The 71426-nt window shown below is 48.4% G+C and overlaps 1 protein-coding gene across 1 annotated transcript; it reads right to left on the minus strand.

Moving 5' to 3' along the window:
• Window positions 1–20392: 20392 nt before the first annotated feature.
• Window positions 20393–36369, minus strand: LOC310915976 (uncharacterized protein; the record flags this gene model as incomplete). The annotated part of the gene is made up of 17 exons (XM_083873199.1): window positions 20393–20403; window positions 20836–21139; window positions 22054–22213; window positions 23393–23673; window positions 24125–24268; window positions 25109–25288; window positions 26034–26203; window positions 26375–26502; window positions 27809–28002; window positions 28739–29056; window positions 30005–30138; window positions 30769–31003; window positions 32232–32391; window positions 33580–33860; window positions 34312–34455; window positions 35399–35532; window positions 36159–36369. 17 exons carry the CDS (start codon window positions 36367–36369, stop codon window positions 20393–20395), a joined length of 3189 nt encoding a protein of 1062 aa, XP_083729325.1.
• Between the last annotated feature and the right edge of the window lie 35057 nt (window positions 36370–71426).

A 71426-nucleotide genomic window follows, 5' to 3' on the forward strand; every position in this document is an offset into this window, starting at 1 on the left:
AAAGTCACACAGCAAATAACTCAAGCCTTGGGGATAAAGTGGAAGTTGCATACCCCATGGCATCCACAGAGTTCAGGCAGGGTAGAGAGGATGAACCAGACTTTAAAGAGAACGTTAACAAAATTAATATTTGAAACCCAAAAGTCATGGGTAAGATGCTTACCTTTAGCTTTTTTGAGGGTCTGAACACAACCCAGGTCAGACCTGGGGGTGTCACCTTATGAGATGATGTTTGAGTTACCCTTTCTGACCACCCAACATGAAACTGCTACCTATGACGTAAGAGAAATGAGTGTTAAGAAATATGTCAACACAATTGCAAAACCCCTTGAAAATCTGCAGTCAAAAGAGATAATATCTCAAACCACACCTTTAGACTTTAAAATCCATAATATCCATCCAGGGGAGTGGGTACTAGTGAAAAGATGGAAAGAACAATCTTGAACTCCACAATGGGAAGATCCTGTTCAGGTGTTGCTGACAACTGAGGCTGCAATCCAGACCAGGGAGAGAAGGTGGATCCAAGCCAGCAGGATTAAAAGGCCTGTGGAAGAACCAGTGGAGTACAACATCTAAACCATGTGATACCAAACTGACTCTTAAATGGGGACTGGGTGGTGATGAACTGAGAGGACCCGAATGATCCAAGAAATGGACAAAGAGTCACCCAATTGGGAAATAAAGCCAAGTTTATATCAGTGATTTCAAGTGCAGCCTAGACAAGTTCTGAGACGTCTCCAATATCCTCCTTGGGGAGGAATACTTCCACTCCAAACAGCAGGATTGGGATTGTTTAGGTCAGAGAGTTCTCATATTCTGGCCTTAGCCTGACTTATACAGAGAAGAAGAGGAGTTATGACCTCCATTAGAGTCATACCAAATACCTTGTCTGAGTCATCCCAATATTGGACATGCTAGCTGGGTTAAATGTAAATGTGCAAGTTGTGAAAAAAAATGGTATTGTAGTTCACTAAAGCGACACTCTCATTCGATGGAGTGTCAAGTGACAAATCTATTCCCCATCCTGGTAGAACTAAGAACAGCTGAAATAGTAACTTTGCTTTCTGCATGGGAATTACTAGTGACTGTTGAGTGGGAAATACCTGAGGAACAGTGGGAAATTACAGTTATGAAGTTTCAAAGACAATTTACCTGGAAATTAGCAAAAAGGAAGTGACAAGGAAATAGAGGGCATGACTAGGTAGCCACTGTACTTGCCACCAAAAGGATCATATACACCTGCTGTGAGTTGCAACCCCGTAGGCATGGGAGGTGGCGGTATAAGCCATCCCGGATCTCTATTATTCCCTCTTGTGTCACTCATTTTTTGTGTTATCCTTTATGGGGTACTGGCAAAGTCATGTCATAGGTGTTACCAAAACCTATGGAAAGACACCAAGATTCCTTTTTTATCACTCACACTCATATCAACAGCCACTGTTCTAACCCATCCAAATTAGATAATTGCATACACAATGGGAAAAACTATTGGATTGTGGAAAAGTTAGGAAAAAGTGGTGACAGGTTGGGAATTAAATGTCCAAAAGGGGAGAGATGGATTTGTTTTACATAAGCTATTGGGAATAAAGTCCAAGACCTAGTAAAAGAACAACGGGTAAGCAAAAAGACAAAGCCAGCACAGCAATTTGACTCTGTGCCAATTTCACTTCAAGGTTTGTAAACAAAACTGGACCAGCAACTAGAAAAAAAAAGAGAGATCTCGAGACTAGGGGAAAATCTGTTTGTAGAATTTGGGGAAAGAATAAGTAAGGGACTCAAAATAACCAGCTGTTGGGTCTGTGGAGGGGCTTTGATGTCAGAGGAATGGCCATGGGAAGGGAGTAGCTTAGGCCTGATTGAACTCCTTAAGTGGAACCAGACAAATACTAAGGGGGAAAACTGACCTGAAGGGTGGATTTTAAGCTCAACAGTGATAGGGGAAGAATGTCTCTGATGCACTGGGAAAAATTTTCCTAATGAGGTAGGAAATACTCCCTGTAAAAGGTATAAAGTTAGCAATGTAACTTTTACATGGTAGATCCCAGAGGAACCAACTCGGACTCAAAGAAAATGCAAGAGTGTCATGGTTTGAAAGCAAAATGAGTGAGAGGCTCCAAGTCAGAAATAAGTCAGAAATACAATTTAATAAGAAGAAAGGTAAAAAGGTAAAAATAAAATAAATGCAATAACACAAAGGAACACTGGCAGAGTCAGAATACAACCTGAGCAGGACGGTGGAAGCAGTCCAGATGAGGTGGTCTTCCTGAAGCAGTGATCCTGTAGAAAGGTCTGGTAGCTCTGGTCCTCTGGGAATCCAGCAGGTAAGGGCTGCTTGCACTGTCCCAAATCCCAGATTATATCCAGGTGAGAATGCTTGGCTCCTCCCCCTGGGCGGAGCATCTCACAATGGGCTGATGAGTTGTGAAGTGGCTCCTTGATGGCCCATTAAACAGAGATAACTCCTGGAGGGAGTTACCTGTGAGTCATGGGCAAGGCACTGATGAGCCATTAACAGAAGACAGCCCAAAGGCAGGGGGCCTGGGAAGAACACTGCCCCACTTGGTTTAACAGTTCATGAAGATAGTGATAGAATAAATACTTTGTGTACATTCTACACTGCAAACCAGGACAAAGAGAAAAAAAATGTAAATATAATAATGAAGTTTGACTTCTTCAATGTAATGATACAGGAAAAAAATCCATATTTTGGGATCCCAGAAATAACTAAGTTTTGGGAGAATTTAAATCGATACGAAAATGATTATTGGGAAGTACCATATGGCTTATTTTGGATATGTGGAAAGAGAGCATACCCAAGACTCTCCTCTAGGTGAAAAGTGATTTGCATTTTGGGAATTATACAGGCAGGATTCTTTCTTTTACCAGGACCAGATGGAGATCAATTAGGGATAGCAGTTTATGAGGACTTAAAAAGAAATAAAGACGATTTGATTGGAGGATTCCAAAACTGGAGAGATGAAGAATGGCCCTGTGAATGTATTTTGGAAATATATGGGCCAGCCACCTGAGCACAGGATGAGACCTGGGGACGTCAGACCCCAACTTATATGTGAATTGCATTCTAAGGCTCCAGGCTGTTGTTGAAGTAGTAACAAATAGAACTGGTTGAGCATTGGAATTAATATCTAGTCAACAATGCCAAACAAGGGCTGCAGTATCTCCAAATAGGTTGGCTTTAGACTATTTATTAGCTGAAGAAGGGGGCATTTGTGGAAAATTTAATACATCAGATTATTGTTTGAAAATAGATGACAATGGGGATGCTGGTCTAGATATAGTCAATGATATCAGAAAAATAGCTCATGTACCAGTTCAAAAATGAGAATCAATGCTAAAAACTGGTGGAATAATCTATTGGGAATAGAATGGTGGAAAAAGCTAGGATTTTTTCTTCTGTGTGCTGCCGCTGGTCTGATATTTCTTCCTTGTTTGATCCCTTCTTTTATTCAACTAATCACAAATGTAGTTCAAGGCATGCAAGTGGTAACAATGCCCAGAGACCAATAGTTGACTACATCCGTAACGGCACAAAAGATCATGATATTAAAGAAACAAAATAATATAGAAAACCTCTTTGAAGAACCAAAATTTATCTGTGAAAGAAATGAGCAAATAATGGAGGCTAGAAAACAAGGAATATGACTCAAGACAAATGACTGGTAAAAAGAAAGAGGAGGGGAAGGGGAGATATTGTTATAAATACATTTTATAAAGTTGGCTTTTCATAAATATTAAATGCTATAAGTATATTGTGGGAAGGTTTTGCAGTATTATTTACTTCTGCTATTAATGAAACTTAGAAGTAAGTACTGTCATGAATATATATATATTTCTAAGGCTGTAACATGATATTAAAGACTGTTTTTGTAACATCTAGACTGGCTAAACCGGAAGGATGGAGAAAATCCCCCACATTCCTGAATTACCTTATGAAGATTACTGACCAAAACTTCAGGAAAGGAATTTATTGAACCTATGCTATCAGACGGAATGGAGCCACTCGCAGATGGATCTACTTGATAAAATGTTTGGGGGGAGGTTGAAACTGAACAAAGAAATTCACACTCAAGAGGAATGTGTGAATCATGCACGTGAATTAATAAATATGCAACAGGCCGGTACTTTTAAGGAGTGAACCTTCTCATTAGCAGGTGTTAGCTTGTGAGGTCTCGTTAGCTCATTCAGGTCATGGCTGCATGTCAAGTTACCCAGCCGTGTAATGTTTTCCTTCATTTTGGTCTCCTAATTGTCTTTTTATTAAACTTTTAAAATTTTACCAAGAAAGTGAATCTCATTTTTCACATGCCTGTGTTAGGCAAGTCTGCCCTCAAGCACAGCTTTTGAAGTCTGTCAGGGCCAAAGGCCACAGCAGCAGTTGTAAGGCTGGCAAGTCAAGAGAAGGCCATTGTGGCCAATTCTGCTGAAGCCTTTTGCCAAACCACGCGCAGTGGTGCCCACAGCATGCCCCCTTTTGGCGTGGCGGCTGGTGCGGACACCTGGGCGAGCAGGCGCTGGCGTTGGGGCTGCTGCTGTTCCTGTGCATGCTCTGGTGTTGTTTCTGTGGCGTCCAGGGGCACCAGGGCAGCAGCGACTCGGCCGCCCTGCTCGAGGAGACATGGCCACCCTCCCCGTGGAGGCAGAGGCTCTGCCATCTCTGCGGGCTCTGGCCGTGGCGAGGAGGGCTCAAGGGCATGAGCCCAAGGCCACTGGACACTATTGCTGCAGGTGGCCCTGAAATCTCTGTGTCAGTTCTGGCCACGCCAGGACTGGTCTGCACAGGGAGCAGAGCCCTTGGCAGCCAGGGCAGTCCGCTGCCCTCACTCACCCTGGCAGATGTGCTGGAGCTCTGGCTTGTGTCCCCTGAGGTGCCTCCCAGCCATCCCTGAGGACACAGAGCCTGTCAGGGCCCCAGCAGCACATCCCCCAGGCTGACCTGTGGTTCTTCTCATGTCTTTCCCTGTGTGAACATGGGGAAGACATGAGAAGGTGGGATGGGAAACCCATCTCTATCCTAGCAGCATGAGTATGCAAGCTAAAGGAAGAAACTACTAACAGAGGGAGTTCCATAAAAATGAATGTAGCCCCAGCTTCCTGTGACTGATCTGCCAGGTATAATAGACGGGAGGATGATATGTGTGGCCCCCTTGAAGGAACATCCAGAATATATGCCTAGGAAGGGAACAGTAGCCAGGACTAGAGAGGCCCTGTCTCTAGCCAGGTAGAGACCAGGGAAAATTGCATCTTTTGGGCTGTGTGGATCCAATGGCCTGGCACATCAGAACCATAGGAATATGTGGCTTTTGTTGACACTGGTGCAACAGTGTACTCAATCCCATCAGGACATGTCGGGGAAGAACCTGTTTCTATTGCTGGGATGACAGGGGGATCACAGCAGTTGACCCTGCTGGAAGCTGAGGTGAGTTTGACTGGGAAAGAGTAGGAGAAACACTCTATTGTTTCCTGGTCCAGAGGGCCTCTGTATTCTGGGCATGAATTTCCTCCAGAGTGGTTATTTCAAAGATGCAAAAGGACTCAGGTGGGCTTTTGGAATAGCTGCTGTGGAGGTAGAAGGCATGAAGCAATTGAAAGTCCTTGCCTGGGCTGTCTGAAAATCCTTCTGCTGTTGGACTCTTGAAGGTTGAAGAACAGTAAGTACCAATTGTCACCTCAACGGTGCATCATCAGCAATACTGGATGAATTGACATGCCCTAATCTCCATCCACAAGATGATCCATGAGCTGAAAAGTCAAGGCGGGGTCAGCAAGGCCCATTCAACCTCCAACAGCCCCATTTGGCCTGCAAACAAGTCTGATGGAGAATGGAGACTGACTGTGGCCTATCGTGGCTTGAATGAAGTGACTCCACTGCTGAGCACTGCCATGCTGGACATGGTGGAAGTCCAGTATGAGCTGGAGTCCAAGGCAGTGAAGTGGTACACCACTATTGACTTTGCAATGCATTTTTCTCCATTCCTTTGGCAGTAGAATGCAGGTCCCAGTTTGCCTTCACCTGGAGGGGCATGCCTTACACCTGGAACTGACTGCCCCAGGGGTGGAAACACAGCCCCACCATCTGCCATGGACTCATCCAGGCTGCACTGGAAAAGGGTGAGGCTCCAAAACATCTGCAATACATTGATGACATCATTGTGTAGGGGAAGATGGCAATGGAAGTATTTGAGAATGGGGAAAAAATCATCCAGATTCTCCTGGAAGCTGGCTTTGCCATCAAAAAGAGCAAAGTCAAGAGACCTGCCCAAGAGACAGACAACACCAGATACTTCTGAGGTAATCAACAAGCTCACAGCAAGGTCTTCACTGATCAGCAAGAAGGAAACAGAACCTTTCATAGGTGCCTTAGGTTCCTGGAGAATGCACAACCCTGAGTACAGCCAGATTGTGAGCCCTCTCTATCTGGTCACCTACGAGAAGAACCATTTCCACTGGGGCCCTGAACAGCAACACGCCTTTGTTCAGATCAAGCAGGAGATCACTCATGCAGTAGCCCTTGTCCCAGTCAGGATGGGACCAAAGGTGAAGAATGTCCTTTACTCTGCAGGTGAGAGCCATGGCCTGTCCTGGAGCCTTTGGCAGAAGGTGCCTGGGGAGAGTTGAGGCCAACCACTGGGATTCTGGAGCTGAAGTTAAAGGTCTGAAGCTACCTACACTCCAACAGAGAAGGAGATTCTGGCAGCCTATGAAGGAGTTCAAGCTGCCTCAGAGGTGACTGGCACAGAAGTACAACTTCTCCTGCCACTCCAACTGCTGGTGCTGGGGTGGATGTTCAAAGGAAGAGTTCCCTTTACCCACCATGCCACCGATGGCCCATGGAGCAAATGGATTGCCCTCATCACACAGCACGCCAGTATTGGAAACTCAGATTGCTCTGGGATCTTGGAGATGATTAGGAATTGGCCTGAAGATGAGAACTTTGGTCTCATAGATGAAGAGGAGCAGGAACAGATGTCACATGCTGAGGAAGCTCCACCTTACAACCAACTGCCACAAGAAGAAAGACGTTACACTCTTTTCACTGACAGTTCCTGTCACATTGTAAAGAAAAACTGAAAGTGGAAAGCAGCTGAATGGAGCCCCATGTGACAGGTTGCAGAAGCTACTGAAGGAGAAGATGGATCAAATCAACTTGTTGAACTCAAAGCCATCCATTTGGCCCTGGATATTGCTGAGCAAGAGAAGTGGCCAGAACTCTCCCTCTACACTGATTCATGGATGGTAGACAATGCTCTGTGGAGGGCTTTCCTGCCTGGAAAGGTGGAAAAAGGCCAATTGGCAGCAGAGGGGAAAACCAATCTGGGCTGCTGACGAATGGCAAGACATTGCCACTCGGGTAGAGAAGCTACCTCTGAAAGTCTGCATGTAGATGCCCATGTCCCCAAGAGCTGGGCTAATGAGGAACATCAAAACAATGAGCAGGTGGATCAGGCTGCAAAAATCGAGGTGTTACAGATAGATTTGGATTGGCAACACAAGGAACAGTTGTTCCTAGCTCGATGTGCCCCTGATGCCTCAGGCCATCAGGGCAGAGATGCCACCTATAAGTAGACACAAGACCCAGAGGTGGATCTGGCCAGGGGCAGCATCTCCCAGGTTATCCATGACTGTGAGATGTCAGCTCTGATTAAGCAAGCTAAGTGGGTGAAGCACCTGTGGTATGGGGGGCTGTGCTCCAAATACAGGTATGGGGAAGCCTGGCAGATTGATTACATTACACTGCCCCAGACCCACCAAGGCAAGTGCTACATGCTCACAATGGTAGAAGCCACCAGTGGGTGGTTGGAGACCTACCCCGTCACACTACTGCCCAGAACACCATCCTGGGTCTTGAAAAGCAGGTCCTTTGGAGGCATGGTACCCACAAGAGAACTGAGGCCAACAATGAGACTCATTTCAGGAATAGCCTTATGAACACCTGGGCAAGAGAACATGGCATTGAGTGGGTGGACCATATCCCCTACTGTTGGAAAGAGAGAGACTGACTCAACCAATGTTGATCAATCAGGCTCAATTTTATTTGTTTTCTTGCTTACATTTATATTCTAAATAATTAGTTCATACATATTGCAAAAGCCAAACTCCTGATTGGTAGTGACTACACAATAGCTTACTTCATGCTATATCAGCATATTGCAACAGTTGTATCGCTTTGTGGCGTTCAGTTCCTCTTTTCTCATGATCTCAGTTTCTTTCCCTCATTCTCATGCTGGCCTTGTCCTAGCTTCTAGTTATAATATTAGTCTAAGAGCTATTGTGTCCCTTATCCTCTACCCATTCCTCAGCTATCTTCTCCACAATTCCCCCTTTTTCTTTAATGGTTGCAAGTATTTGGGACTGACGACGAAAAAAGCACGCAAACACTAATCTTACACATAGAATGACAATTAAAATCATAAGCAAAACCCGTAGCCCTTCTTTCAAAAGCTGAGTTAACCAGGGTGTTAGGCTAAAAGTCTGGGTTAGCCAGTCATCTAGGGGATTTTGTGAAAGTTTAATCTCTGTCGTGTGCCTTTTTAGCCAGTCCAGTTGTGCATGTATTGATTGGCTGTGATCGGATAAATTAAAGCAACACATCTCTTTGAACTCCGAACACCCGTGTCCTTGGGCAAGAAGGAGGAAGTCAATAGCCACTCTGTTTTTAAGAACCGCGTGTCTCAGGCTGTTTACATCCTGAGTTAGTGCTGATATGACCTTCGTAGTAACATTTGCTTGCTTTATAGCCCAACATGCAAGTTTATTAAGTGACACCAATGCATGAGCTGTGCCAACTCCAGGGGTTAGAGATGCAAAAATACGAGCTGCAGGACCCCATAACTCTACTTTGTTCATTACAATTTTTATCAAGGGCCCGTAAAGATCATCGTCACTGTACCAGAGTGCTATTGATCAAAGAGGGCAGTGTGTGGCGGTCAGGGGCAAATAATGTAAGCTGACCTAGTTAACAGGGACCTCTTATAACTGCTTTAGGTATTGTTTGCCATGCTCTATCCCTACAGATTAGGAAAATTCTTGCTGGCAATACTTTCCTGTATTATTGTTCCAAATCCTGTTTCTGTTACTGCTGGCTGTTACACCATATGCCTCAAACCCCTGGTGATCACTCTTGTTACCACAGTACTCATTTTCTTGATAGTTGTATCCCTGAACATGAGAGGACACATTGGTTCAGGTTGCCCCATTGATGTTTTTGAAAGGGTTTTGCTTTTGTTGAATATTACCAAATACAAAGCACGTTTGGGTCCAACTTTCAGCATAATTTCCAATTGCTATCGATCCTAACAAGTCTATTTCCTGTGGGTCCCAAGGCAAACTGGTATTTAAATTGCTAATAATGCAGGCAGCAATTTGACTGCTGTAACTTTGAGTACAATGAACAAGTTTACTGTATTTGCTAAACAATTTTCTGTCTTTTGGATTAATAAGATTAAAGGGTAACCTTATCAGGCAGGTTTTGAAAGGCTGTGAGACACTTGGCTAATGACAGACAAAAAGCATTAGTCTTGGTTGCATTTGCCCAAGTAACCCACACATTAGCATTTTTTTATATTGGAGGCATTGCGTTTGCCCCTCTTTTTAGATTTATGCCCCATCCTAGCTGTAGAAGCATTTGATATCAGGGACAGGGACAAGGTACTCTGCAAACTTGAGATATTCTAGAATATGTGGTTTTATTGCAAGGGTCATGGGTAGAAAGGGTCTTCCCTTCAGCCACCAGCCTCGGCTGAAGGGAAGTCCGAGAGAGAGAGAGAGAGAGAGAGAGAGGGAGCAAGAGGGTAGGGACCAGAGAGAGAAAGCCAAGAGAGAAGAGCTAGGGAAAACCAAGAGGGTGAAGAGGGCGAAGAGAGAAGAGGAGGGAAAACCAAGAGCGTAGGGGCCAAGAGAGAAGAGAAGAGGGGCGAAAGGTAGGAGAGCCAAGACAAGAGAGCAGGGACCAGAGAGAGCGAGGTTCTGGTTACAATACATTATATCTCCTTTTGTGATGAATATTCTAATTTACAGTGACCAACCAATACAAGACACAAAACCCTATAGAATCTACATACAGCCTATAAGAACTACTACATTACCATGTGTTATATTTTAAACTCTAAAAACTACTCTTCAGACTTTCCTGTTTTGCTACATCGACCTTTGGATCCCTTAGCCAGCAGAAAGGTATTGTTCAATCAAAAGGGATTCTCCTTCAGCTGGCCAGGCTATTGTCTTTAGGTTATATAGTAACTAAGACTCGGTATCCTACCACTCAAAGTAAGCTTCCATTTCTATCTTGATTACAGGTTTCATATTTTCAGAATCTTTTGCTAAGCAATCATATTTATAAGGTTTCCCTGATTAATCTTTCCCAACACTAGCAAAACGAGCACAAAGATCATCCTAGTCATTTTCTGGAATTACCCACCTTCTGGGGACACCTACTGTTTTACCACAGCACGTAGCACAAATCTTTGAGCTTGCAGCAGCAAGCAAGCGCACCGCGTGATGCTTTATCTCTCAGCGTGCTCCGGCTATTATTCTTTGTTCTGGAGACTCAAACAACTGGCTTGCCAAGTGGGCGGGAAGCCCTGTATCTTTTTCTAGTGCAGTAACGGGTGTCTCCCTGCAGTATTGATCAAAGCACAAGTAACAAATTCGATCAAACAATACCACTTGGTTAACCTACACTCTACGACCGCATCCACCACAGTCTAACAACAACCAAGAGGTACACTTCCAATCTTTACAAATTGAGCAATGTCCTGTCGTAGTTGTTCTACCAAAGGTAGATGAGAGGACCCACTGCAGTTCTCCAATCCCTCCGGGGGATGTAATTTGATCTATAGCTTGGTTTACTCGCTCACCTATTTGCCTTTTGAGGCTATCCAATATCGGTCTCAGCGTGATTAATATCTTCGTTTTAATTCTCTCGTAAGTCCTCAGACTGCTCATTCAGAAATTCTGCCATAAGATGGCCTGGCATTTCTTGCTGGGATCCACTGTGAGCCTGTGGGGCTAGAAACACACAGATAACCACGCCCATAGAACAGCACTTTTGCTGGTTCTAGCCAAATGCCTGTTTTAGGATCTTTGTATTTAACTCATACATTGGTTTGATGTTCCTTATCAGGGCCTTTAGCATGCCTCACGGCTGCTGGCTCTTTTAAATCTCCAAACACACACAAATGATTTATTACAAATAACACAGTGGTCAATCTTTGCTGTAAATCTGTTACTGTCTTCTGTTTCTTTAAATATGCTTTAAGCATTCTATGCGTGCACTCTACCACAGCCTGCCCAGTGGGTGAGTGAGGAATGCCTGTTTTGTGTTCCACCCCCCCAAGTTTGCAGGAAGGTTGTGACATGAGAGCTAGTATACGGAGGGCTGTTATCAGTTTTTATTGTCTTTGGCACTCCCATGACTGCAAAGCAGGCAGTAAGATGTCGAAGTACACGACTGGCCCGTTCTCCTGCCTGAGCTGTAGCCCATACATACTTGCTATATGTGTCCACTGTAACATGCACATATTTTAGTCTACCAAATGATGGAATATGAGTAACATCCATTTGTCATATTTCATTTGGTCCCTGTCCCCAGGGGTTGACTCCTACTCTTATACCGACCCCTCCATTGTGGTAACTGCAAATAGGACAAGCTCTTACTATATCAGTAGCCTCGGTTGAGGTTATCTTAAATGCTCGCATCAACCCCTTGGCATTCTGATGGAATATAGTGTGTGACTCCCTAGCTTGGTTCTGGGGGGGCAGGGGTGGTGTTCCTGCTACTGCAACCAGCTTATCAGCTCTATCGTTTCCTTCGCCTAACCTAATGTCTCACTTATGACTGCAAATGTGAATAACTGCATTGGGGTGTGTTCTTGTTTGAATTGCCGACCTTATTTGAATGAGAAGGTTCCCTAGTCTCTTGTTATTTATTTGTCTTATTTCTGAACTCTCAATTCTTTGCACTATCTCAGCAACATATAACAAATCTGTAACAATGTTCACGGGTTCTGACAAATTTGTCATGACCCATACAACAGCTGACAATTCCAAAGTTTGTAAAGAATCCCCCTCTTCAGCAGGCAATATTACTTCTTGCCATTTATTTCCCTGCTGCCATGTAATAGCAGCTTTTTGTGACTTTTTCCCAGCATCTGTGAAAACTGTGCTTCAGGGATGGGCTGTTCACTCCGCAGAGGTTTGCTCAGCCACTGTTGTTCTCCCACACATCGCAAAGGTGGGGGCCACTTTACCGTTGTCACAACCATGGCCCCTCCTCCCAGCAGAGCAAGGCCCACCTCCTCATGATTTTCAATGTACCATTGCAGTATATCTCGAGCTATTGGCAACAGAATAGTGCCTGGTTCATTCCCCGTAATCTGTTGTGCACGCTGTCTACCTTTATGGATAAGGACTGCCAACATTTCTGATTTTTGAAAAACAGTTTTACATTGTCATAGGGGTGGCTGTAACCATTCTAATACCCGAATGTCTTACTCCTCTCCCCTATTCTCCCCCCTTTTTTTAATTGCTGAACAAGGGCTCTAAGAAGATGGCGTTTTTCGAGCCATATAGCCAAATTAATAGGCAGGAGAGGGTCACGGCGAGAAATACTGCCTTGCTGAATGATTTCAGCAAACCAAGAGCAATATTCTTGTTGTGCTGTTGTCTCATTTTGCCAATGAGAAACGTAACTTTTCCACGCTTCCCTTGCTCATTCTTGTTTTCCAATTAAACAAGTGCGAAATGGATTGGAAGGCGTGGCAAGTGATAAACACAAACTATTTTGATCACATTGATTAACCTAAGTGACCTACATGTTTTGCCTTTTGTCTATTTTTGGTAGCTTTGTGAGCCCAGCGGCGACAACACATATCTTAATTAGTAGGATCCACTTGATGCATATGAGGTATCTTCACTTCATATTTGCAGGTTGTCTGCAATATGCGAGTAGCCTTTTGTGCTAACAGGCGACACACCTCTTTTTCTATTAAAAATACTAATTCTAGCTTATCTTTTTGACCTAAATCTTGAACAAGGTTTACTGCTTCTGGCACAGTACTGCACCCTGTATAATTTTTATGGTGGTTTGCCAATTATAATGATGCCAATAAAAGGAGCAACGTGGGCACCATGGCTGTGCAAGCTGCTGTTGAAAAACCTACCACTGTCTGCAACAAGCCTCACAATATATTTTTACTCAAGCACCACAGTTAGGCTTGTCGCAGTGCAGACAGTTAGAACTTTTAATTAATAGTGGTCGGGTGCTTTGTAGTTTATGGAACAATGTTAGTACATTAGTTCTATTTTCTACTACTAGGGGATTAGGCTACACTGGCTGGAGCTGAACTATCACAGGTTGAAGGATCAGGAGCACGCGATGCCACTTTCGTTCTGCTGGACTGCTGGGTGCTGTCATTCTTTGCTTGCGTCCAGCGGCTGGGAATTCACACAGGACTTGTGGGTGTAAGCACACACATGTGACTTCAACCAATATATTGTACTTTAGCAGGTCTAGTGTTAAGAATGCTGATTTTCTTGTAGAGTCAAAACCATAGTCCCCTCTTTGTGTTTTTGAGCGATGTTCCGGAGCCAAGGTCGAAAATGGTAACAATTGAGCTATCCGGGTGCCAGCTGGAATGAGCACTGGAGGATACAGTGTTTGTGCTAAAATACAAATCTCGCCTGTAAAATTAGCATCAATAAATCTCACAGTAATGTCTAATTTTTTTAAAAAAGTAGAAGATCGTCTCAAAAGTAAAGCAGGAACCGGCTGTCCCTGATAGGTTACTGGTCTTTTTACTCTAGTGGGAATTGGCACAGGGCGATTGTTCTTTAATAGAGATGTCCACTGTGGCTGCTAAGTACAGGCTGAGGCTTCTAGAGGTGGCAGGGTGCAGGTCGCTGGCTGCTGTACAGCTGCTATTTGTGTTTCGGCGTGGTGGCTGGATGGCGCGCTGGTCTTGCCGTTTCTCAATTTCCTCCGACAGGCTCCTGTGTTATGGGTATCAGAGCAACACTTCTGACACCGTACTCCACCTGCAGGACACTCTCGGCGAAAGTGACTTACTGCTTCACAGCAGTAGCACTGTTTTCAGTCTTCTCTGCCTTGCTTCAGCTGACTTGCTGTAACAGCAGCTTGGAGTGGGGCAAGAGTAGCAAAAACTTGAGCTTGACTACTCTCTGCTTGTTTCTGAAATGTTTCACCTAGCCTTTTAATAGCCTCTACAATAAACGCCTGAGGCCTAGAAGGTACTGATGCTCCTTTCTCTAGAGCCTATTCTACAGACCCATTAGCTCTTAAGGTGTTAACTAGGTTTTTTGTAGCCTGATTACTATTTTGGAGTATACACTGTTTTAACATAGCTCTTTGCATATAGAGTGGCACTCTAGCTTTTTTTATTCTTTTTAGTAGTTGATTTACAAATTTGCCTAATGGTTCTTCTGTACTTTGTTTTATTCTCATATATATATAGGTTTTATGTGGATCTTTTACTTTATCCATAGCAGCTCTAGCGAGCTTTATGACCTCTCAACATTTTTCTGGTCCTAACAGAGCTTGTGCTTTTGTCCTTATTCAATTGCCTATTCCCAGCAATTTATCTAAGGTAACCTCATGTAGAGGATCTCCAGGTTGTCTCTGTGTGGCAACTGACTCTTGCACTAGGGCTTGCCAGTGAGCTTGAAATAACAAAAGTTGGTGGGGTGTAAACACAAGCTTAGAAATACCCCGACAATCTGCTGGCAACAGCAAATATGTACTCCAGATATAATCTAGCATTTGCCGAGCAGGCTCACTGTTTACCTCATATTGGCTAACAGTGGAACGCAACTGGGAAAGTAATTTCCAATCAAGGGAAGTCAATTGGGCAGTGACACTTCCTCCTGGTGCAGGATTATATATTACCGGGCATGCCATCGAGCTTCTTGCTTCTATCATCTGTGCATTCCCTCGTTCTACTCCTTCTTTAGCTAGTGCACTCTATACCTCCTTCTAATTTTTGGCCACTACCTCTGTCAAATCTGATTCAACTTTTGGAATAGTTTCATCGCTCTCCCCAGTCCATGGTAATGGACATGTATCTGTCAGCTGACCCACAGCAACTGGAGGCATTGGGGGAGCTGATGGTACAGAGTTTGCAGCTACCGTGTCTTCTCTGGCGGCACCCATTTGCTCTGGAGGCAGATGTACTGTTGTACATCCAGGAGGCAAGGGAGAGTCTGACTCTGATGAAAATGTCAGATTCATTTCCTGGGCTACTACTGCCTGCTGAGCTGCTCATTTTTCTACTTGGTGTTGCAGCAGAGCATTACATACTGCTCGCCACTGATTTCTTAACTTTTTAGCTGTTTTATCATCATCTAAACTCACCTCTCATATCTTATCTCTAAATTTTTGCCATTCAGAAAGCTTATGTACTGTATGGGGGTTTATAAAGCACTTCTTAGCATATCCATATGCTAGCAAGCCTGGCAACTCCTTTTTAATATCTATACTTTGGACTTGCCATTTTTCTAGCATACAGGCAAATAAATCATATGCTGCTTGCCTCTCCGTGTCAGTTAGTGCTGTGCAGCTCCCCGAGGTTTCGGCAGTACGTATCAGCCGGCCCCACCAATGTGAGCACCGGGGCACGGAAGCTCTTTCACTGTCTTTCTGTCGGCTTCACTGATGTGAGCACTGGGGCGCGGAAGCTCTTTTTTTGACGTCCCTCTGCTTGCAGGACTTGAACTTCTACTCCTCCAACTGTGGTGCGGTATCACCTCGGGGTCACCATTTGTTGGAAAGAGAGAGACTGACTCAACCAATGTTGATCAATCAGGCTCAATTTTATTTGTTTTCTTGCTTACATTTATATTCTAAATAATTAGTTCATACATATTGCAAAAGCCAAACTCCTGATTGGTAGTGACTACACAATAGCTTACTTCATGCTATATCAGCATATTGCAACAGTTGTATCGCTTTGTGGCGTTCAGTTCCTCTTTTCTCATGATCTCAGTTTCTTTCCCTCATTCTCATGCTGGCCTTGTCCTAGCTTCTAGTTACAATATTAGTCTAAAAGCTGTTGTGTCCCTTATCCTCTACCCATTCCTCAGCTATCTTCTCCACACCCTACCACACACCAGCTGCCAGGAAAGTTGAGCTGTGCAATGAACTCTTAAAAAGAACATTGCAGGCAATGGTATGGGGGTTGGGACCTTCAAGCAGTGGGAGGTACATTTAGCAAAGGCTACACGGTTACTTAATACCAGAGGTTCCACCTACCAAGCTGGCCATTCCCGATCCCAACCCCTGTGTACAGCAGATGGAGACAAGGTTCTGGTGGTGCATATGAGAGGTATGCTAGGAAAGACTGTTTGGATTAATTGCGCCTGGAGGAAAGACAAACCCATTGCTGGGGTTGTCTTTGCTCAGGGACCCGGTTGCACTTGGTGGGTGATGCAGAAAGATGGAGAAACATGATGTATACCTCAAGGGGTGAATTGCCTGAGACACTGCCTGTATCCATGTCTGCATGTATGTATGTATGTATATAATTAGGATAATACAGGTATGTATGTTGAAATAAGTCAGCTGAGACTCCATTTTCTTTATGCGGGAAAAGCCAATTCTTTATTCACTTAACCCAATTTGTACGGTTTTCACAGACCTTGAGTGCAACAACCCTACGAAACTACAACCAATTGGTTGGTAGTTTTCTTGCTACTTCAGTTATTGGTCAGAAGGTGATTTGTGTGTGCTAAGGTTCAGGTTGTTTACATTTTTCCTTTGTGGGTTTTCATGGAACAGATCTAATGTTTATGCAGATGCACTTATTTTTCTCCCTGCGAATAAATTGTTGTGCTAAAGAATTTTTCATGCTCAAGGTTGTTTTGTATGAGAACTTGCAAGTTATCTGCACTTAGCTAAAGTAGCAGGGCCTAATCCATATTTTATGAGACCTTTTTTTCCTATAACATCTTTTACCTGTCTGCAACATATGTATCTAGTTTAAAAGTCAAAGTTTGATGTAACATGATGGTATGGGAAAAAATTCAGGATGGAAAATGTTGTGGGTTTGGAGGCATGGGGAGATGTGTTTGGTGAATTTTCTCCCATATGTTACCTGAAAAGGGGGATGTGGCAAGGAGAGGGCAGTTGATGCCCGTGGGGAATGAATGAGGGGCAGCTGAAATACAAAAGAACTGGCCAGTGACCCTCCCCCTCCACTGGAAGCCTCCAGGCAGGGAGGGCGGGGTCGGGCACTGCCTTGCTGAGGAAGAACCAGCCGGCTGTGCAAGGAGGAGGGCGGTTTGGGCAGTTTTTGGTGCTGGACGCAGCGCTGCTTCAGAATTCTCCTTGCCACCCATAGGCGAGCCTGTTGCTTGCAGCAGCTGCTGGTTGACAGGGACTTTTCAACACTTGCCATTGCAAGGAAGACCCTCAGCATCTGCGCGGGTGCTTCAGGGGAAACCGGACCACCCCACCTCTTCTCTCCCTCTCTGCAGAGAGGGAGCCCCAGCTGCTGTTTGCCTGGAACCTCACCAGAGCTGCCATCGCCAGGATACTGCAACAGACAGGTGAGAAGCTGGGGAAACCAGGCCCCCACCTTGTCTCTCTCCCTGAGGCTGCCCTTAACGCCTGGGGTGGCTCAGAGCTCGCATGGGTGGCCCCATGAAGCTGCCTGAGCCAAGGGTGCCCTCTGCCCAGCTGTGGCCATAACTACAGCAAAGTGAGAACTGCTTAATGGGTGGGAAAAGTCTGTTCCTGGTTTGGGGGGTGGTGGTGTTGTTTGTTCTCTCTTGTTATATATGTATATATACACATGTGTATATATATGTGTGTACATATATATAACAGCAAAGAACTGTTATTCATTTTCCCATATCTTTGCCTGGAGACCCTGTAATTTCAAGTTATAATAATTTTGAGGGAGGGGGCTATCTTTCCATTTCAGGAAGATTCCCAGCTTTCTTGGCAGACATCTGTCTTTTAAACCAGGACAATCTGCTATCATTCATGGAAAAATTGACCTAGGAGGGAAAGGAGCTCACAGAAGCACAGTTTCAGCCCTTGCCTAGGAATTGTTCCTGATCTCCACAAAACAGGGCCTTCCATGGTTTGAGGAATAGCCTTTGAATGATCTCTACACCTCAGCTTTTACCTTTCTCAGAGTGCTCCTTCCCACAGTGTGTCACACCTGTCTGGTGCGGTTCCTGTGCAGCTGACATCCACTGTCACCAACAACAGGACCACTTTACCCACCACCAGTGAGAGGGAGCAGGGATCATTACGTTTTTTTCCCACATAAGATATGAAGCAGAAATCCCTGATGTAAATCCTGTCAATTCTTCCACAATATTTACATACAAGCAAAGATGCCTTGCAGAAAAATCTACCTTCTTGGATCCCTGGTGATCAGTGGCATGAGCAGTGTAGCCTGGAGGACAGTGCTGAGTCCAGTCCTTTCTGACACCTTTGTTAGTAAACTGGGGGATGGGGCAGAGTGTGTGCTCCCACAAAACCAGGAGGAGTGGCTGATGTGCCAGAGACACGTGCTGCCATCCAGAGGGATGACAGTTCAAGGGTAGCAGTTCAATGCCAAGTGCTGAGTCCTGTCCTTGGGAAGGAACAACCACAGGCAGCAGTATCTGCTGAAGTGGAAAACTGAAGTTAGGCAGGGTCCTGCTGGACACCAGGATGTCCATGGGCCAGCAATGTTCTCCTGGAGCAACACAGAACAGCATCCTGGGCTGCACTGGGAGCTGTGACACAGCCGGTGAAGGGAGGGGATCCTTCCCCTCTGCTCCACACCAGTGAGGCCAGCCCTGGAGTGCTGGGCTGCCCAGTACAGGAGACAGGGACAGACTGGGCAGAGTCCAGCACAGGGCCATGAAGGTGATGGAGGCACTGGAGCATCTCTGCCATGAGGAGAGGCTGAGAGAGCTGGGACTGCCCAGCCTAGAGCAGAGCAGGCTCAGGGCATCTCATCCCTGGGGATAAATACCTGGGGGGAGGCTGCAGAGGGGACAGGGCCAGGGACAGCCCCAGGGGCCACAGGCACAAAGTGACACACAGGAGGGGCCCTCCGAGCTCAGGAGACACATCTGCACTGGGAGGGTGGCTGAGCTCTGGTGCAGGTGCCCAGGGAGGTGGTAAAGTCTCCATCCCTGGAGGGACTCAAAAGCCACCTAGACACATCCTGGGCAGCTGGCTCTGGGTGGCTCTGATGGAGCAGGGGCTGGGCAAGGTGACCTCCAGAGGTGCCTCCAGCCTCACCTACCCTGAGATTCTGTGACTCTGAGAAAAAACAGGTTACAGTTTCCTAAGGACAAATGAAAAAGCTCCACACATGGCACGTTTCACCTGCCCTCAGCAAAGTGATTCATGTCTCCCTTCTGTACATTCCTCCCTCCAGGAGGTCACTATTCCTCCTATGGTCACTCCTTGAGGTAGAGAGGAAGTGTTTTCCCATGGTCATTGGTTTGGGTGATCAATCTTTAATTAAGAATTGGTTTTGCTGGCTTGAAGAGAACTGCTTCAATGTTGCTTCACATAGAACTCACTATACTGGAAGCTATAGTTCTCTGTACTGGGTAGTAAATAACTCTGATCTGATAAAGATCCTTTTGTTTAATTGTGATCATAATAAACACTTTATTTGTCTACAAATATATCCTTCATCCTATGGAACACAGTTGTATAAACATTCAATTACACCTATACTACCTTTTAAACACAACTATTGACTAAGTCTATGACTGCATCCAGCTGCATCCGGGTTCTTCTCTGAGAAGTTGAGGAAGCAAGGAGGTCCTTTCTGCACCCTGTGACTCAACAGGAGTGTCCTGCCTGCTCCCTGCACAGCTCTCCAGGTGTTCCTGCTGGTCCTGGGCCAGGTGTGACTGCAGCAGGGACACCTGAAAGAGGCACAGGGCCCGGCTCAGACAAGCCCACACTGGCAGGAGCATCCGCAGCCCCACGGAACCGGCTGTGGGGACAGACACAGCCTCCAAGTCCAGCCCTCACCAACACTCTGCCCTTGGGGAAGGGGAAAGGAACAGGCTCCCAGACTGCCCCTGAACAGAGCTCAGATGATCAACAAGTCCATCTCATGGCTGGCAAACCCTTCCCACGTACAACCCTCAGCCACTGCAGATCTATTAGAGAGAGTTCTGACAGCATTTAGGAACCCAACTCTGATTTCCAAAGCACAAACTTGGGCCACTGACCCCTTTCTCCACAGGCTGTGCCTCAGCACGAGGGCTGCTGCTTCCCTGAGCTACTGGAGGAGTCTTCTTGAGAAGTCAATGTGGTCTGCTGGTCAGACTGGGAGACGGGCAATGTAAAGTATCTGGGAGGAACACTGTCCCAAAAGTTCTGATTCTTCTCGCTTCAGATTCCACCTGCACGTTGGATGGGAGAAAGGGTCAGAGAAACATGTCAGCAAACATGGAGCAAAAGGACCTCTGGACATCAAGGCAAGGAGATCTCTGCTCTGAAACTTTGAATTGCACCGGACAACACTGGGGGCAAAAATCTCTCTCTGGGGTCTGTGCAAGAGAGGCCAGTGTGTGCCTAGGGACACGAGGCCAGAGAGAGGCAGCAGAGTGAAAGTGCCTTTGTTAAAGCCATGGGCTCTCACAAGAGTGAGAACAAACAAAAGGGTGTGCCCACAGAAGGCACAGAGAGAGGCAAGGAAACAAGCAGAGGTCTCCAAGGCACTGCCTGGGCTGACATGTTGTGTTCCAGGGGAGCCGGAGGCTCTGCACAGGCAGCACACTTTACCTGCTCGCCAGTTCTTCTGGGCTCAGTGGGCGGGAGAGGAAAAGCTGTACCTCCCTCAGTTTCCTCCAACTCCTTCTGCAGCTCCTGACTGAGGGCTCTGTGTTTGTCCCTCTGAGCCTGTGTCTTCCTCAGCTCCAGCTCTGAGGTGTGACACTGTATGGCCAAGGCAAGAGCTTTGTCATCAGATCTCTGGAGACTCAGATGCAGCTGGGACACTTCAGCCTGCAGCGCATGCACAGAGTCCTTCAAGCACCGTTCTCCTGCTCGGGACTCCTCCAGCTCCTGCAGCAGCTGCTTCTCTCGAGCTAACTGGGTAGTCTCCATCTGCGCCACTGCGTCCTGCAGGGTGTGGATCTGGAAGATGGATGCACAGAGCCTCAGGGACAGGGCTGCTCCCGAGGCGCAGAGTGGGCAGTAGGGAGAGCAAGAAAGGAGAAATTACTTCAGGCAAAAAACACACAGGAAACAGAAGGCCCAGAAGCAAGGACTCCAATGGAGACAAATGTAGAGAAAACAGGGAAAGGGAGGCAATGGGCATACACTTGAGGCTGCAGCTCTGAACACAGGTTGAACTGGCTGTGGTGGAAGTGCCCTCTCCAGGCTGCCACAGCCACCTCTGTGTCCCCACATTGCTCAGGGCCTGGCACAGGCACCAACTCTGTCTGGGACAACATGGCTAACAGAGGGACAGAAAAGCTCCAAAGGAGTCTGCTGCAGCTTCTCCTTCCAGATTTCCTGCTGGGACCCGGCAGGGAATGGGGGAAAACATTGGCAGCAGACACCAGAGCCAGCCTTGGCCTCAGGGTGCAGCAGCAGCACAAGGCAGAGCAGAGCAGCAGTGGATGCTACTGGGAGGGGAAATGTACAAATTCACTCTCCTACCCTTCTCCCGGGAGCTTTAGCTAGCTCAGTTATTAGGAGGATTTGGAGAGAATTATACCAAGGACGAGGTGAGATATCTCAGAAGAGACTCTTTCCCTGGGACTTTTGTCCTAGGCGTTTATTCTTCGAAATTCTAGCAGGGAAAGAGATAGAACAAAGGAAGGGAAGACAATTTATAGTTCCCTGGTCAGAGAAGAGATAGCAGGACCACAGCCAATGGGGTCAAAGAAGGAAGTAAGGGTCACTCTAAGTGGTAAGGGATGCCAGGGGGTCAGAAGGAAGAAAATAATCCCTTAGAGAATTACAACAGGGAAAGAGGTTGGGGCCTCCAAGCCAAAGCTGCTGCTGTGTGTCCCTGGAGAAGAGGATGACAGTGCACTGCTTACCTGGGTGTTGAGCTGATGAAGTTGTCTTGTGCGGTTTGAAGAGAGCTGCTGGGTCTGCTGAAGAGCAGAACGAAGCAGAGACACCTCAGTGTTCAGCCCCAGGTTCTTTTCTTCCAGCGTTCTGAGGCACAGGTTCTTTTCCTCCAGAGACAGAATCAGCCTAGAAGGGAAGCATGCAACTCATTACGACATGATATCACATTCCATGAATTCTTAGTACTTCCATCACCTCAGGGAGAACTGCTCTGTCTGATGAGATTTGTCTAAACAACTTGGCTGTTTGTTCCCCCTGCAGTGCCAGCCCAGCATGTGCCCACCCTGCTTTTGTTCCTGAAAGAACAGGGAGTTCCTGCCTACATGCCCAACCCTCTTTTTCAGATGGGAATGTGAGTACAAACCGAACAAAGTCTTGCAATGAAGACATTAGGGGAGATGAACAATTTTCTTCTGACTCCAAGGCTTTGGTCACCATGGAAGAGACATTTCCTTCACCGATCTTGTATGTCCAGGCAGGAGGAGCAGCATCCCACAGCCAGGGGAACTCTGGGAAGTTCCCTAAGCTTTACCAGCACCCATCCTACTTTCAGCAGGAGAAACAAAGGCCAAAGGCAGAAATGACAAGCGAGGCTTGAAGCACAATCTGATGGAAGATGCAGAAACCTCCAGGCAAGCAAGAGTGCTCTGCCTTTCCTTTGTCTTCTTCTTGGAAGAAGAATGCGGTGGCACTGAAGACTGGCAAGACTTGATCAGCTGGAGGAGCTCCCCTAACCTTGCTCTTGTTTCTTGCATTCTCTGCACAGCCAGTAACGCCTGTGACTGTGGAGGGTGTCAAGGACCCTGCTTGACCCCTTCCTGGCACTGGGGGCATTTGAAGAGGAGCAATGCAACAGAGACATTCTGGTTCCTTGGGTGCCTCTGAGGGCAATCTGGCCTAGGTCAGCAATCAGGGCCTTAAGATGGTTCTGCCCAGCAAAGGCATCAGATGCCAGGCTGATCCAGATCCCAAAGGCTTCGAGTTACAGGAGCCAAGGTGCAGCTGATGGATGTATGCAGCTCCTTACACTGCAGCTTGGGCAGTGTTAACACACCCACCTAACCCAACAATACAACACTCCCTAGAGGGAAAGAGCTGCCCCATGAGCCTTGGTCTTCAGAAAAAAACTAACTGAAGGCTTACAGGAAAAGAAAATGAAACACAACATCCAGACAATGAGACGTGTCTGCACGGAGCGTTCAGAATCTGCCTCTTCAGAAATGCTGCCAGAGACCCTGGCAGGTGCAAGATGGCAAAGAGGGTATCCATTCACCCCAATGCAAAGTCCCACAGGCTTTCATTTACCTGGCTTTTTCACTCTCGAGGGCATTCACAGAAGCCTGCCATTCTGAATTTTCCTGTGCCACTTCTTCCCAATGACTCCTTTCATTCTCCAAGTTCTGCAGGTGCTCTTGCAGCTCCTTGTTCTGATGTTTTGCCTCCTGCAGCAGCTTCTGGACATGCCCAACCTCCAGCAGCTTCTGCCTCAACTCTTCCTGTGCCTCACTCACATCTTGCTGGGCTCTCTGGACAAGTCTTTCCCGGGACTCCTGGGAGGCTGCCAGCTGGGATGTCAACTCTCCCACCTGCAGTCAAACAGAGCAGAGCGGTGAGAGGCTACAGCCACAGCCTGTCCCTGTCAGCCACAGCAGAGGCTGTGAGGAAAGGGAAAGGACAACTTTCCATTGCTCCCTGTCCTGAGAGCACCAGATTCACAATGGATATGGACAATTTGTTTCAATCTCTAAGTGGCCCACCAAGGGCATGTGAAAAAAGCACCTCCAAAGCCAAGGCCAGCAAGAGGAGGCCAGCAGGAATCCATGCTGATGGTTGCTGGCTAACAGCCCAGAGGACTAGCCCAGGGGTCCAGGGCAGCAGCTGAGGTTCAGCAGAGCTCTGAGTGTCCTTCAGAGCAGCTGCCATGGAGCCCCCAGAGCGTGATGGATCACGCCATCAGCTGCTGCTCTGCCATGGAAAAGCAAGAAGGACACAGACCCCTTGGCTGGATGACTGCAGTGCCATTGCTCTTTCACTCACCTGCTTTTGTAGGGCCTCCCTCTGCTCAAGGAGAATATTCAATTCCTCCTTGATGTCTTGCAGTTCTTCCTGGTGCCTCCTCTGAGCTGCCTGGATTTCACTCTGAGCTTCCTGCAGCTCAGCTTGCAGCTCTGCCTTGATAGTCTGGCAACAAAATGCAGAGCAGCTTTCAGAGACCTGCCCTCAGGCTCAGCTTTTCCCACTTGCTGCCTCAAAATCCCATTCCTTCAGCTATTTCAGTTTTGGCTTCTCTACCCAACTCTGCTTCCACTGCAAGCCTTCCTTCCTGGGGCTGAGCTCTGGAGCTTTCCAGGCTCTGTGCTCCCAGGGCCTGAAGCAGCCCTTGCCTCCTTAGTCCCAGGAGATGCCTTTTGTGTTTTTGTCTCTGCCCTGCACTTTGATCCCTGCTTACTCAGACTTTTCTGCCCCTTCTCTTGCTGCTCTTTCACCTCCTGCCTGAGCTGCTGGACCTGCTGGGAGGCTTGACTGAGCTCTCCCTGAGTTTGGAGCAGTGCCTCAGATAAAGCATTTTTCTCATTCTGCTTTTCCAGCAGGACCTGCACAGAAGGAAAGAGCAGGAGGCTTCACACTTCTCCTGCAACATCTGTGTGGCAAGAGGCAAAGACTGATGGCCTCACGTGCTCTCAGAGCACTGGGCTGCTGCTCCCCTGGGCCACTGTCTCCCCCAGGGAGACACAGCTTCCCAAAAGAGGAATGGTAAGAGAACAGGGAAGATTCTCTGAGGTCTTAGAAAAACCGAGCGCAAGAGCAGCACAAAAATGTCAGCTGAAAGCTGCTGTTTCTGCCGGGCTTCCTATGAGGGGGCTCATTCCTCGTCCCAAAGATGGCCCTATTCAACTTTCCCCTCCCCAGATTCAATGCAGAAGACACAGAAGGCATGTTCCACACGGCCCCAAATCCTGTCATCTCCCAGAGCTCCAGCTTTGCAGAAAAACACACCAGTTCTCCTTTGACAATCATTACCTCTCGCTTGGCATTTTCAAATCTAGTTCGTTCCACTTCTTGTTGGACCTGCAGGGAGGAGACTTTCTGCCTCATCTCAAACAGCACTTTCTCGTGCTCCTGCTCTCTCTCTGCCTTCTCTTCTTCCCATTGCTCCAGTGTCTCCTGCATCTCTGCACGGTGCCTTTCGTGCTCACTTGCCTGAGGAGGGGAGGAGAAATTTGTAAGATGAGTCCCCGGCAACCTCCTTGCTGAAAATGTGAAGCTTCACACCTCCCACTAACCCCAACCTGCAAAGACAACAGCACTGGCTTTCTGCCCTCCAGAAATCATGTCCTGTCAGGGAATTTAAAAGGAGGCTCTGCAGGTGCAAGAATCATGGACTCATGGAATCATTTCTGTTGGGAAAGACCTTCCCAAGCATTGAGTCCAACCACTCAGAAAAGGAGGTGTCACCTTCCCCTCTCTGATGACCCAGGAACAAGCACTGAAGGACCCGGCACAAGGGGCCTGTTCCATTTGCTTCCAGCCCAAAGCTGATCCATCTGTCCACCATGGAAGCACAGCAGGAAAGGAACTGAGTTCCCAGGCCTGCAGCCTGCAGTACTGTTGGCATCTGCTCCACATTGGCATCTGCTCCACATTGGCAGGTGGGACCTGGGGATGATCCTGCCCTGGGCTGTCACACTTTGGCTGGGCACTGCCCAACCTCTCTGGAACTTGTCTTACGCCCTCACTGAAGCCGTGGCTGCATTTACTGTCCCAGCACCATCCTGGGGGCCTTCAGGCACCTCCAAGTCTGAGCCGCTGGCTCTGCTGCCCGGCCCAGCAGCAGGAGGCCTCTGGCAGAGGATTGCTGCCCTTTCACACCCACTCAGTGCCTCTGCTTGTGCTAAACCAACCCACAGCACCACCTTGGACAATTCAGAAGTGTATTGTCCCCTACCAGGTCTTTCAGGAGCTTGTTTATTTGTAGTTGCTGAGCAGCTGCCTGAAGCCTGAGGTTTTCATGACGCTGCTGCTCTGCCTGCAAGAGCTGTTGAGCAGTTTCTTCCTGTTCCTGCCTCCTGGCAGCTCTCTCTGCTTCCAGCTCATGTTGCAGGCACTTCACTTGTCCTGCAAACAAGACCAACAGCAAGAGTCAGAGTCTTTACTGACTTTCCTGACCTCAGGCCCTTTAAGTGCCCCCTGCCCAGCACTCCTCAGAAGCCCTGTGGACAGAGGTGGCTTTACAGCAGCTTCTCTAGGCAGGGCTAGCACCACAAACAAAGCACACGAGGTTCTCACTTTCTGTCACCTCCTTGGCCTGCATGACCATGAGCACTTGAGCCTCCAGATTGTTCCTGGTCTCCTCCAGCTGAGATATCTGCTGCTGAGCAGCAAACAGGCTGGATTCCAGGCTCTCCTTTGCTGATCTACAAGTTGCAAATACAGAGAGACATGAGTTTCTTGCTCCTGACACCCACAGGCAGTTATTCCAGGGCAACATGGCTCAAGATCCCCACACCTGAGGGTGGAAAATGAGTGGCATGGAAACTCATCCAGAGAAGGCACATTTGTGCCATTTCAGTGGCAAAGCAGGGCCATCTGAGGGAGTGCCCAGGCCTTCCTTATGGCCTGCCATAGCACAGACAGCCCAGCCCAACTTGACCTCAAGAGCCAAGCCTTCAGTTGCTGTTCCTGGCCTACACTGGGTAGCTCTGCCAAACAGGCTGGGCTGACAAGCAATAGCCCAGCCCCTGCTCACAGCCCTTCTCTCATCAGCACTTCCAAGCTGCTCTGCTGGGGGGCAGAACAGATTCTTGTCCTGGCTGACTCCTGATGCTGCAATGCTCCTGATAATGGACATGAAGGTACATCATCATCTTCCAGACACCCTGTCTTTAAGAGACTTCAGAACTACTTTGCATGATACAGTAAAATCTCGTGGTCACAGCAGCACTTGTGAAAAACCAGAACACAAGGATTTTTGTCTGAACAACAACTACCTGAATGCAGAGACTTCAGTTTAAACTCTTGCAATGTCAAGGAGTAGACTTGCCAGCTTTATTTTAGTGTTGCTGGCTAAGCAGGCAGTAGCCCAAGTGACTTGTCCATCCTTACAGAGTGAGAGGGACCATCCAAAGGGATCTTGGTGGGTTTTGGCAGGTGGGTGCCCATCAGCAATCAGCAAGAATCCCCAGAGGCTGTTGAGAATTCCAAAGAGCTTTCCCTGCTGCTCTCTAGGGCTGCCTTTAGGGCAGCTCTAGGAGCTGCCCCACACTTCTCAAGAGTGTGCCTGGAAGCCAAAGACCTCCAAGATTTTCAGCAGCAGCCTCTGGCTTCATGTTACTCCCAACATCCCAAGGTAAGAGCCTGGAATGCTGAAGATGAATCTTCAGTTCTGAAGATCAGAATCATGTCAAGCTACTTGGTAAGGAATGAGGGATGTTCAATGCCCAGAACAAGGAATCAAACCCAAGAGAAACTTGACATTTCACTCAGCATCTGTATTTTTCTAATTGCTACTCAGTTCAGGGCTGGGTGGCTTGCTTTGGACTTCCCACAGGAGTGTCCTCAGTGGCACAAACAGGAGCCCAAGGCTCACCAGAACTTTGCTGGCTTTAGGTGTCAGAAAAATAATCTTCACATGGTGGCATAGTTTTTTTCTTCTTGTGACTCTTCCATATTCTGTCCATGGAATGTAAAAACATCTGGAAAGGGTCTGCTCCCTGTCTTTACCTGGTCTCTGCCAGCTGCTTGGACAGGTCATGTTGGTGCTGCTCCATGTCTGCCAGTTGGCCCTCAAGGGCAGCCTTCTCCTGACCTAGCAGCTCCTTCTCTCTGCACACCTGGGCCAGTGTGTGCCCTTGGCCAGAGGATTCCCAGCGCAGCTGCTCCAGAGCCCTCCTTGGTGACTCTTGCTCCTGGGAAATCTGGAAGCAGGACAAGGTACAGCTTGAGGCCTTCCTCAGGAGCCCTGTGCAGAGCCAGCCAGTGCCAGCTCACAGGCAGCCAGAGGACAAGGAGCACCTGTGCTCTGGGCTCAAAGTTTCACAGCATCTGCCCTGTGCAGTTCTGATAGCCTGGCCTCCAAAAGCCTCTGGCACTGTTCCCTTGCAAGTGCTGTGTCAGGTCCTGCTGCCTTGCCTGGGACCAGACAGCACCTTCCCAACAAACATCCCTACTCCTGACCCTGTGTTGTCACCCAAAATTACCACATCTTCTACTAATGCCAAAACAATTTACTCTGAGCACCAGCGGTGCAGACGCTTTTCAGCCATTGGCCCAAAACTCTGCTGGGTTTAGTCCATCACTCTGCTCACCTGCTCCATTCATTCCCACACCAAATCCAAATTCGCACATGTGTTGCCTCATCATGTGTGGGCACAGGAGAAGCAGCTCCCCATCCTCAGCTTTTGGCCTGGAGCTGATTTGGATAGCAAGCTCCAGAGATGTATCAATCATTCTGGCCATGCCAGGAAACAATGCGGCAGTCAATGGTCTCTGGCTGGAGCCCAGCACATAGACAAAGCTGCCTGCTGCAGCCCAGGCTGCTTTGCCCAAGCTGGCCTGGACTGACAAGGATATAGATCCCACCTCTTTATGGGAAACATTGTTGGAATAATTCTGGGATATTGTAGTGGACTGAAGGTGAATACCAGTGCCTACCTGGAGATGAGACTGGCCTGTGCCAGTGTCAGAAGCCCTTCCCTGTAGGATTGCCAAATCCTTCTTCCAAGTCCCTTTGGCCATTTCACTCTTGCACAGTGCAGCACTCAGGGATTGAATGTTCTCTCTCCCTTCGAGTTCTTCTCTTCCTGTTGTATTCAAGGTGCCAGCAGCCCCATGCTCTAAGTCTTCCTGCATGCCTTCCCTCTCCATTTCCAATTGCTGGATTATGTCATCCCAGCTGTGAATGTGGGGTGCATGCATTTCATTCTTCTTTTCCAGATCTCTCATCTGCTGCTCATACAATTCCCGTTCATGCTGCCAAAACAGGGAGAAAAAGGGTCACTCATTCTCTCTCTCAGTTTGCTTTTCATACCACATCTGGACTCCAGCTGCAGGGGCAGGCAAAGGCTGCCCCTCTCTCTCTGCCTCTCGGGATGCTGCAGACCTTTGCTGGGCCCCCCTTGATGCTGCATCTTTCCCAGCTCACTCAGCCCATCCCAGCTTCTTTTCTGCCCTTCCATGACCTCTTGCAGCTCCACTCCCGTGTTCCTCTGGGAAGGAGCTGCCAGAACTGCAGCCAGGATTTCAAGTCCACGCTAAGCAGGATTTAGGCAGTGCCATGAGGATGTGCTCTCCATCAAGCAAGAAGGGAAGAGCAAACACCCCCAGCATTTCATTCCCTGATGTTGGCCCAACAGGAGTGGATTTTCACCTCTCCTGTGTAGAGTTTCCATGGCACCATCCCTGAGAGCCCCACTGCCCTCTCTTGGAGCAGCCATGGCCAGATCAGTCTGTCATTCTCTGCTGCCACTCAGGATGAGTTCTGCCCTTGCAGGCACACGTCCTTATCTGGATCAGCACTTGGCTTTCCTCTCTTCTCTCCCCACTGGCTGCTCTCAGATGGCCAAGGCCAAACACCTTTCTGTTAACAGCAAACTTGGTCTTCTCACCCCTCCTTCCAGGTCCAGATATTTAGAAATATGAAAATGGGTTTGGACACTAAAAATTACTCAAACTATGTAATGTCACTAGAGACAGTGTGCATGTTGAGAACTAAAACTTCTAGGGCACAGAACTTTGGTATGGAGGAAAATCAGCAGATTCAGCACTACCTGGCTTAGACATGACTACAACATCTTTGCTTCCTTATTCAAAAGAATTTAATTAGAAAGGTTAAACTGAAAAATGGTGCTCCTTAGAATTAGTAACACAAGGTCCAATCATAGCCAGGAAATGGCCCTTTGTGGCATCTGCCAATCTCACCTGCACATCCTTCCTTTCCTTCTCCAGTCTCTCCAATTGCCTTTGCAGAGATGCCACCTCCTGACAAAGGGTCACAGCCTCTTCCTTCAGGGCACTTTGTAGAGAGGTTTTCTGGTGTTCTGCTCGCCACATTGCTGCAGAAGGGAAGGGGAAGGAGAAGGGGAAAAGCAAAGCAAAGGCAAACTGATGTGCATCCTGCAGAGACAACAACACTGTCTTCTCTGCCTGCCTGTCTTTGCCATGCCCTAAGCCCACAAGGGCTCCAAAGCTGACAGAAATGAGGGAAACTTCCAGGCAGGGAGAAAAGCAGAAATTAAATGAGCAAGGTTCAGAGGAATAGGAAAGTGTGTTTGCTCTTGGGCTTTGTGCAGAGTGAGAAATCCAGGAGAGACAAAGGAGCAGGAAAGCCTGTGCAGCCCTGCTCCAGAGAGGCCAATAGGCTGGAGGCTCTGGTAGGGCCTGGAGTTCGGGGGAATGGAGCTGAGGCATCCAGCTAGAACTCCTTAGCACACACAGGGCACCTGAAAGGCACCAGCTGTGCACGGGATCAGCCACAGCCCAGCCAGATGGCACTGCCAGCCATGGCATCTTTCTTGAGAAAATATTTCACTGGCACTTGGGTGGATAAATCTCCTGCTGGTTGTTTTTCCCCTCTGCCATCTCTGGACCCAGCCATTTTCCTCTCCATGGGATCAGAGATCCCTGTTGGCAAGGCAGGATGTGACAGGAAATGGATGGAAGAGGACAAGCTATATGTTGCTCACTTTCCTCCAACTGTGTCAGCAGCTCCTGATTGTTGGCTTTTAGTCGGTCTCTCTGAGCCTTTGTCTTCCACAGCTTCAGCTCGACAGCCTTACACTGTATGGCCATGGCCTCTGCTCTTTCCTCAGAGCTCTGGAGCCTCACACGCAGCTCAGACACCTCAGTTTCCAGCAGCTGCTTCTCTTGAGCTGCCTCGTGAACTGCCATCTCCATCACTGCATGCAGTTGGGCCTGGGTCTGGAAGATGGATGCACAGGGCCTCAGGGACAGGGCTGCTCCTGAGGCTCAGAGTGGGCAGTAGGGAGAACAAGAAAGGAGAAATGACTTCAGGCAAAAAATACACAGGAAACAGAAGGCCGAGAAGCAAGGACTCCACTGGAGACAAATGTAGAGAAAACAGGGAAAGGCAGGCAATGGGCATCCTTGATTGTTTGGAAAGGTGGGACAGGAAGGGCTTGTGGGTATGATTGCCTGGCAACAAATACTGAAGATTTAAACCTGTGAGTGAAATAGAAATGAAGGCCAGCTTTGAGATGTGATCATGGCAGGTAGGAAGACGGTGGTTAGCTGGAGATAGGTTGAAGGACAGAAAACAAAAAGACTCAAGAATGTAGCCCCTCTCCACCCTAGCAAGGTATCAGGGAAAAAGTAGATAACAAAAGTAGTCTTTAGAGTTTAGAATATAAGATGATATGGTAATATAGTAATTCTCATAGGCTGCATGCAAAATTTGTAGGTTTTGTATCTCATGCCAGTAGGTCACTGTAAATTAGAATATACAACAAAAAAAGAAGATATAATGCATTGTAATAAGGTCCTCTCTCTCTCTTACCTCTCTTACCCCTCTGACCCCTGCCCTCTTACCTGCCCTAGCTCTCTTAGCTGCCTTACCTCCCTTACCCCTGCTATCTCCCTTGCCTCATACCCTCTCTCTTTGGGGCTTCCCTTCAGCCAAGGCTTACGGCTGAAGGCAAAGCCCTTTTTACCCACGACCCTTGCAATAAAACCACGTGTTTCTAGAATATCTCAGGTCTGCAGAGTTCCTTCTCCCTCCTGTCCACGGATGTCCCTACACTTAGGGCTGCAGCTCTGAACCCTGGCTGAACTTGCTGTGGTGGAAGTGCCCTCCCCAGGCTGCCACAGCCACCTCTGTATCCCCACATTGCTCAGGGCCTGGCACAGGCACCAACTCTGTCCGGGACAACATGGCTATCAGAGGAACAGAGAAGCAACAAAGAAGTCTGCTGCTGCTTCTCCTCCCAGATTTCCTGCTGGGACCCAGCAGAGAATGGGGGAAAACATTGGCAGCAGACACCAGAGCCAGCCTTGGCCTCAGGGTGCAGCAGCAGCACAAGGCAGAACAGGGCAGCAGTGGATGATGCTGGGAGGGGAAAGAGGTTGGGGCCTCCAAGCCAAAGCTGCTGCTGTGTGTCCCTGGAGAAGAGGAGGCCAGTGCACTGCTTACCTGGGTGTTGAATTCCTGCAGCTCTTTTCTCTGTTTAGAAAAGAGCTGCTGGGTCTGCTGAAGAGCAGAACGAAGCAGAGACACCTCAGTGTTCAGCTCCAGGTTCTTTTCTTCCAGCGTTCTGAGGCACAGGTTCTTTTCCTCCAGAGACAGAATCAGCCTAGAAGGGAAGCATGCAACTCATTACGACATGATATCACATTCCATGAATTCTTAGTACTTCCATCACCTCAGGGAGAACTGCTCTGTCTGATGAGATTTGTCTAAACAACTTGGCTGTTTGTTCCCCCTGCAGTGCCAGCCCAGCATGTGCCCACCCTGCTTTTGTTCCTGAAAGAACAGGGAGTTCCTGCCTACATGCCCAACCCTCTTTTTCAGATGGGAATGTGAGTACAAACCGAACAAAGTCTTGCAATGAAGACATTAGGGGAGATGAACAATTTTCTTCTGACTAACCATGCTCCAAGGCCTTGGCCAATATGGAAGAGACATTTCCTTCACCGATCTTGTATGTCCAGGCAGGAGGAGCAGCATCCCACAGCCAGGGGAACTCTGGGAAGTTCCCTAAGCTTTACCAGCACCCATCCTACTTTCAGCAGGAGAAACAAAGGCCAAAGGCAGAAATGACAAGCGAGGCTTGAAGCACAATCTGATGGAAGATGCAGAAACCTCCAGGCAAGCAAGAGTGCTCTGCCTTTCCTTTGTCTTCTTCTTGGAAGAAGAATGCGGTGGCACTGAAGACTGGCAAGACTTGATCAGCTGGAGGAGCTCCCCTAACCTTGCTCTTGTTTCTTGCATTCTCTGCACAGCCAGTAACGCCTGTGACTGTGGAGGGTGTCAAGGACCCTGCTTGACCCCTTCCTGGCACTGGGGGCATTTGAAGAGGAGCAATGCAACAGAGACATTCTGGTTCCTTGGGTGCCTCTGAGGGCAATCTGGCCTAGGTCAGCAATCAGGGCCTTAAGATGGTTCTGCCCAGCAAAGGCATCAGATGCCAGGCTGATCCAGATCCCAAAGGCTTCGAGTTACAGGAGCCAAGGTGCAGCTGATGGATGTATGCAGCTCCTTACACTGCAGCTTGGGCAGTGTTAACACACCCACCTAACCCAACAATACAACACTCCCTAGAGGGAAAGAGCTGCCCCATGAGCCTTGGTCTTCAGAAAAAAACTAACTGAAGGCTTACAGGAAAAGAAAATGAAACACAACATCCAGACAATGAGACGTGTCTGCACGGAGCGTTCAGAATCTGCCTCTTCAGAAATGCTGCCAGAGACCCTGGCAGGTGCAAGATGGCAAAGAGGGTATCCATTCACCCCAATGCAAAGTCCCACAGGCTTTCATTTACCTGGCTTTTTCACTCTCGAGGGCATTCACAGAAGCCTGCCATTCTGAATTTTCCTGTGCCACTTCTTCCCAATGACTCCTTTCATTCTCCAAGTTCTGCAGGTGCTCTTGCAGCTCCTTGTTCTGATGTTTTGCCTCCTGCAGCAGCTTCTGGACATGCCCAACCTCCAGCAGCTTCTGCCTCAACTCTTCCTGTGCCTCACTCACATCTTGCTGGGCTCTCTGGACAAGTCTTTCCCGGGACTCCTGGGAGGCTGCCAGCTGGGATGTCAACTCTCCCACCTGCAGTCAAACAGAGCAGAGCGGTGAGAGGCTACAGCCACAGCCTGTCCCTGTCAGCCACAGCAGAGGCTGTGAGGAAAGGGAAAGGACAACTTTCCATTGCTCCCTGTCCTGAGAGCACCAGATTCACAATGGATATGGACAATTTGTTTCAATCTCTAAGTGGCCCACCAAGGGCATGTGAAAAAAGCACCTCCAAAGCCAAGGCCAGCAAGAGGAGGCCAGCAGGAATCCATGCTGATGGTTGCTGGCTAACAGCCCAGAGGACTAGCCCAGGGGTCCAGGGCAGCAGCTGAGGTTCAGCAGAGCTCTGAGTGTCCTTCAGAGCAGCTGCCATGGAGCCCCCAGAGCGTGATGGATCACGCCATCAGCTGCTGCTCTGCCATGGAAAAGCAAGAAGGACACAGACCCCTTGGCTGGATGACTGCAGTGCCATTGCTCTTTCACTCACCTGCTTTTGTAGGGCCTCCCTCTGCTCAAGGAGAATATTCAATTCCTCCTTGATGTCTTGCAGTTCTTCCTGGTGCCTCCTCTGAGCTGCCTGGATTTCACTCTGAGCTTCCTGCAGCTCAGCTTGCAGCTCTGCCTTGATAGTCTGGCAACAAAATGCAGAGCAGCTTTCAGAGACCTGCCCTCAGGCTCAGCTTTTCCCACTTGCTGCCTCAAAATCCCATTCCTTCAGCTATTTCAGTTTTGGCTTCTCTACCCAACTCTGCTTCCACTGCAAGCCTTCCTTCCTGGGGCTGAGCTCTGGAGCTTTCCAGGCTCTGTGCTCCCAGGGCCTGAAGCAGCCCTTGCCTCCTTAGTCCCAGGAGATGCCTTTTGTGTTTTTGTCTCTGCCCTGCACTTTGATCCCTGCTTACTCAGACTTTTCTGCCCCTTCTCTTGCTGCTCTTTCACCTCCTGCCTGAGCTGCTGGACCTGCTGGGAGGCTTGACTGAGCTCTCCCTGAGTTTGGAGCAGTGCCTCAGATAAAGCATTTTTCTCATTCTGCTTTTCCAGCAGGACCTGCACAGAAGGAAAGAGCAGGAGGCTTCACACTTCTCCTGCAACATCTGTGTGGCAAGAGGCAAAGACTGATGGCCTCACGTGCTCTCAGAGCACTGGGCTGCTGCTCCCCTGGGCCACTGTCTCCCCCGGGGAGACACAGCTTCCCAAAAGAGGAATGGTAAGAGAACAGGGAAGATTCTCTGAGGTCTTAGAAAAACCGAGCGCAAGAGCAGCACAAAAATGTCAGCTGAAAGCTGCTGTTTCTGCCGGGCTTCCTATGAGGGGGCTCATTCCTCGTCCCAAAGATGGCCCTATTCAACTCTCCCCTCCCCAGATTCAATGCAGAAGACACGGAGGGCATGTTCCACACAGCCCCAAATCCTGCCATCTCCCAGAGCTCCAGCTTTGCAGTAAATCACAACAGTTCTCCTTTGACAATCGTTACCTCTCGTTTGGCATTTTCAAATCTAGTTTGTGCTAGCTGTGCTAGTAACACAAAGTCCAATCATAGCCAGGAAATGGCCCTTTGTGGCATCTGCCAATCTCACCAGCACATCCTTCCTTTCCTTCTCCAAACTCTCCAGTTTCCTCTGCAGAGATGCCACCTCCTGACGAAGGGTCACAGCCTCGTCTTTCAGGGCGATTTCCAACGAGGTCTTCTGGTGTTCTGCTCGCCACATTGCTGCAGAAGGGAAGGGGAAGGAGAAGGGGAAAAGCAAAGCAAAGGCAAACTGATGTGCATCCTGCAGAGACAACAACACTGTCTTCTCTGCCTGCCTGTCTTTGCCACGCCCTAAGCCCACAAGGGCTCCAAAGCTGACAGAAATGAGGGAAACTTCCAGGCAGGGAGAAAAGCAGAAATTAAACGAGCAAGGTTCAGAGGAATAGGAAAGTGTGTTTGCTCTTGGGCTTTGTGCAGAGTGAGAAATCCAGGAGAGACAAAGGAGCAGGAAAGCCTGTGCAGCCCTGCTCCAGAGAGGCCAATAGGCTGGAGGCTCTGGTAGGGCCTGGAGTTCGGGGGAATGGAGCTGAGGCATCCAGCTAGAACTCCTTAGCACACACAGGGCACTTGAAAGGCACCAGCTGTGCACGGGATCAGCCACAGCCCAGCCAGATGGCACTGCCAGCCATGGCATCTTTCTTGAGAAAATATTTCACTGGCACTTGGGTGGATAAATCTCCTGCTGGTTGTTTTTCCCCTCTGCCATCTCTGGACCCAGCCATTTTCCTCTCCATGGGATCAGAGATCCCTGCTCTCGGGACAAGCTGGGGAAATGGGTTGGAGAGGAGAAGCTGTATGTTGCTCACTTTCCTCAATCTGTGTCAGCAGCTCCTGATTGTAGGCGTTTAGTTGGTCCAACTGAGCTTGTGTCTCCCTCAGTTGCATCTCCACAGCCTTACACTGTATGGCTATGGCCTCTGCTCTTTCCTCAGAGCTCTGGAGCCTCACACGCAGCTCAGACACCTCAGTTTCCAGCAGCTGCTTCTCTTGAGTTGCCTTGTGAACTGCCATCTCCATCAGTGCATGCAGCTCGGCCCGAGTCTGGAAGATGGATGCACAGAGCCTCAGGGACAGGGCTGCTCCTGAGGCTCAGAATGGGCAGTAGGGAGAACAAGAAAGGAGAAATGACTTCAGGCAAAAAATACACAGGAAACAGAAGGCCGAGAAGCAAGGACTCCACTGGAGACAAATGTAGAGAAAACAGGGAAAGGCAGGCAATGGGCATCCTTGACGCTGCAGCTCTGAACCCTGGCTGAACTTGCTGTGGTGGAAGTGCCCTCCCCAGGCTGCCACAGCCACCTCTGTATCCCCACATTGCTCAGGGCCTGGCACAGGCACCAACTCTGTCCGGGACAACATGGCTATCAGAGGAACAGAGAAGCAACAAAGAAGTCTGCTGCTGCTTCTCCTCCCAGATTTCCTGCTGGGACCCAGCAGAGAATGGGGGAAAACATTGGCAGCAGACACCAGAGCCAGCCTTGGCCTCAGGGTGCAGCAGCAGCACAAGGCAGAACAGGGCAGCAGTGGATGATGCTGGGAGGGGAAAGAGGTTGGGGCCTCCAAGCCAAAGCTGCTGCTGTGTGTCCCTGGAGAAGAGGAGGCCAGTGCACTGCTTACCTGGGTGTTGAATTCCTGCAGCTCTTTTCTCTGTTTAGAAAAGAGCTGCTGGGTCTGCTGAAGAGCAGAACGAAGCAGAGACACCTCAGTGTTCAGCTCCAGGTTCTTTTCTTCCAGCGTTCTGAGGCACAGGTTCTTTTCCTCCAGAGACAGAATCAGCCTAGAAGGGAAGCATGCAACTCATTACGGCATGATATCACATTCCATGAATTCTTAGTACTTCCATCACCTCAGGGAGAACTGCTCTGTCTGATGAGATTTGTCTAAACAACTTGGCTGTTTGTTCCCCCTGCAGTGCCAGCCCAGCATGTGCCCACCCTGCTTTTGTTCCTGAAAGAACAGGGAGTTCCTGCCTACATGCCCAACCCTCTTTTTCAGATGGGAATGTGAGTACAAACCGAACAAAGTCTTGCAATGAAGACATTAGGGGAGATGAACAATTTTCTTCTGACTAACCATGCTCCAAGGCCTTGGCCAATATGGAAGAGACATTTCCTTCACCGATCTTGTATGTCCAGGCAGGAGGAGCAGCATCCCACAGCCAGGGGAACTCTGGGAAGTTCCCTAAGCTTTACCAGCACCCATCCTACTTTCAGCAGGAGAAACAAAGGCCAAAGGCAGAAATGACAAGCGAGGCTTGAAGCACAATCTGATGGAAGATGCAGAAACCTCCAGGCAAGCAAGAGTGCTCTGCCTTTCCTTTGTCTTCTTCTTGGAAGAAGAATGCGGTGGCACTGAAGACTGGCAAGACTTGATCAGCTGGAGGAGCTCCCCTAACCTTGCTCTTGTTTCTTGCATTCTCTGCACAGCCAGTAACGCCTGTGACTGTGGAGGGTGTCAAGGACCCTGCTTGACCCCTTCCTGGCACTGGGGGCATTTGAAGAGGAGCAATGCAACAGAGACATTCTGGTTCCTTGGGTGCCTCTGAGGGCAATCTGGCCTAGGTCAGCAATCAGGGCCTTAAGATGGTTCTGCCCAGCAAAGGCATCAGATGCCAGGCTGATCCAGATCCCAAAGGCTTCGAGTTACAGGAGCCAAGGTGCAGCTGATGGATGTATGCAGCTCCTTACACTGCAGCTTGGGCAGTGTTAACACACCCACCTAACCCAACAATACAACACTCCCTAGAGGGAAAGAGCTGCCCCATGAGCCTTGGTCTTCAGAAAAAAACTAACTGAAGGCTTACAGGAAAATAAAATGAAACACAACATCCAGACAATGAGACGTGTCTGCACGGAGCGTTCAGAATCTGCCTCTTCAGAAATGCTGCCAGAGACCCTGGCAGGTGCAAGATGGCAAAGAGGGTATCCATTCACCCCAATGCAAAGTCCCACAGGCTTTCATTTACCTGGCTTTTTCACTCTCGAGGGCATTCACAGAAGCCTGCCATTCTGAATTTTCCTGTGCCACTTCTTCCCATTGACTCCATTTCCTCTCCAAGATCTGCAGGTGCTCTTGCAGCTTCCTGTTCTGATGTTTTGCCTCCTGCAGCAGCTTCTGGACATGCCCAACCTCCAGCAGCTTCTGCCTCAACTCTTCCTGTGCCTCACTCACATCTTGCTGGGCTCTCTGGACAAGTCTTTCCCGGGACTCCTGGGAGGCTGCCAGCTGGGATGTCAACTCTCCCACCTGCAGTCAAACAGAGCAGAGCGGTGAGAGGCTACAGCCACAGCCTGTCCCTGTCAGCCACAGCAGAGGCTGTGAGGAAAGGGAAAGGACAACTTTCCATTGCTCCCTGTCCTGAGAGCACCAGATTCACAATGGATATGGACAATTTGTTTCAATCTCTAAGTGGCCCACCAAGGGCATGTGAAAAAAGCACCTCCAAAGCCAAGGCCAGCAAGAGGAGGCCAGCAGGAATCCATGCTGATGGTTGCTGGCTAACAGCCCAGAGGACTAGCCCAGGGGTCCAGGGCAGCAGCTGAGATTCAGCAGAGCTCTGAGTGTCCTTCAGAGCAGCTGCCATGGAGCCCCCAGAGCGTGATGGATCACGCCATCAGCTGCTGCTCTGCCATGGAAAAGCAAGAAGGACACAGACCCCTTGGCTGGATGACTGCAGTGCCATTGCTCTTTCACTCACCTGCTTTTGTAGGGCCTCCCTCTGCTCAAGGAGAATATTCAATTCCTCCTTGATGTCTTGCAGTTCTTCCTGGTGCCTCCTCTGAGCTGCCTGGATTTCACTCTGAGCTTCCTGCAGCTCAGCTTGCAGCTCTGCCTTGATAGTCTGGCAACAAAATGCAGAGCAGCTTTCAGAGACCTGCCCTCAGGCTCAGCTTTTCCCACTTGCTGCCTCAAAATCCCATTCCTTCAGCTATTTCAGTTTTGGCTTCTCTACCCAACTCTGCTTCCACTGCAAGCCTTCCTTCCTGGGGCTGAGCTCTGGAGCTTTCCAGGCTCTGTGCTCCCAGGGCCTGAAGCAGCCCTTGCCTCCTTAGTCCCAGGAGATGCCTTTTGTGTTTTTGTCTCTGCCCTGCACTTTGATCCCTGCTTACTCAGACTTTTCTGCCCCTTCTCTTGCTGCTCTTTCACCTCCTGCCTGAGCTGCTGGACCTGCTGGGAGGCTTGACTGAGCTCTCCCTGAGTTTGGAGCAGTGCCTCAGATAAAGCATTTTTCTCATTCTGCTTTTCCAGCAGGACCTGCACAGAAGGAAAGAGCAGGAGGCTTCACACTTCTCCTGCAACATCTGTGTGGCAAGAGGTAAAGACTGATGGCCTCACGTGCTCTCAGAGCACTGGGCTGCTGCTCCCCTGGGCCACTGTCTCCCCCGGGGAGACACAGCTTCCCAAAAGAGGAATGGTAAGAGAACAGGGAAGATTCTCTGAGGTCTTAGAAAAACCGAGCGCAAGAGCAGCACAAAAATGTCAGCTGAAAGCTGCTGTTTCTGCCGGGCTTCCTATGAGGGGGCTCGTTCCTCATCCCAAAGATGGCCCTATTCAACTTTCCCCTCCCCAGATTCAATGCAGAAGACACAGAAGGCATGTTCCACACGGCCCCAAATCCTGTCATCTCCCAGAGCTCCAGCTTTGCAGAAAAACACACCAGTTCTCCTTTGACAATCGTTACCTCTCGTTTGGCATTTTCAAATCTAGTTCGTTCCGCTTCTTGTTGGACCTGCAGGGAGGAGACTTTCTGCCTCATCTCAAACAGCACTTTCTCGTGCTCCTGCTCTCTCTCTGCCTTCTCTTCTTCCCATTGCTCCAGTGTCTCCTGCATCTCTGTACGGTGCCTTTTACGCTCACGGACCTGATTAAGGGTGGGGAAATTTGTAAGATGAGTCCCCGGCAACCTCCTTGCTGAAAATGTGAAGCTTCACACCTCCCACTAACCCCAACCTGCAAAGACAACAGCACTGGCTTTCTGCCTTCCAGAAATCATGTCCTGTCAGGGAATTTAAAGGAGGCTCTGCAGGTACAAGAATCACAGACTCATGGAATCATTTCTGTTGGGAAAGACCTTCCTAAGCATTGAGTCCAACCACTCAGAAAAGGAGGTGTCACCTTCCCCTCTCTGATGACCCAGGAACAAGCACTGAAGGACCCGGCACAAGGGGCCTGTTCCATTTGCTTCCAGCCCAAAGCTGATCCATCTGTCCACCATGGAAGCACAGCAGGAAAGGAACTGAGTTCCCAGGACTGCAGCCTGCAGCACTGTTGGCATCTGCTCCACATTGGCATCTGCTCCACATTGGCAGGTGGGACCTGGGGATGATCCTGCCCTGGGCTGCCACACTTTGGCTGGGCACTGCCCAACCTCTCTGGAACTTGTCTTACGCCCTCACTGAAGCCGTGGCTGCATTTACTGTCCCAGCACCATCCTGGGGGCCTTCAGGCACCTCCAAGTCTGAGCCGCTGGCTCTGCTGCCCGGCCCAGCAGCAGGAGGCTTCTGGCAGAGGATTGCTGCCCTTTCACACCCACCCAGTGCCTCTGCTTGTGCTAAACCAACCCACAGCACCACCTTGGACAATTCAGAAGTGTATTGTCCCCTACCAGGTCTTTCAGGAGCTTGTTTATTTGTAGTTGCTGAGCAGCTGCCTGAAGCCTGAGGTTTTCATGACGCTGCTGCTCTGCCTGCAAGAGCTGTTGAGCAGTTTCTTCCTGTTCCTGCCTCCTGGCAGCTCTCTCTGCTTCCAGCTCATGTTGCAGGCACTTCACTTGTCCTGCAAACAAGACCAACAGCAAGAGTCAGAGTCTTTACTGACTTTCCTGACCTCAGGCCCTTTAAGTGCCCCCTGCCCAGCACTCCTCAGAAGCCCTGTGGACAGAGGTGGCTTTACAGCAGCTTCTCTAGGCAGGGCTAGCACCACAAACAAAGCACACGAGGTTCTCACTTTCTGTCACCTCCTTGGCCTGCATGACCATGAGCACTTGAGCCTCCAGATTGTTCCTGGTCTCCTCCAGCTGAGATATCTGCTGCTGAGCAGCAAACAGGCTGGATTCCAGGCTCTCCTTTGCTGATCTACAAGTTGCAAATACAGAGAGACATGAGTTTCTTGCTCCTGACACCCACAGGCAGTTATTCCAGGGCAACATGGCTCAAGATCCCCACACCTGAGGGTGGAAAATGAGTGGCATGGAAACTCATCCAGAGAAGGCACATTTGTGCCATTTCAGTGGCAAAGCAGGGTCATCTGAGGGAGTGCCCAGGCCTTCCTTATGGCCTGCCATAGCACAGACAGCCCAGCCCAACCTGACCTCAAGAGCCAAGCCTTCAGTTGCTGTTCCTGGCCTATAACACTGGGTAGCTCTGCCCAAACAGGCTGGGCTGACAAGCAAAAGCCCAGCCCCTGCTCACAGCCCTTCTCTCATCAGCACTTCCAAGCTGCTCTGCTGGGGGGCAGAACAGATTCTTGTCCTGGCTGACTCCTGATGCTGCAATGCTCCTGATAATGGACATGAAGGTACATCATCATCTTCCAGACACCCTGTCTTTAAGAGACTTCAGAACTACTTTGCATGATACAGTAAAATCTCGTGGTCACAGCAGCACTTGTGAAAAACCAGAACACAAGGATTTTTGTCTGAACAACAACTACCTGAATGCAGAGACTTCAGTTTAAACTCTTGCAATGTCAAGGAGTAGACTTGCCAGCTTTATTTTAGTGTTGCTGGCTAAGCAGGCAGTAGCCCAAGTGACTTGTCCATCCTTACAGAGTGAGAGGGACCATCCAAAGGGATCTTGGTGGGTTTTGGCAGGTGGGTGCCCATCAGCAATCAGCAAGAATCCCCAGAGGCTGTTGAGAATTCCAAAGAGCTTTCCCTGCTGCTCTCTAGGGCTGCCTTTAGGGCAGCTCTAGGAGCTGCCCCACACTTCTCAAGAGTGTGCCTGGAAGCCAAAGACCTCCAAGATTTTCAGCAGCAGCCTCTGGCTTCATGTTACTCCCAACATCCCAAGGTAAGAGCCTGGAATGCTGAAGATGAATCTTCAGTTCTGAAGATCAGAATCATGTCAAGCTACTTGGTAAGGAATGAGGGATGTTCAATGCCCAGAACAAGGAATCAAACCCAAGAGAAACTTGACATTTCACTCAGCATCTGTATTTTTCTAATTGCTACTCAGTTCAGGGCTGGGTGGCTTGCTTTGGACTTCCCACAGGAGTGTCCTCAGTGGCACAAACAGGAGCCCAAGGCTCACCAGAACTTTGCTGGCTTTAGGTGTCAGAAAAATAATCTTCACATGGTGGCATAGTTTTTTTCTTCTTGTGACTCTTCCATATTCTGTCCATGGAATGTAAAAACATCTGGAAAGGGTCTGCTCCCTGTCTTTACCTGGTCTCTGCCAGCTGCTTGGACAGGTCATGTTGGTGCTGCTCCATGTCTGCCAGTTGGCCCTCAAGGGCAGCCTTCTCCTGACCTAGCAGCTCCTTCTCTCTGCACACCTGGGCCAGTGTGTGCCCTTGGCCAGAGGATTCCCAGCGCAGCTGCTCCAGAGCCCTCCTTGGTGACTCTTGCTCCTGGGAAATCTGGAAGCAGGACAAGGTACAGCTTGAGGCCTTCCTCAGGAGCCCTGTGCAGAGCCAGCCAGTGCCAGCTCACAGGCAGCCAGAGGACAAGGAGCACCTGTGCTCTGGGCTCAAAGTTTCACAGCATCTGCCCTGTGCAGTTCTGATAGCCTGGCCTCCAAAAGCCTCTGGCACTGTTCCCTTGCAAGTGCTGTGTCAGGTCCTGCTGCCTTGCCTGGGACCAGACAGCACCTTCCCAACAAACATCCCTACTCCTGACCCTGTGTTGTCACCCAAAATTGCCACATCTTCTACAACTGCCATTTGAAAAAAACAAAATTTCTATCAGGATCTATTTCAGTGCTGGACATTTTCAGGAAGTTTGGGGAAAGAATTTTGCTAGCTAAAGCAAGGGAAATGATACAGGTTTTCCCCTTCCTGAACAAAACACACATCAAAATTTCATCTCCTTCAGTGCTCAAAGTAGCTCTCTGCAAGGAGGGCATGCTTGGCAGGAAAACAGCTCTTGTGGTGGGCAGTCATTTAGTGACTGATGGAACTCTGGCTGATGTGGCCAAAGCAGACTCTCCTTGTGCAGCAGTTCACACCAACAAGAACACTTACTTGTCTTACACAAAGAAGGTGACTATTGGCCCTTGCTGGTATTCAAGCCTGAAGACTAAGTTGTTTTTCAGCTGCTGTGTATTTGCCAAACCTACCACATACCCCAGAACTGAGACTGTGTGACAGAGACCATCAGAAACAAGCCCTTCTCTTGCAACCCTCCTGTAACACCCAATCCAAACCTCCCCTGGCACAGCCTGGGGCTGTTTCCTCTTGTCCTGTCCCTTGTTCACTGCGAGCAGAGCCTGACCCCCACCTGGCTGCACCTTCCTGTCACAGGGAGTTGTAAAGAGCAAGAAGGTGCCCTCTCAGCCTCCTCTCCTCCAGGCTGAGCCCCCACAGCTCCCTCAGCCACTCCTCATCACACCTGTACTCCAGACCCCTCCCCAGCTCCAGTCCCTCTTTTAGAAGCTCTGTGGCTGCCCAAAGCAACAAATTCTGCCCAAGCAGGCAACACTTTGCTCATGAACATGCCTATCCCTGGCTAATAAATGCATATGCCATCTTGAGGCAGGCGTGCACAGCAGTGTCCCTGTGTTCTACTGTCAGAAACAGCCTCTGGGCTGATCTGGTTGGCACAACTCCCATCCCACAGGTGCTGCCTAGGAATAAGGTGTCCAGAGCCATGGTAACATCATCCTTCTCTTGCCCCAGCAGATCCCTCTGAAGCTGCAATTCCTCCAATGTCTGCCTCTTGACTTCCTGCTGGCTCTGCAATGATGGGTCTTCTCCCTTGAGTGCAGCCAACTCCTCCACTGTACAAGAAGGGGCAAGACAACTTTTCAATGGAAAACCAGTCTCATTTCCAAAACCAACCTCCATCCTGTCCTGCTGCTCTGCCTTTTCTGCCTGGGCTGACACTTCCTTCTGCTGCTTGGTGTTCTTCTGATGCAGAAAAAAGGCTCCTGGCTCCGGGATTCCAATGCATTGATGCAGCATTTCCTTGGACTTCTCAAAGTTTTCACAGTCACTGCAGAGGCAAGGCTCAGTCAGAAGAATGAAGAGGCCTGAAGAGTTCCCAATCCCATTTTCAGCACTCCCAGATGGAGCAGAGGATAGTGGGCTGAGGAAGACCTTGCTCTTTTCCTCCCAAAGAAATCCTCCAAAGGCAAAAGAAAGGGAGGCAAGATTTTGCCTTCCTTCAGTGAGAAGCAGTGGCTGGGCAGGGGCACTCAAAGAATAGAATTCAGGGAAGCAGTGTGGTGAGAAGAAGGAGTCATCTATTCCAACATGGCTGTGCACCTCCCAGACAGCCTTGGGAGTCACAGTAGAGCATGAAAAACACAGACAGGATGATGATCAAGAGCTACACTGAGGCCTCCACATGGCAGGGCAGGTGATTTCTTCACCCAGGACACCTCTGAACTCCCACACCTGGAAGCAGATTGCCTCTGGAATGCAGCAAGAGGAGGGGGAAATGCTCACCTTCTGATTTCTTCCATCAGGTAGTCTATGTGCTCCTGGTGGCCTCTGAGCGTCTGGCATCTCTCTGTCATTAGCTCAAAATGTCGCTGTAAGCGCTCACACTTCTCTGAAGCTTCCCGAATCAATTCAAAGGGATACTCTGCATCAGTGGATGTCAGAGTTGAGAGGGTGCTCTGAGAATTGTGAGTGCAGATGATGGAATTGGCCATGCTGTCACTGTGATCTAACAGCCCCTGAAAGCCCAAATCCAGCTGTTAGTCAGGTATTCTGCTCCTATTCCAAAGTACCACTGAGATGCCTCTTCTGATCCCACAAGAACCAGTGTCCATTAAAGGAGAACCAGTTTCAAAATCCCAGCCAGCTCAGCACAGTTTACTCACCTCAGGGGCTCGGGAGGAACGTCCCTGGTGAGAAAGCCCTCGAGCTCCCTGGAAAAGCACAGGGAAGAGCACACTCAGACTGCACGACTGCCCCTGAGGCAGTGGCCTCTAAGTGCTTCCCAGCCTGTCCCAGAGCACAGCAATTCCAGCAGAGCTCTTCCTCCCCTCCTGGGTAATCTTTTCAGCCCAGTAGTTAGACAGCAGCACAGATGAACATGCTGGAAGGTGTCTCATCACTTCTAAGAACACCAGAAGGGGAATTGCCCAGAGACCCATCCAACCTGCCCCTGAACGCTCCCAGGGATCCAGGGGCAGTCACAGCTTCTCTGGGCAAACCTGTGCCAGGGCTTCAGCGCCCTCACAGGGCAGAATTCCCTCCCAATATCCCATTCACCCCTGCTCTGTTTCAGTGGCAAGCCACTGTCCCTTGTCCTGTCCTTGCAGGGTTCTGGCTTAAGTCCCTCTCCAGCTCTCTTGCAATCCCTTCATGCATTGGAAGAGGCTCTAAGGTCATCCTGGAACCTTCTGCAGGCTGGACATCCCCAACACTTGCATCCTTTCCCCTCGGCATAGGTGCTCCAGCCCCTGGAGCATCTTCCTGTCATCCCTGTGTCCTCCCCTAGGCCACTGGAGATCATCTCAGACATGTCTGGGAGAAACCCCTTCTTGCCTGTGGGGAGTGCTGAGGCTGTGTCGTAAATTGGGCTGAGGGGAAGGCAATGAAAAGTTGCTCCCTTGTTTGTGACCACAGCCTCCAGTGGGACAAGGATGGAGGAGATGTGGCTGTGCTCTGGGATAGCCAGGAACCCCCCAGTTCCCTCCCAGTCCTGTCTCTACAGCAAGCACCAAAGCTGCTGCCAGCTCTGGAACAGCCAACTGTGAACCCCTTGTTATTCCCAAAGGAAACTGTTCTGTGAGGCACAGCCCAGGCCCACCCAGGCCCCTGCTGGGCTTGGCACAATGAGAGCAGCAGCTTTCTCACTCACCCGCCGGGTCTCCATCTGCCCCTTGTCAAGAGCATTGACCAAATGACAGTGTCCAAAGGTCCTTTGACTTTGCAGGGTTTAAACCTCAATCAAAAGGCCTTTGGCCTTTGCAGGGTCTAAACCCCAATCAAAGGCCTTTGGCCTTTGCAGGATCTAATCCGCAATTTCCAAAGGCCGTTGGGCTTTGCAGGGTCTAAACCCCAGTGTCCAAAAGCCCTTGGCTTTGCAGGGTCTAAACCCTAATATCCAAAGGCCGTTGGCCTTTGCAGGGCCTAAACCCCAGTGTCAAAAGGATGTTGCCCTTTGCAGGGTCTAAACCACGGTGTCAAAAGGATGTTGCCCTTTGCAGGGTCTAAACCGCAATCTCCAAAGGTCCTTGGCCTTTGCAGGGTCAATAGCACACGATCAAAGTGCCGTTGGCCTTTGCAAAGTCCAAGCCCCAACGTTCGCGAGCTGTTCACAGCTCCAGGGTCTAAACCCCAATAGCCAGGAGCTGTTGATTGTTGCCAGGGTCCAGCTCCCAACATTCCATGGCCTGTTGACAGTTGCCAGGGTCCACCCCACAACATTCCATGGCCTGTTGATGGTTGCCATGGTCCAAAGCCCAGCATTCCACGGGCTGTTGGAGAGGCCCTCCCTGGCTCTCCCCCCATCCCAGCTCCCTGGCACCTGCCCTGCCATCCCCATGTCCCCACAGCCCTGCTGGGCAGCTGGGCAGGGACCTGGCTCATAACATGAGTTCAAAATTGCTGGTCCAGGCAGCATCAGTTTTAAGGCTCAGCATTCTCAAGACCTGCATGCTCTTTAGGGATTCGCTTAGTTCCTGAGTCACAGGAATTCTGTCTTCCCTGACAAAGGGGAGATGTAAGAAAAAGGCTAAAAAGGTTCTTGGTGCTTACAAATATTCATGGAAAGTAAAGCTTTGCAATTCGAACTGCCACATGAGGAGAGAAATGGTGTTTGAGGGGCTTTTCAAATTCCTACAGAGAAATGCCAAGAGCTGCAGTGTTTAAGGCTCAAAAAATGGATTAAGAATCCTGAGATGGCCAAAAGTGCATTTTTTTCCTCTGCTCTCTGTTTGGCAATATATCACTAGGTTTTCTAGGCAGAAGAAAAGTCTTGCTGCTTACATCAAAGATTCCTCACTAGGCCCAGACCTTCAAGAACCAAATGGGTCTGCTTGGAAAAGCTTTGGCAGGTATTTTTTGCCCTCGTCTTTGGTAGTGTTTGTCTGTGTCCTAGGGAGGATTTTGCCCCAGATGACAGGAATTGGCTTCTGAGCAGGGCACAAATTCTTTGTGGAAGAGAAGAGCTGCACCTGCCTTCTCTAGGGCCTGACTCTCCAGAGACTGATGGCCCAAGGATGTCATTGCCAAGTGAAGCTTCAGAGACTGATGCAGCTTCAAGTCTCTTCTTTCACAAGAGCAGCCTGGGACTCCTTGAGCACAGCTGCAAAGGAGCAGGACAGCTCTTGGTGAAGGTCTGACAGCTCCTGGCTGGTCCTTGCACAGCTCTCAACGTAGTTCTGCCAGTGCTGTCAGTCCCGGGCGAGCTGTGACTGCAGCAGGGACACCTGAAAGAGGCACAAGGTCTCTCATCAAGCTGTATCCTGGCTTCTCTCTGAGATGTTGAGGAAGCAAGGAGGTCCTTTCTGCACCCTGTGACTAAACAGGAGTGTCCTGCCTGCTCCCTGCACAGCTCTCCAGGTGCTCCTGCTGGTCCCGGGCCAGCTGTGACTGCAGCAGGGACACCTGAAAGAGGCACAAGGCCCAGCTCAGACAAGCCCACACTGGCAGGAGCATCCGCAGCCCCACGGAACCGGCTGTGGGGACAGACACAGCCTCCAAGTCCAGCCCTCACCAACACTCTGCCCTTGGGGAAGGGGAAAGGAACAGGCTCCCAGACTGCCCCTGAACAGAGCTCAGATGATCAACAAGTCCAGCTCATGGCTGGCAAACCCTTCCCACATACAACCCTCGTCCACCACAGGTCTATTGGAGAGAGTTCTGACAGCATTTAGGAACCCAACTCTGATTTCCAAAGCACAAACTTGGGCCACTGACCCCTTTCTCCACAGGCTGTGCCTCAGCACGAGGGCTGCTGCTCCCCTGAGCTACTGGAGGACTCTTGTACTTGAGCTGCTGCACAGCCATGCCAGACATGAGGGGAATGTGGGCCTTGGGATCTTTTGGTGCCTTCCTGAGGCATTTTAGCAGCCCAAGCCCCATTTAACACGTTCCCATTTTTTTTATTATACATTAACTCTGGCTTTAATTGATTTATATTTTTTCATATTTATTTTGCTTCTAGTAAATTTTACCTAAATTCAAGGGATTCTTAAAGGTGTTTAGGGTGTTTTCTTGGGTTTGCCACCTTTTAGTGCACAATCTGCATTTTCCGCCTGCCATTGTTTAAATGTAACAAAAATATAGCCTTGAATGCTTCATACTTATTCACATTCCGTTCCTGTCAGTTTTGTTGAAATTTCGAGGAGGTTTTGAGGCTATTTTGGGTCATTTTGGGTTCCGGCCCAGCAGATCCCTGAGGGCGCTTTTCCCCGCCCGCGGTTTGGGCGGAGCCGCCCCCGCCATTGTCAATCCCTGAGGAGGGTTCGGCTGAGGTGGGAATTTCTCCCCGCCCGCCCCTCGCCGGCCGCTCCCGCCCCTGCCCTGCCCCGCGCCCAGGGGGCCCTTGTGGCTCTGAATTGTCCCCAACGGCCCCAGTCTGGCCTGCGTTCTACTGCTTTATTCTCCCCCTCCCCAGGTAGGAGAGCTGCCGTGCCCTCTGCCCCCACCCCCCCAGAGCGTAAAATTCACATCGCTAGAGGTTCGTGTCCACAAAGCAGAGGAAAAGTCCCTTGATTTGAACAAAGGGACAGTGTCCATCAGGTCTGCGTCCAACGGGGTCTCTCTCAATTAATTGGAGCAAGTAATCTTCTTTTCTCCTCATTCCCTTTCTCTTTTGGCTGAGGTACTTGCATAATACCCGGGACTTTCCAATCCATGTCCCCCCTACTACTTGCCCCCTGTAAAACACACAATCTATTACCATTGCAATTAGCTGAATCAATTAATTTATTTTTGAAAGCTTTAATAATTGACATGGACTTCTTCTCGGGGAAGAAGAACAAAGATTTAATCGAGTTTTGAATATTAATATGTGTGTAGTTTTGCATTAATTGACATTTGGTGAGGAAGGAAGAAGCCATCCTCAGAAATGATTTTTCTAAGAGAAGCTGCTAACAGTTTCCTCCATGCCTGACCAAACCAATCAATAACTAATTTTGAATATTGACACCTTGTTAAGCCATTAGAAAGCTCAGCACTCTTCTATGAACACACATGTTTAAAAACTAACAAACCCCAGGAAAGCTCTTTTCTTCTTCTGCCTGTGAACAGATAACAGCCTGCCAATGGGCTGGGCCCCTACCCCGGGAACCTGCCAGGCCCTGTCCGCCATGCCCCGGTGCTGCCGGGCAGGGGGAAGAGAGACTGAGGGGCCCCGTCCTGGTTGGGCTGGGCCCCAGTGGCTGTTAACATCTGCCCACTGAGCCAGTTCCCTGCCCCCGGAGTGTGGTCATGCTGACCCGCAGCTGGAACTAACCAGGCCTGAGACCAGCCATGCAGTCATAGCGGCTGCCGCCAGTCTGGTCCAGGGCCCCAAAATCCTGGCACAGCCCCCAGCACAGCCTAAATCTATCATCGTTACTGCTTCAACCATCATGACCATCTGCAGGCCCTGGGCAAGATATTAGCTTTTTCATTGCTAAAACACAGATAAAACTTGCAAGACATTGATCATCCTCTCTGAGGTGAGAGAAAACGACACAGTGAAAACTTGAGAAACAAATCGAAGACACCAAGGTCAGTGAAAGAGAAGTCAAGTCCCAGATGGAGGAGAATGAGAAGATGCCTTAGTCTTAGGCTGAAATTCTTTTGTAAAGCCATGGTGATGGACTTGATACACTAGAATATCCCTTTAATTCATGAAAAAAGTATAGAGAGCTGGAGTGTTCAAACTGCAGACATGAGCAAAGGCATTTGTGCTGAAGCAAGCAGATGTTGAAATAGCTGTGATCTCCTAAGAAGCTTGAACAAAAACAGAGATGAGAGTGATGAAGACCTTTTACCCCTAGGAAAAGAAGAAGAAAACCTCTGTTCCCAAAAATTAAGATAATTGCAGAGACAGATGAAGAGAACCTTTGTTTTTAAACAGCTCATCCTTAAAATAGTACCCCATGAGTTTAACATGGCCCATGAACACAGCTGTGGGAAAGCTGCATAAGATAGGAGGGACTTCACAATTGCAGATTCCCAGGTGGCTGCTATTCGTGACAATTGAAGCCATGAGAGAACTGTTTTCTTGTGGAGCTGTCTCATGGAGCTGTTCTTGTGGAGCTGTCCCATGCCATGTCATGACATGGCAAAAAGAAATTCCTCTCCCTAAGAGAACTAATGAAAGACTATTTTAGAAGTAGTAAACTGACCTGAGTCCCAAGGTTTTGTCTCTATACATTGTCAGTGAAAAAAAAAAAAGTAGCTTGTGGGGGAAAGAGAAGTGTTCTAAAGGTTTTATTCTGATTCTTTTTTATTATTATTATTTTAGTTTAGTTCTGTTAATAAAGTGTTCCTTATACCCTTCAAAATTTTGGGCCTGCTTTGCTCTTCTCCTAATCCTATCTCTCAGCAGGAAAAAAAAAATCTAGTAAATGCATTAGTGTTTACCAACATTAGACCCACCACAATTTCTCCACCCAGAGTGGACTTAAAGCTAATTAGAGCCTCCCAAACTCCTATGTCACCTCCTCCAGATCCCCACTACCTCCCAAGAGAACCCTTAACCCTTGATGCGCTACTGGATGAGTGGCTCTACGTGTTTGGAGCTGGGGAGGGAGCTCAGGAGGTCGTGGGTGAATCCTAGGGGGATTTGGGGTAGCTACAGGACCAGGGGGCCTGTGGAGTTTGGGGGATTTGGGGGAAATTTGCAATGAGGGGGATATGGTGTCATTTAGGGGTTTGGGATTGGCAGCTCTACATGACTGGAGGTCAGGAGGAGTCCTGAGGGGGATTCTAAGGGAGTTTAGGGAAGGTTTTGGGGTTCTACAGGACCAAGGGGGCCTAGGGGATTGGAGGTGCTAGAGGAATTTGGGCAGGGGTGGTTGGGGGGTTTTGAGGGGCTGGGAGACAACTGGCTCTACTTATTTGGACATGGAGAGGAGCTTCAGGGAGTCCCAGAGGAGGTCTAGGGAGCTTTGCAGGGGGCTAAATGGGCTGGGAGACCTTCAGAGGATCTGGGGCAGCTGGAGGAAATTTGGAATAGGGGAGATATGGGAAGGCTGGGGTGGCTGGTGGGTGAGTTGCTCCGTATCTTTGGAGGTGGAGAGAGGGCTGGGGAGGCTGATTTTGGGGCCTCTCCTGATTTTTGGAGGTCCCCCCACCAGGGCCACACAGCTGAGGCCATTTTCTCCTCCCATCTGGGTGGGGGCTTTAGGGGTCCCAGCTCCATAGGGTCCAGGATCCCTTTCTGATTTTGGGGACCCTCCCCAGGCCACACACTCAAGGACATTTTCTCCTCACAGCTGTTCCAGTGCCCACTGTGAGATGGGGCCCTTGGGAGTGGTTGGGGCTTGGGGGAGGGCGAACCCCCCTGCCCACCACCATGGTCTTCCACCCCCTTCCCACCGCTATGTCCTCTATGAGTGACACTCCACTGCCAGGGGGTATCTGGGGAGGATCCCAGGGGCTCTGTTGGGGTTATACAGGGAACACTGGCCCTCCACCATCAGGTACAAGTGGTCCTGGGGCAGTCCTTGGGCAGGGCTAGAGGAATCTGGAAGTATCTGAAGGAGGCTGAGGGGGTCCTAGAGAGGTCTGGTAGGGGATACAGAGGGAGATATGGGTGGAATATGAAGGGATACAGGAAGCTGGGGGGTCCTGAATGGGGATATGAGTGGAGAAATGGGGGGGCTATGGGGGATACAGGGTCCTGGGGGTGTCCTGGAGGGGAGATATGAGAGGCATATGGGTGGTACAGAGTCCTTGGCAGGAGATATAGGAGAGTAGAAGGTCCTGGGCGGGGGGCAGGTCCTGGGTGGCTCCTGTGGGGTCCTGGGGAATTTGGGGCAGGTTGTGGGAGAAGATACAGAGGGGGAGACATGGGGTGACAGGGAAGATGCACAGATGCAGTTTGGCCTGATTTGGAGGAAGCACAAGCAAGGCCTTAGGAGTAAAGTCTTTATTGACAGAACAAGGGTGTGAGGTTTGCCATCTAGTAGAAGCCCTACAGCTCTCCTGCCACACACCTCGCTCGCCTCAGATGAGCTTTGGGTGCACTGATCTGCCCGGTGCTCTGGCCTGGGCAGGGTGCTTTGGACCCTCTGGAGGGATGGACTGTTGGGTAAACTTTGGGTCCAAAGAGGGGAGAGTGTTCTCAGCAGCACAGCTCTCCTCTCTGCCTTGGGATGTGGCTGGATTTGGGACAGGTCATTGAAAATGCTGTCTGAGGGTTGGTGCAGGCCGATGCCAAAGAACCCGCTCTAATACGGACTGAACAATCCTATTTACCATGGTCCTTACGTCCAAAGTGTTGCCTGAGGTTGCTGGATTCCTTTCTCTCACCCAGCTCCCCTTCACCATTGTAGGATACGTAGGCTTCACAGTTTTGGCATAGCCAGTCCCGTCTACTTGGAACTGTGGTCCCAAGGGAGGCAACTTTAGTCTCATGCTTGCTTCCTTGCTTTGCTGTTTGGATGCTCCAGGGAATCCTGGCTGCATCTGTCTGTTGGAGACCTCAGCCTTGGGAAGCTCCAGAATTTCAGTGTACTCGCAGCTGGCATCTTCTTTAAACCAAGAAGCTATCGTGGATTTCAAGAGGCAGTGAACATTCTTAACAACTTGCATGGTGAGATTGTCAAGGGCAGCCTGTACACAAGCCCTGTCTGAAACAGCTGTTTCAGACAGCTTGGATGTGTTTGCTTGGGTGACTTCTCCATCAACAGGCATATCCTTCCACCTGGCTGCCCTCCCTGGCTCAGAAGCTTTAGACTCCAGACAATTCCCAAAGCTCTCCAACACCATGGCTAGAAGCATTTTGGCCACCATTTCCATTTCTTGACGAAGATCTAGAGGTGTCTTTGCAGGCTCTGTTCTCATGCAGCTGCTGAAAACACTTTTTCTGATCGCCTGGGCAGTGTTCCTTAAAAAGGAGACACGCTGGTCTCGAGGAACCTTTAGTCTTGCAAACACCTTGTACACAATGGCCTCAACTAGCTCTTGGAGTTTCTTGGCTTCTGCTGCAGTCACTTGCTCAAAGACAGCTTTAAAGACACTGTCAGCAGTGTTGTCCAGCTTCCTCTGGGAGTCAGCAGCAGTGCCCAGCTCAGCTCTGGGGTACATTTGGCACTTGTCCAAAGCTCTTTTTCCTCTTCTCAATTTCCCTGATTTCAGGGGGGTCTCTTTGCTTTTCTGTGGATGTGGAAAATAAGGTTTCTGAGGCTGCGGCCATCACTCTGCCTGGCAGGAAGTGTCAGTGGTTCCCAGCAGTTTGGGACTGTCCTTTAATTTGGCCAGAGATGGGAGAAGCCCTTCCTGAAAGGTGACACCAGGTTGTGGCTCATGTTGTTCAGCCCCTGCATGCTGAGGCTTCCCGTAGGCCCGGGCCAGCACTCTGCTTCAGCCAGGCCATGAGGGCAGGAGAGAAGGGCTTCCCTCAGCACTGCCTTGTGCCTGCACGTGGCCCTGCTGCCCGTGCCCAGCTCAGCGCCCTGTGCTGGCTCAGCTCCCAGCCCCAAGTCCTTTCCTCACTGCAGAGCCTGGCCCAGCAGCACAGCCCTGCACAGTCCCATGCCCCTGAACACACTTTACCTACCTCTTGCTGCCCCAAGATCTTCTCTGACTGCAGCTTGATCCTAGTTAGGTAGTGCCTGTAGTCATTGAACTCCTTTGCAGTGCAAACCACCTATGGAGAGATGAGGGCAGAATCCCCCAAACCCTGTCAAACCCTGCAGACAGCCTTCCCCAAAACAGCCCAACCCCAGTGGGAGGGGAGCTGCCCCCAAGCCCTACCCCACACCCTGGGGATGGAGCCACTGATGTCCCCCCAGCCAGGGCTGAACTGCAGTGTGGGGCAGGCTGAGAAGGGCAGGACTGGGGCTTGCCAGGGTGAAGCTGGTGCTGCTTCTGCTCCCAGGGACACTAGCACACAGCCCTACCCTCTGACAGCAGCAGGCGGCTGCAGCAAGGGCTGTGGGAGCCCTGCTTCAAGAGGACTGCTCTTGATCAGCCCAACACCCAAACCTACCTTGTTGTCACTGGTGATGACACCCTGTCTCTTCAGCATCCGCAGGATGTCCTTGCGCTTGTGGTAGTCCTGAAGGTGGGGGTCATGCAGGCAGTTGTATGCTGGGCTGAGGCAGTGGGAGTAGGGATCATCCAGAGTGAAATAAGGAAATGGCTGGTGGAGCTGTAAGAGACATTTCCCAGAGTATGAAGGAGGCAGGAGAGAGCAGCAAAGAGGTGCCATATGGTATTTGTGAAAAGAGCAAGGTACTTTGACAACCAGCACTCTTCTAAATCCTTCTGAAGGCACAGGGGCCCTCACAGAAAGACTGTGGGGTCGTGCTGGGCCAGCTGGGCTCTGATGGGATGGGCTGAGGGAGAGAAGACAAACCCCAGCAGCAAATAGACACCTTAGACCCCCAGGAAGAACTGCTGACCCACCCACAAATGAACCTTCCAACTGAAAAGGTCAAGCCCAGTGCTTCAAATGCAGCCAGGTGCGAATGGATGAAACCAGTCTCTTTGGGTTAGGCAGGCACAAGGGCTGTGTCGGCTGCCTCTGCCTTTGCCTTTGGCAGGTCTCTGCCTTGGGAAGGTGCAGTGCAAGCTGGAGGAGGAGGACAGTGTGTGCATTCCCCAACCAGGGGAACCCAAGCTCTTCCACATATGCCAACAGAATAGGCAGGAGAAGGTTGGAGTTTTCCTCAAAGGTCCACCAGAGCCTGGCTCAGCGTGGCAGGATGAGCTGGAGGGGCTCATTGCCCTGGCACCCGGATGAACACAGCCTCCTGCTGCAGGCAGGCACCTGCCACACACATTCACATGGCCAAAAACCAGTGAGGACACTGACAAGTGCTTCTTCTCTGTGTTCCAGGAAGCCTGGATCTTCCCTCTGATGCCTAGCCCTGCCTGACTGTAGGGCTGCAGCTTCTGCAGTAGAGGAGGTGGCCCCAAAAACTGCATGATGGGGACCCCATGAAAGAGGAGAGCTTTTTTGCTCTCTTTTACTTCCTTTACCTTTCCCCCTAGCTTTTCCCTGCAGAAGACAGTGTTGGACTTGGGCTTCACAGGGATCTTGACTCCAAGTGGGAGGTCCAGCAGGTGAGAATCCATCAGCCTGGTGGCTCAGTCACCCAGGTGTGGAGTTCTGGGGCTGAGCTGGGAAGATGACACTCAGGCAGTAGCTCAATAAGCCTCCAGCACAGCAGGTGCAAGAGAAGGAGTTGAGGTTCCTGAGGGTTCTTAGGCCCTAGAGCAGACCCCCAAGGCCCAGGCTCTGTGGCTAAGCTCTTTCTCAGCCCACTGCTTTCCTCCTCCTGATTCCAAGTGCACTCAGCAGTGCCTCTGCCTTTTGGCAGGACACCAGCAGTGAGATGGAGCTCCACAGCTCCTTCCAAGAGCTCTCATGGTGCTGTGATGCTGAGCAGGGCTCCACAGTTCCTTCTAAGAGCTCACGTGGTGCTGTGATCCCACGCTGACTTCCTCATGCTCCAGAGATGTCCCAGTGATGGGCCATTGTTACATCATGGTGATGTCTCATCACCAAATTGTCACATCACCATGCTGACATTGTGTCACAAGGAAACTGCCCACCACACCTGGGGGGAAGGGGGGCCCACCTGGGGGCCCCTTTGGACATCCCTGTGGGACCCCCTTCGTGTGACCTTGCTGTGAGAGCTCCTGTCAACAGGCCCCTTCCCCCTCCCCTGTCCTGTCATTCTGTGAGCCAGTGTCCTTGCCAGCAGGAAGGAATGGGAGGAATTGCCACTCCAAACATGCAGAGTTTGGGCTCTGCTTTTCCCCCTTTCCCTTTTTGGACCTTCTTCCCTCTTGTCGTGGTTTGAAAGCAAAACGAGTGAGAGGCTCCAAGTCAGAAATACAATTTAATAAGAAGAAAGGCAAAAAGGTAAAAAGGTAAAAATAAAATAAAATAAATACAATAACACAAAGGACCACTGACAGAGTCAGAATACAACCTGAGCAGGACGGTGGAAGCAGTCCAGATGAGGTGGTCTTCCTGAAGCAGTGATCCTGTAGAAAGGTCCGGTAGCTCTGGTCCTCCAGGAATCCAGTAGGTAAGGGCTGCTTGCACTGTCCCAAATCTCAGATTATATCCAGGTGAGAATGCTTGGCTCCTCCCCCTGGGCAGAGCATCTCACAATGGGATGATGAGTCATGAATTGGGTCCTTGATGGCCCATTAAACAGAGATAACTCCCGGAGGGAGTTACCTGTGAGTCATGGGCAAGGAGTTAATGGGCCATTAACAGAAGACAGCCCAAAGGCAGGGGGCCTGGGAAGAACACTGCCCCACTTGGTTTAACAGTTCATGAAGATGGTGATAGAATAAATACTTTGTGTACATTCTACACTACAACCCAGGACACCTCTCATGGCCAAGCAGCCACAATGGGGGAAATTGCAGCAAACTAGATATTTGGCCCATCCCTGGCAACATGAGATTTCTTGGTTATGTTTTGAGAAACAGAAGAGAAGCATGGGCTGAGGGAAAGTCCTCTTCTCCCCTTTCCTCAGGCTCCCTTTCAGCCCAGATGCCTTTCTGCCACCTTCCCAGTCTCCCCTGCCCTGGTTTCTGCTGCTCCTATCTGCTCTTGTTATGTAGGAAAACATAAGAGATGAAGCAAGGGGCATAGTGGCGCTTGTGAATCGAGCTATCTTAGCCTTGGTTAGGTAAAGGCCATGGTGTAGAGTCCACAGATATGAAAAAGAACTAGGAAGAGAGCTGCATGTGTAACTGTCAAAGTCTTTAAAACTATGTAATTTTGTAAAAGCTGCCAAATAATGCAAACAATAGGCTGTCTGTAGTTTATGAGAAAAATGTTGTGACTGTTTATGGCTGTGGCTTATTTTGAGCTGTAACAAGTATATAACACTATATGGTGAGAATAATACCTGACTTCAATTCCTTTTACCCTGACTTCACCTTAGACTGAGACTTCAATGGCTTCATCTCTTTAGACTTCAATAAACTTTAACTTCAACTTGAACTTCAATCTATTTTTGCTGTAGCTTTGACTTAAGGCTCTCTGCTTGGATTACTTTTGCACCCCCTCTTTGAAGTCCTGTCTCTCAGTCACGTGGCATTGTTATGCATATTTTGATCAAAGAGTCAAATCATATAAAAGGGTTAGCTATGATCACAAGTAGAAAATTGTGAAAGATAAGGTATAGAAATATCAGGAGTGCTGTGTTTGGAATGTTTAACCATAGAAACCTCCCTGGGAAGTTACTGGACTGTTCTATGGAGGTCACGGTCACCAGCAATGCTGCTTGGAAACCCACTACCCTTCCCATCTTGATTTTAATGTAAAGGATTCCAGTTAGTAGGCCTCAGGGGAGATGATCAGTGATTGTTTTAGAATAAGAATATTGATGAAGTTGTTAACTATTAGAACCATTCAATGTAAAGGTTAGATTTAAGAGCAGACATAGTATGCACAGTGTGTAAAAGAATGTATATAAAAATGATTCAGCAGAAAAATGGATGAGTTTTGTTTGTTAAGTGGAACATGTTTCCAGAGGAGTTATTCCCCAGCACCTGAATAAAGAAATGCCTGCTTATTCACATCAAATTGGTATTGGATAAGGGTTTTTTGCCCCATTTGTTTTCCTACACTTTCATTTCCTACCCCTTCTTGGCTGGATTTGGCGAGGTCTCCAGTACTGTCTGGTTCCTTGGGGCAGCTCTTACACTGCAGAGCCCTGCCAGCCTCACTCCTTGCACAAAAGCAAGAGACAGGCAGAGCAATCTGGTGGAGGTGCAGTGATTGATTACCATGGGGCTCTTGGGAAACAGTGAGGGGCACAGCTCAGGGACAGTGTTCCTCTCCTCCCAAAGCAGTTTCTGGCACACGCTCCAGCTGCAGCTCTTCTCCAGCTTGGCAAGGGCTGGAGCAGCATCGGCTGCACCCCAACTTCCCTGTGCCACATGTCCTGCTCAGGCACTGGGGCCGTGAGCCCCACAGCGTTCACACACCTGGGGCAGTGCCAGGCAGCTCCCGCAGCTCCCCGTGCAGTCCCAGGAGGCCAAGTAGGAGGCCCTGTGTGCAGTTCCTCGGCAGCTGCAGAGCACAGCTGCTGAGGAATACTCCTGGGCAGGTAGCTCGAGGTGCAGCTGCACTGCCAGCTCCAGGCTGAGCTCTGGCTGGCAGGAGCCCGAGGCAAGAACCCATGACCTGCTGATCCTTGGCAGGACAAAGAACTTGGGGACCTGTGGCGCAGCCAGTCCAGTGGCCACTCAGAGACTGAGGGCAGATGCCAAGGCTTGGGAGGAAGGGCTGAGACTTTGCTGTGCTTGGACTGTGAAGGTGTAACAGCCCAGGGATTCAAGGGCCCTCTCTGGAGGCTCTGGCTCAAGCTATTTCTGTGTTCCTGGGCTGTGAATAAATTGTTTTGCGGAACGAGACATGAGACTGTGCTGTGGGAAACCTGGTCTGACTGTATGAGAGTGGGGGGAGTCAGCGGGGACACCCTTTGGCTCACCTGAGCCACCCACTGCAAAGGGGATTTGGTCCCAGCAGGAACAGTGTGGTGGTGGGAGTGTGACTGCCAGAGTGCCTCTGGGATGCTCAGACAGGGAAGTTTCTGTAACAACAGGATGCCTGAGATCTGGAGTAGAGCCCAGGCCGTGCTCCTGGTGAGCCCTGTGTCTTGGTTTAGGGCAAATTTGGGAGGAAATTTCTAAATGGGGTTCCTCTGGTAGCAAACCCAAATGGCCCCTCCCCCACAGCCAGTCCAGGAAAAGAACTTCCTTGGAGAAAAGTGGGGAGAACTATTTAAGAAACGAAATGCCCGCAAACATAAAGAATGAATAATATGAAACAATAAAACCTCTCGCTGCTCCAAAGAGAGATGGCAAAACTGAGGAAGTCCTTGCCGTGGGCGTGGCTCAGCTCACTCAGTCTCCCACCAGTCCCAGTCCCTCCAGAGGTCCAGGCCCTGGTGGGCCACAGGTGCATGCCCTCGGTGCTCCTCTGTGTTTTTTTCAGTCTAGAGCAGATTTAAACAGTCTCAAGAAAAAGGAAAAAAAAAAAAAAAACAAAACAAAACAAAACAAAAAACCACAGTCCGGGAAGCTTCTTTGCTTCAGCTAGCTAAACTAAAAGCAAAAAAAAAAAAAAAAAAATCTTTGTCTGGCTGCTGTCTGTGCATCTGACAAACAACACCATCCTGAGGAAGAAGAAAATGCAGAGGAGTGAACACTGTTTTTCAAAACAAACTGTGTGCTTCTTCTTTCCCTGCTTCACTCTGAGAACTACTCTTAAAGGTACAGAACACAACATACAGCACACACAGAACAGACCATTGGGGATTTTGTTGGAAAGAGGGAGACTGACACAACCAATGTTGATCAATCAGGCTCAACTTTATTTGTTTCCTCACTTACATTTATATTCTAAGTAATCAACTCATACATATTGCAAAAGCCAAGCTCCTGATTGGTGGTGACTAAAAAATAGCTTACTTCATACTATATCAGCATATTGCAAAAGTCATATCGCCTTGTGGTGTTCGGTTCCTCATTTCTCATGATCTCAGTTTCTCTCCCTCATCCTGTTATTTTCTAACAGTTCTGCCAAGAACATGCTGGCCTTGTCCTAGCTTCTAATTACAAGATTAATCTGAGAGCTACTGTGTCCCTTATCCTCTAAGCATTCTTCAGCCATCTCCTCCACAGTTCCCCCTTTTTCTTTAATGGTTGCAAGTACTTGGGACTGATGACGAAAAAAGCAAGCAAACAGCAGCCTCACGCATAGAATAACAATTAAAATCATAAGCAAAAATCGTAGTCCTTCTTTCAAAAGCTGAGTTAACCATGGTGTTAGACCAAAAGTCTGGGTTAGCCAGTCGTCTAGGGGATTTTTTGAAAGTTTAATATCTGTCGTGTGTCTTTTTAACCAGTTTAGTTGTGCATGTATTGATTCGTTATGATTGGATAAATTAAAGCAACACATCTTTTTGAACACCTGTGCCTTTGCGCAAGAAGAAGGAAATCTATAGCGGCTCTGTTCTGAAGGACCGCGTGTCTCAGGCTGTTTATGTCCTGAGTGAGTGCTGATATGATCTCTGTAGTAACATTAGCTTGCTTTATGGCCCAACATGCAAGTTTATTGAGTGACACCAATGCATGAGCTGTGCCAACTCCAGGGGCTATAGATGCAAAAATACGAGCTGCAGAACTCCATAACTCTACTTTGTCATCACATTTTTTATCAAGGGCCCATAAAGATCGTCGTCGCTGCCAACATCAGTTACCAAATCAGATATAATGTTGGATGTGATGTTAAGTTGTTTACCTGTCCAACAAGCCAATCACCGTAACTGCGTTAAGGCTTGTGACCCTGCTACACGTGAGGCAAGGATGGAGGCAACGATCACTCTTGGGGGATCCCACAAGTTTACCTTGTCATTGCAGTTAGGACCCAACTGGTCCATGACATGCTTATGACGCCATGCTACACCGGTATGGGTGGCTGCAAACACTTGTGTTATGTTCGGGGCAAACAAGGTAAGCTTCCCTAGATAACAAGGTCCTCCGACTGCGTTAGTGGGTATCCCTGTCCAGGCATGGTCACCACATATCAAAAAATAACCTTGAGGCAACTGCTGAGCTTCTTTGGGTGAATTTAACTCCATAAGCTGGTTGACACAGTATTTGGTTCTGCTACCTCTATACCAATTACTATTAGGAATAACATCATACCCTCATGTAGAGATCGTTTCATTTAAACTAAAAATCAACATACCATTGGCCTGGGGCTGACCCTAGTAATTGCAATTCTTGAACCTCTGAAAGGGATTGATTTGCATACCGCATCATTTCACGATCATGTATTCCACATGTCTCATTCATTATTAACCATTGACAGAAAAGTTTGGGAATGCTGAACCAAGAACAATATTCCTGATGTGCTGTTGTCTCATTTTGCCAATGAGAAACATAACTTTTCCACACTTCCCTAGCACATTCTTGTTTTCCAGTTAAACAAGTGCAAAATGGATTGGAAGGCATGGCAAATGATAAACACAAACTAACCTGACCAGATTGATTAGCTCAAGTGACCCACATGTTTTGCCTTTCGTCTGTTTTTGGTAGCTCTATGAGCCCAGCGGCGACAACACACATCCCAATCAGCAGGATCCACCTGATGCATATGAGGTATTCCCACCCCATATTTGCAGGTTGTCTGCAATATGCAAGTAGCCTTTTGTGCTAACAGGCGACACACCTCTCTTTCTATTAAAAATACCAATTCTAGCCTGTCCCTTTTACCTAAATCTTGAACAAGATTTACTGCTTCTGGCACAGTACTGCACCCTGTATAATTTTTTATGGCTGTCTGCCAATTATAACAATGCCAATAAAAGGAGAAGTGTGGGCACCACGGCTCTGTAAGCTGCTGTTGGAAGACCCACCACTGTCTGCAACAAGCCCCACAATATATATACATATATATATATATATATATATATATATTTTTTTATTATTATTTTTTTTTTTTTTTTTTTTTTTTTTACCCAAGCACCACAATTAGGCTTGCCGCAGTGCAGACAGTTAGAACTCTTAATTAATCGTAGTTGGGTGCTTTGTAGTTCATGCAACAATGTTGGTACATCAGCTCTATTTTCTACTACTAGAGGATTAGGCCACACTGGTTGGAGCTGAGCTATCACAGGTTGAAGGATCAGGAGCAGGCGATGCTGCTCTCGTTCTGCTGGACTGCTGGGTGCTGTCATTCACTGCTCGTGTCCAGCGGCTGGAAATCCACACAGGACCTGTGGGTGTAAGCACACACTTGTGACCTCGACCAATATATTGTACTTCAGCAGGCCTAGTGTTAAGAATGCTGATCTTCCTGTAGAGCCAAGACCATAGTCTCCTCTTTGTGTTTCCGAGTGATGTTCCGGAGCCAAGGTCGAAAATGGTAACAATTGAGCTATTCAGGTGCCAGCCGGAATGAGCACTGGAGGATACAGTGTCCGTGCCAAAATACAAACCTCACCCATAAAATCAGCATCAATAAGTCCCACAGTAATGTCCAATCCTTTTTAAAAAGTAGAAGATCGTCCCAAAAGTAAAGCGGCTGTCCCTTATAAGTTACTGGTCCCTTTACTCCAGTGGGAATTGGCGATTGTCCTTAATAGATATGTCTACTGCGGCTGCCAAGTCCAGGCTGGCTGATCCTGAGGTGTAGGCACGAAGGGAGGAGACAGGGTGGAGAGACTGGTGACTCCTGTCGCTAGGGATGATCGCAACAAGAGCAGGTTATCTTTCTGGCTGGAGCTGGTCCAGTTTTCGCTGTACTTGCTGCTCGAAGCGGTGCCAGGGCGGCCAATGCCTGCGTTTGCTGCTCCTGCCCTCCTCTCAATGCCTCCCCTAATTGCTTAACAGCTTCCACTGACTCTTTCACTGCCTCAACTAACATAGCCTGGGGCCCAACAGGAAACCTACTCATCTGCTCCAGCATCTCCTCAATAGATGCATTACCTGGGAGCGAGGCCAAAATTGTCCTAGTGGCCAGATTACAGTTTTGTAATAAGCACTGTCTTAATAAGGTACCTTTCATCCACTCCTGCACATCTGGAGTCTGATCTATAGCAGCTGACACCTTATCCACAATTTGAGCAAATGATTCTTCCCTGCCCTGTTTGATATTCATGTAGATGGGCATCCTTGCTGTTATTTTAACTCTCCCCAATGCTTCTAAAGTAAGTTGCATGGTCTCCCTTAGCTTATCAGGACCTCGCAGAGCTTGATGATCTGAATTAGAAAATGGTCTAGTTCCCATCAGCTCCTCAGCAGTGACCCCAAATAAGGGATGTCCCTGCCCTCTTTGTGCATTAGCACTAGTAATACACAAGTCTTGCCAGTGAGCTTGCCAAAGCAATTGCTGAGACTGGGTCAAAATTATTTTCATAATGGTTCAAATATCATTTTGTAACAAAACATTAGCACCTCAGATATAATTTAGCAACTGTTTAGCAGGTTCACTATGAATACCCGATTCATTCACCATAGCGCGCAATTGAATAAGAATTTTCCAATCCAGGGCAGTAATAGTACCTTATATTATTACTCCCTGTGGGCTCTGTTGTTGCATATAAGTGACTGGAAAGGCTTGAGCTACTGCTTCATGCAGGATTCCGGCAGCTTGCATATCTCCAGCAAGAACTGCCTCTCGGTGAATATCAGGCCACATACGAGCCCTTTTGTGGCTTTTTTTTTTTTTTTTTTTTTTTTTTCCTCTGGGGGTAGATATACTGTTGTACATGCAGGAGGCAAAGGAAAGTCTGGCTCTGGTGAATATGTCTGATTCTTTCCTTGGGCTGCTACTGCATGCTGAGCTGCACGTTTTTCTGCTTGATGTTGCAGCAGAGCATTATGTACTGCCCACCACTGTTTCCCTAACTTCTTGGCTGTTTTATCATCATCTAAAACTGCCTCCCATATCTTATCCCCAAACTTTTGCCATTCAGAGAGCTCATGTACTGTATGGGGGTTCATAAAGCACCCCTTAGCATAACTATATGCTAGCAAGCCTGGCAACTCTTTTTTAATATCTATACCCTGAACTCGCCATTTTGCTAGCATACAGGCAAATAAGTCATATGCTGCTTGCCTCTCCATGTTAGTCAGCGCTGTGCAGCTCCCCAAGGCCTCGGCAGCACATATCAGCCGACCTCACTGCTGCGAGCACCAGGGCGCGGAAACTTCTTCTTTCGCCGTCCCTCTGCTTGCAGGACCTGAACACCTACTCCTCCAACCGCGGTGCAGTATCACGTCGGGGTCACCATTTGTTGGAAAGAGGGAGACTGACACAACCAATGTTGATCAATCAGGCTCAACTTTATTTGTTTCCTCGCTTACATTTATATTCTAAGTAATCAACTCATACATATTGCAAAAGCCAAGCTCCTGATTGGTGGTGACTAAAAAATAGCTTACTTCATACTATATCAGCATATTGCAAAAGTCATATCGCCTTGTGGTGTTCAGTTCCTCATTTCTCATGATCTCAGTTTCTCTCCCTCATCCTGTTATTTTCTAACAGTTCTGCCAAGAACATGCTGGCCTTGTCCTAGCTTCTAATTACAAGATTAATCTGAGAGCTACTGTGTCCCTTATCCTCTAAGCATTCTTCAGCCATCTCCTCCACAGGATACAACTAGGGCCCTCTACCCACAAGAAACCCGGCAAGGTGCAGCAGAGTGCCCTGGTGTAGCACTGTCATGAGAGGTTATCTATTGTTTGTTCTTGCTAATTGGTGGAATAATTCTCTAAAGACTGCTCGCCTCATCAGATCACATGCAAGTGACACTTGTAGCTGACAGTAAGCATCTTGCTGTGGAAGCAAGATGTGGAAAGATAAACTGAAATTTCTGGTTTGCAAACTATGAAAACTACATCCAACTTGCACAAAGCAGAAAATTTCTGCACATTTCCTGGAAATGTGTGGGGGTCTCTACTCAGAGTTGGGATGCCGCCTTGCATTACTCCTTCGAGGGTTGAGTGAAAGGACTCTGTGAACACCATCATCAATTCGGTGGTAAATTACATTTACTCCTAATCTATACTATTTCTTTGCTAGCTATAATATAGGTACCTTAATGTCATGCTCTATTTTATATAATCTACTAGTAGTTCTTTGTTTTAACCTGTGTAGTAAGTAACTCTATTTAAAGCCTTTTGTCTCTTACCTCCTGTCTATTCAATAAATAACTCATTTTATAACAGACCTGATCAGCCATTCTTGAGGACTTGCAGGCTGAAGCAATTTAGGTGGAGGGCACCTAAATTCAAGCTGCTGCCAAAAAGCTGAGACTTTTTGAAGCTTGTCTGAAGCTCTCACTTGGTTCTTAACACCTGGGCAGGGGAAGGCAGCTATACAAAAAAAGAAAAGGAACAAATTAAAACCATAACCCCAGTTTTGTCAGACTCCCCTGTCTGCGTGCCCATCCTGTTGGACTTGACCTGAGGGTTTGCGTAGGTGCAGAGCATTGGGAAAGGAGGGCAAGGCAAGACAAGGGCAAAGCCACGCTGTAAGATTTGTCTCATGGCTTGGTTCTTGCAGGAGAAAAGCCTCAAGGTGTAATTATTGACAGTTCCCACTGGATGGCTCCCGAAGCCCAGTGGGAACGGCAATGCTGAGCACAGCTGGCAGATTGGATTCAGCTCCAGCCGTTCTCTCGTACCACAGCCCGGTGGTACCAACCACAACCGAATGATAACCTTAGCCCAGAGCCAGGGGGGATGAACATTCCCACGGGACCACACACACCAGGAAGGGTTTTATAAAATGCAGCGCTGAGCGCACAGGCAGGAACTCTGAGAGTAAACTGTTTTAAGCAAGGACATAATAACATCCTTTATGCAAGCACATAAAAAAAGGAAAGGAGAAGGAAAGAAGGAAAGCTGCCTAAATCAAACCCAAGCAATGACAAAACAAAGACATGGACAAGTTGCAAGTCCTGCATGAAGAACAAGCAAGAGCAGGTCAAACATGACCCCAAATATTCAATAACAGAGTCAAAATGCTACATTTCCATGGGAAGCCTTAAACAGGTTGACCCAGATGTGACAGTAGCTCCCAAAGCAGTGCTGCTCCAGCACACATTGGTGGTGCACTTGCTCACATCTCTGCATCCCTGTCTTTGGCCACTGGGAAAGAGAGGAAATTCTTTTACTGATATGTCATTGTTGGGAATGAGAAAGGATATAAACAAGGGAAGCCCTTAAAATAATGGGAAGTTTGATGAGAGCAAAATGCAGATCCAATCACTATGATTAATGCTACGTTCTCAGTTTATTTTGCCTAAAATGGCAGGTTATATACACTTCTATATAGTTTACATATGCAGATACTTTTTCATTGGCATACGGCACAGGAGGAATGCAAATAAACATTATTTGACTTGTTCCTTAAGGTGGCTAAAGTGTTCACACTAATAACTATATTTATTAACCTCTGAAAACCCACTGTCCCCCATTACACCTTAACATCTAATTTTAACTGCATCGCAAACCTCACAGACTAATTTCTAACTATGCCACAGGCTTCGCAGGCCTCAGGGTGAGGCCCAGGCTGGGATAGTTCAAACCTCATTCCAAAATACCTACAAATCCCCCTTTTCTTTTTTAACAACCCAGACTGGGTGAAAGACACGGCTGGCTATTTTTTGCATATACACTAACAAACAAGGCACAATAATTAAAATAACTATAATAAAAATAAAAAGAGTGATACATGGAATGAAAAAAATGGTTGCAGTCGATACTGGTTCACTTTTGTGTGCTTTCTTTTCCATTCTTGAAACTGTCAGAGCTTCCTCACTTGACATGATTTTCACATTCATTACAGAAATTTATTTGTGTTCTGTATCTGCAGAAACACAAGCAAGCTCTTTGCCATAGGTTAGTAAAAAGGTGCACCTTGATAGAAAATGCACAATTCCCAGTAAAACTGAAATCTATCAGAAATAAATTCAAATCCAACAGCTGAAAATGTTTCAAATTATGAACAGTTAACAATTGTCAACAACAATACATTAAAATTTGAATTATTGTCAATTACCAAAATGCTGTCTCATTGTCCCAGATTCTGCAACAGCTGAAAAACTTTTTTTTTCCAGTGAAAACCTGGGTATCCTTTCCTGGGTAAGGCTCTCAGGTTCACTCTAAAAGTTGGTTCAGCTGTCATATTTATAAGGTCAAATTATCTAGTCAAAGTGACTTGTATCTAGTTCTTTGGTGCAGAAACATCTGGGTTTGTTGATGATCACATCTGCTCTAGTTAAAGTCAAGGTGTGGCCAGGACCCAGCTTTATCTAGAGTGATATCCTTTAATACATTTTTAAAACAACAGCTCTTAACAACAGTAATTACAAAATGCTTAAGCAACTTCCTGAAGGGTAGTTGTAGACAGCTAGGGGTTGGTCTCTTTCTCCAGGCAGCAACTGACAGAATAAGAGGACACAAGCTGCGTCAAGGGAAATATAGGTTGGATATTAGGAAGAAGTTTTTTACAGAAAGAGTGATTAAATATTGGAATGGTCTGCCTGGGGAGGTGGTGGAGTCACCATCCCTGGATGTGTTTGAAAGGAAACTGGATGTGGCACTTGATACCATGACCTAGTTGAGGTGTTAGGGCTGGGTTGGACTTGATGATCTTGAAGGTGTCTTCCAACCTACACATTTTGTGATTCTGTGATTCTGTAAAAAAAAAAAAAATTAAAAAAATTCTGAAGTGTATCATGTTACATGTCTTTTAGATAATTACAGAAAGAGATGTTAAAACACGTGTAAGAAGTCAACTATAAGTATAAAAATTAACAAATTCACAGTACTTATTACTTAAAACTTATTATCTTAAACTTAACTAACTAACCTAAACTTACTTATTATCCTAACTTAGCTTATTATTTTAAAACTTATTATCATAAAATAAAATACAAAACCCCTGCAAAATAACTTACAATCTCTAACAATCACAATGTAAAATTTTCTTTTCTTCCATTCACAAACTTCTCAGTGTTTCATCACCGTTGTGTCCTTTGAACCTTTCTTATTTCTGAGAAAAGGCAATTAAATTCTGCAAATTAGATTAGCATATCTTAGCAAAACTTACATTTAAAACTTACATACAATAAAACTTTAAATTTATAAAATATAAATCTATCACCTAAAATTTATAAATCCTTATCTTAAACTCAACTTATTATGAATTAAATCTTATAACTATGATTATATAAACTATTTTTTTTGCACACTATAAAGTCAATCTTCAGTTTCAGAGTTGTTGCAGTCGCTGTTATCAACATCGTTTTTCAACTTGCAACAAATCTTGGTGACGTGGGTGTCAAGATTACATTTGTGACACCACACAGTCTTCTGACAGGCTTGTTTGAAGTGGTCTGTTTCACCACATCAGAAGCAAGTGATGCCAGCTGGTTCGTTGGGACGTGGGGTTCTGTTGCTGTGGCTGGGGTTATTAATTTTGTCACCTAATAAAGCAGCTGCAATGAGGTGTTCTTGTTGCTGCATGGCATCATGCATGCGGTGTCCTTTTTGCTGCATGGCATCATGCATGGCTGCTGTGAACTCTGTGGTTTTGTTCAACTCAGGTGGCCCTCACTAGCATTTTGTCCACTGGACTGCCTTGAGGTAGTGTGGCCAAAATAACTCTTGTGCATGAATTGGCATTCTTGAAGGTATGAGAACGGAATAAATGTTCTTGCACTTCTGGTGGCACATCTGGTGCAGTTTTTAAAGCAGCTGACAATCTGTCTAGAAATTGACCATACGATTCTGTTGCGCTCTGCTTTATTGTAGAATAGGGTGCTGGCTTCTTTTTGTCTGGAACCAGAAGCAAGGCTCTGTGGGCCAGCGATTGAGACAGCTGATGCATCTCCATGGGATTGGTAAGTTGTACATTTGTTGCAGATATGGTCCTTGCCCTGTCAGCATGTCTGGTTGAAGTCCATAAAAAGGGTCCCCTAATACTTGATGTTTGTTGGCTTCTTCAATTGCCAAACGCTTCCACTCTCTCTTGAAAATCAGAAATTGTGAGGGTGTTAGCAGCAGAGATGCAATGCTCATAGAATCAGCAGGGCAAAGGACATCAGCTGTGAATATGTATTGAATTATATTTCTTGCTTCCTCAGACCGAATTCCATATGTGGAAACAGTCTGTTTGGCTAGTTGGAGGAGCTTCCATTCATGGGGTTCCCCTGATGCTGTGCCATTGCCAATAACGACAGGGCAGGCTACAGAACTGGTGGCCTGCCAATCTCCATCCAGAACAGCATCTTTAGCAACTGCAGCCCAGCGTCTCTCAATTGGGTTTTTTGGAATTGCTGGCAGCGACACCTGCTGTGCTGAAGGAAAAACTGACGAGGCAGGAGGAACTGTCAAAGAGGATGGGAGGGGGTTGCGCTCCCCCTGAGCCCAAGGCTGAGGAATTACAGATGTTTGTTTTTCCAACTGATCTTGCCATTGTGACAGTTCAGCGAGCTTAGCTGTTATTTGTTGTAATTCATTTGCACACTGTACTTTTCTCTGCAACCACTGTTTGCCACGGGACTTGGATGCGGGACCCTCAATCTCTGAGGCTTCTGATTCCGAGTCAGAGGGGAGGGGACATTCTGTTGCTGCTGTGGTGCGGTGTGGCCCTACTGGTGTGTCTGCCACTGCAGCGTCTGCTGCTGCTGTTGCTGTGCAAGGCAGGGCTGACTCCCCCTGCACGGGAGAGAGGGGGGGCTGTGCCGCCTCACTCCTGTCTCCACCTTGCACTCCGGCCCTGTGCTTTGTCCCCTGGGCCAGCCCTGCTCTGCCCTCAGCTCCGCCCGACTCCCCATCTTTCACCACGCCCCCAGAGTGGAGCGGCTGAGCCACTTCCTGTTCACTCTCAGTGTGTCTTGGCACTGGCGGGGAAATGTCCTCTGCCTGAGTAATGTGATCCAGTACATCCTGCAAGGTGGGACTAACCGGTGCCATCGCACCCTTCATGGGGCAAATATTATAAATGCCAAAGAATTTAGTGACTTTGGAGGGTTTCTGAACTTCTTTTCTTTTGTCTTCCACCCCTTTAAGAGCCTGAATGGCGGCCTGGGCAGCTTTTTTCTCGACGGACATAGTTTGCAGGGTATTTAAAACCTTTTTCCACACAGTGCTGGGCTCCTGAGCAATTTTTCCATCTTTTCCACCTTCAATTGCACAATCCCATAAAAGATCTCCTATTTCATGCCATTCTCTGGCACTAAACACCAAAGATGGCTTATTTAACTTTCCTTTCTTCTTGGCCCACAGGGTTAACCGCTCTAGGTCACTTTCTCTCAGTTTTTCACCTCTCTTAGAGATAATGTTTAAAAGAAGCCACGTTGTTGCTTTTATTTCACCATCCATGATTCCTTTCTCAGCCTGTGTTTCCCACTGCGGCTTACCTTCCCCCACGGTGTGGGGCTGTTGCTCTTTGTTTGAGACAGGCGATCGCTGTGCTCCAACTTCTCAGCTCCGAATTCTCAGCTCTGGTTCAGTTTGCGACTCAGGGCCAAGTGAAGTCTTCCTGTATTTAAACGAACATTAAAACCACATCAAAGTGAACCACACTGAAGCGAAATTCAAATCTGCATTGAAACAAAAAAAGCAAATCCTGCATTTAAGCAAAAAGGAAAAAAAAAAAAAACCAACATTTTGAAACTAAACCGCATTCAAGTGAAACACCGCATCTAGGTGAGGATCCCAAGCTTGGATGCCAGATAAAGCAAGGGAAGCCCTTAAAATAATGGGAAGTTGGACGAGAGCAAATGTAGATCCAGCCAATGTGGTTAATGCTACGTTCTCCGTTTATTTCGTCTAAAATGGCAGGTTATATACACTTCTATATAGTTTACAATTGCAGTTACATTCTCACTGACATACAGCACAGGGAAAAATGCAAACAGATGATTTATTAAAAAACTATGGACATTGATCTAATACCAATATCCAACTATGACGGACAAAGACTCTCTAACAGTTTAAAGTTAGAAAGTGTATGTTTATTACGACGCCGGGCAGCGTGCGGGATAGCTCCCAGAAACACACGCGCAATTTACAGATCATCACAGGGTCTTTTATCTTCAGGAGTATTGAATACACAAACTACAAATGCATATTCATAACTCTGATACCTCCCATTCCCCGCTTCGTATGGTAATTAGCCCAAAAAGCCATCAAGCATGCGTAGTTTGTTCTTTGAAATGGGTCGGTGGTCTTTTTAATGGGGTGGGGTCCTAAAATGATGAAGTAAGATTGTCTTCCTCAGCTCT

Source organism: Zosterops lateralis, assembly GCF_965231275.1.
Source record: "Zosterops lateralis genome assembly, chromosome: 16".
In the NCBI taxonomy this organism is placed as follows: Eukaryota; Metazoa; Chordata; class Aves; order Passeriformes; family Zosteropidae; genus Zosterops; species Zosterops lateralis.